The 72,089-nt window shown below is 32.1% G+C and overlaps 1 protein-coding gene across 1 annotated transcript; it reads right to left on the bottom strand.

The window, feature by feature from the left end:
- Nucleotides 1-48,008: 48,008 nt before the first annotated feature.
- L (Lobe) lies at nt 48,009-65,697 on the bottom strand. The gene is made up of 5 exons (XM_065512044.1): nt 65,561-65,697; nt 57,824-58,536; nt 51,315-51,457; nt 48,852-51,209; nt 48,009-48,742 (listed from the first exon to the last, which is right to left on the bottom strand). Exons 1-5 carry the CDS (start codon nt 65,652-65,654, stop codon nt 48,010-48,012), a joined length of 4,041 nt encoding a protein of 1,346 aa, XP_065368116.1. The 5' UTR covers nt 65,655-65,697; the 3' UTR covers nt 48,009.
- Nucleotides 65,698-72,089: the final 6,392 nt, after the last annotated feature.

The raw sequence follows: 72,089 nt of genomic DNA, 5'->3' as shown, positions 1-72,089 counted from the left end.
TTAAAACCTAAACGGTCAACGGTTCGTCTCAGAAAGTTTAATAAAATGCGAAAAGCTTGCCGGAAACTTCTCATTTCCGCGATTGTGTCAAACCCAAAAGATTTGCGTTATTACGCAAAGGTCAAGTTTTTGAATTTTGACGAATATGGTCTTATTGACACCGGGGCCAATATAAGTTGTGTAGGTTCAGATTTGGCAGAGTTAGACTTTTCGAAATTTCCATGCTATACAAAATGTAAACATTATGTCAAAACTGCTGATGGTCATTTACAATCAGTTTGCGGATGGCTAGATGTAGAAATCTTCTTTAAAAATCAATCAAAAACCTTAAAACTTTTTATTGTACCATCGATATCTCAGCGATTGATTTTGGGAATCGACTTTGTGAAGTCTTTTGCATTGTTTCCAGACATAGTTGGGTCTGTAGACATACTTTCTTTTAATAATTCGTCCAACTTGTCCTTGTCCGACTTATCCGTTCTTTCAAGTAAGTCCGAAGTCCAGTCCGATAATATAAATCAGTCTAAAACACCATTAGACGAAAATTTTTACCCACTTTCTAATAGCCAACGTTTGCAGCTTAACGCTGTCATTGACTTATTTCCGAATTTTCAAAAACAAGGGTTGGGAAGAACCAGTCTTATTAGACACTCAATTGATGTTGGCAATGCCACACCAGTTAAGTCACGGTTCTATCCGGTTTCTCCCGCGGTTGAGAAACTGATGTACGGTGAACTATGTTGGCGCTAGGGGTGATAGAACCTTCCACATCCCCCTGGAGTTCACCAATGCGTTTGGTTGTAAAACCAAACAAAGTCCGATTGTGCTTAGATGCACGTAAAGTTAATGCAGTAACCTTAAAGGATGCATATCCACTTCCGAACATTGAGGGAATATTCGCAAGGCTTCCAAAGGCGAATCTCATAACGAAACTGGATCTGAAGGATGCTTACTGGCAGATTGCCTTAGATGACAAGTCCAAAAGTCTGACAGCATTCACAGTCCCGGGTCGGCCCCTCTACCAGTTTGTAGTTATGCCATTCGGGCTGTGTAATGCTCCACAGACTATGTGCAGACTTATGGACGAAATCATTCCTCCGGACTTAAGGCACTGTGTCTTTGGGTATCTGGATGATCTAGTTATCGCCTCAGAAGATTTCGAAACCCATTTAGAGGTACTTGTACGTATAGCATCGCAATTTCGAAAAGCTAATCTCACGTTAAACATATCTAAATCCAAATTTTGTGTAACATCGGTGAATTATTTAGGATTTGTGATAGGAAACGGGGGAATCACAACAGATCCGGAAAAAGTTCAAGCGATAAGAGATTGGCCTATTCCCAAAAACCTGAAACAAGTTCGCGGTTTCCTTGGATTGGCGGGGTGGTATCGTCGTTTTATTGAAAACTTCTCATCTGTAGTTTTTCCAATCACGGAAGTGTTATCGACCAAGAAGGTGTTTAAATGGACAGATGAAGCCCAGAAAGCTTTTGAAAATGTAAAAGTCTTGCTCACCTCGGCTCCTGTCTTGACAAACCCGGACTTCCAAAAGAAATTCTTCCTTCACTGTGATGCTAGTGATTTCGGTATAGGTGCAGTTCTGGTGCAATTGGGCGATGAAGGCCAAGAACGTCCAATTGCATACATGAGTAAGAAGTTAAATTCAGCACAACGAAATTACAGTGTCACAGAGAGGGAATGTTTGGCTGCAATGGAAGCTATCAAGCGATTTCGGTGTTACTTGGAAATGCAGGAGTTCGAGGTGATCACAGACCACTCCAGCTTACTGTGGTTAATGCGTCAACCAGATTTAAGTGGGCGACTGGCGAGATGGGTGTTTAAGCTACAAGGCTATAACTTTTCAATTAGCCATCGTAAGGGCAAAGAAAATGTGGTCCCTGATGCCCTGTCTCGGATTCCAGTAAACGACATTGCTGCTTTAGAACCTGTGGAACCAGAGATTGATCTCGAATCACCCCATTTTTCAGATCAAGAATATATCGATTTGATTCAAAAATACAATGAGAACTCTGTGAAATATCCAGATATTAAAATTATAAATAAATACATTTATTATAGAACAGATCACTACAATGGCAACGAGGATCAGGAGCAAACGTGTTGGAAACTATGGGTACCAGTAAGATTGCGACGAGATACCATAGCAAGAGCACACGATACCCCTGTAACAGCCCATGGTGGTATGGTAAAGACGCTAGATCTATTGAGGAGAAACTTCTTTTGGCCTGGAATGGTCCGAGATGTTCGCATTTATGTGCGACAGTGCGAAGTGTGCAAAAGCACCAAAGCCCCAAACTTTGTGATGAAGCCTCCGATGGGCAATCGAAGCGTATCAATTCGACCATTCCAGCGCCTTTATATAGATCTACTGGGCCCATACCCACGTAGTAAATCCGGCTACATTGGTATATTAATCGTATTGGACCACTTTAGCAAATTTCATTGGCTGTGCCCCTTAAGAAAGTTTACGTCGAATCTAATACAAGAATTTCTACAAAAACAAATCTTTCATGTATATGGCGTGCCCGAGACCATTGTCAGTGACAACGGAAGCCAATTTCGTGCCAACGATTTCAACGCCTTTTTGACTGTCAACGGAATCAATCATATTTATACTGCGCTTTACTCCCCCCAATCCAACGCTTCGGAACGCGTCAACCGATCTCTTATTGCTGGAATTCGAGCTTATTTGAAGAATGATCATCGCTTATGGGACGAAAAGCTCACCGATATCAGTTGTGCCCTTCGAAATTCCTACCACCAGTCCATAAATAGCTCCCCTTTTTATGCATTGTTTGGATTTAATATGATTACGCACGCTACTTCATACAACCTACTAAGACAGGTACAACTACTTGATGAACCCTCGGCAAATATTGCTCATGAAGATAATCTTCAAATTGTACGGGAGAATATTCGAAAATCTATTAAACAAGCCCATGAACGGAATACTCACCAGTACAATCTTCGATCCAGACCCCAGACTTATCATGTAGGGCAAGAAATATTTCGGCGAAATTTTGCCCAAAGCAATTTTGAAAAGCGTTTCAACGCAAAATTATCGCCCTTATTTATAAAAGCAAGAATTCGAGAAAAAATTGGAAACAGCTACTACATATTAGAAGATATGCAAGGAAAAATATTAGGAACCTATCATGGAAAGGATATACGACCTTAAACTCCCTTTTTCCATTAAATTTTTCCTCGCAATGCTCAAAAATTTTCTGGTTTTGTAATGGTCGTTGGAAAAAATAATGTTTATGTTACTTCTGCAAAATAGTAATTTTATTTCATTTGGAAATGGTGTATAAATAAAATACAAATATATCACATTTGCTTTGCTTAAAATACAAAATATTTACTAAAAGAATTTAATCTATGCTCTTTATATTAAAATTGTTTATAAAAATACCAGCTTAATTTATATTTTTTTGTAGATTGTAACATCAGTCCTCAGAAGTACAAAATTCCCCAAGAGTAAACTTTCAAAACCTCTGGTCTGAAAAATATAAATGCAAATTAACTTGTTTAATGATCATTCGTAAACTTAAAACAAGAACATTTTACATACCTTATAAGAGAGTAATTCTGCTGACACGACCCACAATTTTGAGTATAATTATGTCGAGTGATTATTTGATTTTAGTTTTTATTAAGCAATCAATTTTATTAAATTTTTTACACATTTGTTTTTGTTTGACTTTGCACTTTTAACAGATGTATTCAGCTTTTGTTTTGTTCCTGTTTTTATCTTAATATATACTTCTCATTATTCTTGCTGTGGTAGGTTTTATAGCAGATGCACTGCATTATCATTCACAGTCACTTTTAGATTTGTTAAGCATGAACAAAAATATATGGATATACATTAAATTAATTAAATTATAAAATATAATTACAATTTTAAAATACAAGCAAAGTTAATTAATTCAATTGACTGAAAACTTTCTGTTTCAATCTTAATTGCTTTACATACCCTACATAATATTTTTGATGGTGATTTTTATTTAGCGATTTTTTAGCACTAGTAACAAAAAGTAATATCCACAAAGTATTAACAAACGATTTAATACTATTTGCATACAACAATATTTTATATACTTCTTCTTCTACCATTCTTAATACCGTATTCTGAAATTTCTAGAATCAAAATCGACTTTTAATGCAAAATTGAATTGCGTCTTTCTTTTGGCTTTTTAACTTCAACGTAATAAAACCTAAAACGTGTTAACTGCTTTTGAAAAAATTATTTAACAAATTACATAAAGTGTAGTAGATATCAACTGCAATTAAAATTTAAAAAATTTAACAATCCAGATATCGGGTAATATTTTTTATTCAATTCAATTCATTTCGAATATTAAACGATTTTGAATAATAATTTTTGGAATAGAGCATTTTGTCTCGAAAAACATTACTGGATCACGTTTTCATTTCATGTCTCGTAGTTTTGTAAGAGGCATTCTGGCCTAAGACTTGAAAGAACATTTGGGAATCTTGATCTCTACAATTTTCATCTTTGGAAGATTAGGTAACTATATTCTGTTCCATCATATACAAATTTCTAAATTCTAATGTGACACAATTTTTAAACATTAGATATAAACGATTAAACATCATTTCTCGTGAAAAAGTGGAAATTGTTGGAGCTTGTATCCAAATTGTCAACGTGATTTCTAACCAACTAAAGACAACAACCAGATGATAAGAAAAAAGATTACTCTGCAAGATAATCCGGATAACGAACAAAAGCTTAACAAAAGTCTACATAATAGTTTTGCCAAAAATTCTAACAACAAAATCAAAAAATATTAACAATATGATTTAAACATTTGTTAACCAAAAGTCTTATAAAAATCCATGCTCAACTAAAATCTAACCTAAATTTCTTAAACCTATTTAATTAACACTAAAGTAACCTAAAATTATGAAAATTATTTGTTAAAAACTAAAATAACCTAATTAAAACAAAATGTCTTAAAACTAAATTAATCTAAACAAATCATTTTAAACAAGCCTCAAAATTTTGCATAATTAAACATCAAAATTCTAAAAATTTAATTAAATATTATTATAATCAGAATTTTTCAAATATGTAACTTAACCTAATATCACAAACTATTTTAAAAAACAAAATTTAAATTTAACTAAAACATTACTAATTTAAAATCTTCAACATAATTTCTTAAAACTTACAATTTGATACAATAATGAAATGAATTAAAAAGTCTAAATATTACACAAAAATTAAATAATGTGGTTATTGTTAATCAAATTGTAGTTTTTCCAGAATGAAAATGTTTGCAAATTTTGAAGATTTTTGTTTAAATTTATAATCTTAATTTAATATCACAGAAGAAACTTAAAAATCTAAATTAATCTATGTTCTACTAAAATCTAATATTGCACAATATATCTATCTAAACAACTAACATATATTTAGTTATTATGAATTATTACTAACTTAAATGGCAATCTACAAAATAATGCAAATCCATATTTAAATTACACATCAAAAAGAAATTCTTCGAAACCACATCAACGAATTCTTGTTGGAGGCCTTCATCAGATCGGTATGATGCGGTAAGTCGTTTACAACATTTTTTTTATTATCATAATTTTGCATTATCTTTATTAAGAAACAACATTCATCATAATGCAATTAAGAGTAAAGTTATGTTAATTTACAGTATTCATTATGATATGCTTAATTAAACGCAAATCTTTTACATGATTTTGTTTTCTCTTTAATTAAATCTCTTTGCAATAACAACGATGTAAATGTTGAATTTTGTTTCTTTGATTTGCCAAACATCAAATATTAATTAAAAGAAGAAAAATATTATTTATTAACCCTTTATGAACTTATGTATAATTATTAATATGAATCAAATAGTTTTATATTTTATTCTAATTATTTTTTCAATTCAAGATTATTAGTTCCTAATAGATCATATTTTTTTTTATAAAATTGCTTTTGATATATAATTATGTTTAATGGGTTGAATAAATCAGTTTTTATAATGGAATGCTAATTTAAAATCTTCGGGTGTTTTCATTTAATGGATCCAATAGTTTAATGTATAATTGATAAATTAATTTCGGGGTTTCTTTAATTTGCCTAGGAAACTATGGCAGGAGAGGGTTACGAGGCAGTATCTCGAACAACATCATTGAGAGATACATATATTAAGATTATTCGATTAACATCAGCATCACTTTTCAATATGACTAGATTTGGGGCAAAATTCGCTTTTATTAAGTAATCTAGTTAGCCTGGTCCTGACATCTTTATTCAAACACAAAATAGGGAGTCTATAAAAAACTTTGTAATTGAACATGCATTTAGATAGGGAAGGACCGAACTACCCCAATCCGACTGTTGCTAGCAACTTAATGGCTCCCGCAGTCCTCTCTCTTCTAAACTGCCCACACCCAATGCGGTTTTATTTGTTTTTACAAGTAAATTGTAATGGGAGGTTTTATCTCATGTGTTTATGGTATTGCAACATTTTCACATCGAGTTTTCGTTTTGTACATTACAGATGTGTAGAAAGGATATTTTATAGCAAGAGTATGAGTTTCAAGATAATAATTTGTATCACTTAAATTGAAATAAATGATTTCTGTTTATATTATTAATATTATGAGAATTTTTTCAAGAACACCACCATCATCATTAAACAGTTGAAAGAGCAACAACAGTAAAATCATTTTCACTATGTAAAGAATTCCGTTTGCTGAAATCATGGGTAATTTGACCCCATTTGATGGTTGCTTTCGAAAATCCTTAACAACACTTTTAGGTAATAATGATGCACTTAATCTTCTGGTATCCTGACTGACTGACAGTTTATTATTTGCTCTTGTTTTTCTTGTAAGACAAAAGCCATTATTGCGAGCAGCGCAAAGAATGTTGAGAAATGTTCATGACACATCAACAAACAAGGATAATTGGGGGCAAAAGGGAAGGGAGTGCAAAAATATTTCGCACGAGTTATTTCAGCTCAATGAGGAACGAACGGAAGCTTTTAAAGGTGAGGGTAGTACGAGTACACAGCAAACGTATATTAATGAAAACTCTCAACTGCACCCCCGCTCTGTAAATATTCACATGGAAACATTTCGTTTACAAGAGTTTTGGCCCATTTCTTGGTTTCCTTAAGGAAATGCCATGAGATTGATGCATGCGTTAAAGTTTGTATGTGTGGTGTGCATATAGTACATCCACATATAAGTATGTAATTTATTGGACTGGTGTACTGGCACATAAAATGTGTGTGAAACATGCTACCCACACATTTTGCTCTCTCTGGTTTTTGCTCTTTTTCAAGGCAAGCATTGTTAACAACTAAACAATTCATTAAATCATTATGGCTTCAGAACATTCTGTCCAACCTTTTTAAAGTTTTCACATAACACAACAAAAATTTAACTAAAAACTGTCAAATTCATTATCTTTACTAATCGTGCCGTCGTGTCGACCATAAATTAAAGCTTCCTTAATGGCTTAACAGTTTAATTTTGTGTAAAGTAGTTAACGATGATATCCACGGATTGGTTGCTTTGTGAAACCATAAAGGATCATGTTCCGGTCCCTTAAATCAGGACCTTTACATGTCGATATGCTATTCGGCGAGGAACTAACATGATGTTCGAATAAACGCATTCGGAGTGCCCTCGTCTTCAACATGACACCTTCTACAGAATATTTAATTTCCTAAAACAACTATTCTGTTAGCACGGTTATTCGCTAATTAGTAGCTGATCCCGAGAGATCGGCACTCATGCTCCAATGAGGATGTCGTGTGGGCAACAGTAACCTGTTTCTGTATTTCTCGGATTGAAAAACTTTCCGCATGAAACGATTGAATTGCAACAATGGTTTAGAAACTTTTTTTTTGGAAATAATTCGGTATCTCGCGAACTATTAGCCACATTGTTACGAAATTTCACATGGTTGGAGCTGAGGGGTTTTCGAGTTGATTTACGTTTGTTCAGCTTCCAAAGTTGGTCACCTCGGGTCTCAATTTTTTTAGGTTATCTCTATTAGTTGAAGAGATATTCAGATTTATTGATTTATTTTTTTAATTTTGCTCGATCTTTTCTTGGTTTTTAGATATGGCGGGCCTACGGAGGGTCGAAATTTATTTTTAAAATATCAGCTATATTGGCGATAAAATTCTAAATAAAATAAAAACAACTTGCTAACAGTTATCTGTTCCGTGTAAAAAGTTATACGCATCCAAAGTTGGAACTTGTAAAAAGGGCCGTATCAGAAACAGTCTATCAACAAAAAAAATACCAACAAAAAAAATTTTGAATGAATCAAACTAGATATGTATGTATATTATATTTTATATATATGGGGCATTTCATGTCAAGTGAACCAACTTTTGAAATCGATGTCTTCCGATCGGGATGAAATTTGCACCAAGGTTAGCTCTATTGGATAGTAACTCAGACACAATTTTTCAACAACATCGGTCGAGAACTCTCTAAGTTATAGGGGGTAAAATTTTGACAATTTGGTCAAACAGGGGTTTTTTCTTATCCATGTAACTTATTACCTATTGTTCTTAGCAAAATGTATCCCAAATAGTATAGATAGCTATTTCTTCGATCTTTCGAAAAAAATATTTAAAAAAAAAAATAAAAAATTTTTAATATTTTTTTTCCGAAATCAAAAACTTTTTTGACGTTTTTTTTAAAATACGTCCTTTTTTTTTTTTTTTTTTTTTTTTTCTTAAAATAAAGTTTAGATATTTTCCTTGAACACCTACTTGGTCGCTTAGTGGGATGCGAGAGAAATATCTATCAAAATAAATATTTTTTAACTCAAAACATAAAATTTTTGACTTTTTTTGCAAAATCAAAAACTTTTTTGACTTTTTTTTTCAAAATGGACCCTTTTTTAATCTTTTTTTTTAGGTCAAACAAAAGCTTAGATATTATCCTTGAAGACCCTTTTGGTCGCTTAGTGGGATGCGAGTGGGATATCTATCAAAATAAATATTTTGTAACGCAAGACATACAATTTTTTAATTTTTTTTTGCAAAATCAAAATTTTTTTCCAATATGGGCCCTTTTTTAATTTTTTTTTTTGCTCAAAAGAAAGCCTAGGTCCATTCCTTTAAGATATTTTTAGTCCCTTAGTGGGATGCGAGTGGGATATCTATCAAAATAAATGTTTTAACACAAAAATTGTATGTCTTGAGTTACAAAACATTTATTTTGATATATATCCCACTCGCATCCCACTAAGCGATCAAAACCATCTTAAAGGAATAGGCCTAAGCTTTCTTTATAGCAAAAAAAAAAAATTACAAAAATGGCCCATTTTAAAAAAAAGTCAAAAAAGTTTTTGATTTTGCCAAAAAATCAAAAATTGTATATCTTGAGTTACAAAATATTTATTTTGATAGATATCCCACTCGTATCCCACTAAGGGACCTAAAATATCTTAAAGGAATGGACCTAAGCTTTCTTTTGACTAAAAAAAAATTTTTAAAAAAGGGCCCATTTTGAAAAAAAATTCGAATTTGCAAAAAAAAAGTCAATAATTGAATGTCTTGAGTTACAACATTTTTATTTTAATAGATATCCTACTCACATCTTCCTAAGTGACAAAATAGGTCTTAAAGGAAAAGACCTAAGCTTTCTTTTGAGCAAAAAAAAAATTTTTAAAAAAAAGTCCCATATTGGAAAAAAATTTCGATTTTGCAAAAAAAAATTAAAAAATTGTTACAAAATATTTATTTTGATAGATATCCCACTCGCATCCCACTAAGGGACTAAAAATATCTTAAAGGAATGGACCTAGGCTTTCTTTTGAGCAAAAAAAAAAATTAAAAAAGGGCCCATATTGGAAAAAAATTTTGATTTTGCAAAAAAAAATTAAAAAATTGTATGTCTTGCGTTACAAAATATTTATTTTGATAGATATCCCACTCGCATCCCACTAAGGGACTAAAAATATCTTAAAGGAATGGACCTAAGCTTTCTTTTGACTACAAAAAAAAATTTAAAAAAAGGGCCCATTTGGAAAAAAAATCGTATTTGCAAAAAAAAAAGTCAAAAATTGTAAGTCTTGAGTTAAAAAATATTTATTTTGATAGATATCCCACTCGCATCCCACTAAGCGACCAAAAGGGTCTTCAAGGATAATATCTAAGCTTTTGTTTGACCTAAAAAAAAAGATTAAAAAAGGGTCCATTTTGAAAAAAAAAAGTCAACAAAGTTTTTGATTTTGCAAAAAAAGTCAAAAATTTTATGTTTTGAGTTACAAAATATTTATTTTGATAGATATCCCACTCGCATCCCACTAAGCGACCAAGTAGGTGTTCAAGGAAAATATCTAAACTTTATTTTAAGAAAAAAAAAAAAAAAAAAAGGACGTATTTTAAAAAAAAGTCAAAAAAGTTTTTGATTTCGGAAAAAAAATATTAAAAATTTTTTATTTTTTTTTTTAAATATTTTTTTTCGAAAGATCGAAGAAATAGCTATCTATACTATTTGGGACACATTTTGCTAAGAACAATAGGTAATAAGTTACATGGATAAGAAAAAACCCCTGTTTGACCAAATTGTCAAAATTTTACCCCCTATAACTCAGAGAGTTCTCGACCGATGTTGTTGAAAAATTGTGTCTGAGTTACTATCCAATAGAGCTAACCTTGGTGCAAATTTCATCCCGATCGGAAGACATCGATTTCAAAAGTTGGTTCACTTGACATGAAATGCCCCATATACAAAATGTATTTCGATGGTCATTCATACAAAAATGATTACCAAATCCAACACTAGCTCAGATATCTTAATATTACACAAAAAAATTTTAATTTTTTAATGTGTTTTTATCATTACTTAAATGTTAACAAGATGGTTCGATTGACAGCTATATTTTTGAAAATTTGGTTTGAGTAGAAAATTCTAAAAAGGCAAAGCACGGATCCACAAAAAAGCTCCATATTTCTATAACTCCATATACAAATATTTGTTATTCGTAACAATATATCCAATAATTCCAAAGGTACCAAATTATTTCCAAAAAAAAAAGTTTCTAAACCGCTGTGCAGTGTAAAATGAAACAAAATATGTTTTTTCTCGCACAAGTGTTTCTGTATCTTGAGTTTGCGAGAATTATTTGTCATTTAAATAATTTTCCAGCAATTATTGGAAGGATGTGAGAAAAATTGTTTCTGTAACTATATTTTGCTAAAAGTTTCTCACAAGAACTGTCAAAACAAGTCACATTTAAAATTGGTGTGAGAAAAACTAAATTTTAAAAAACATAGATATTTTTAATTTCGTATGTATAAATATGAAACCCAAATCAGCCGAAAATGTAAGTAGCACAGAGTTCGAATAAAATAATTATATATGTATACACATGAAAGTACACAAGAATGTGATTCTAAATTTTAATTTAAATTCAGCAGTTATAAGCGCTACTTTTTGTTTTTCATTTAAATGATGACAATCAATAAAACACAATTGTTATATTTTGGCATTTTAAATTTTTTTTAGCTTTTCACTGTTTTGTTTTTATTATAATTTCTTTTTTCGTTGAAGTTTCTCTAACATTTGACACTTAATTACTGGAAATATTCCAGTAAGAAGAGAATCTGTGTTGTCTGTTTTTGCATTCAAATACAGAAATACTTTTTTCTCGCACATCGAGAAACGGTGGAATTTTTTGTTTCAAACTTCATGTGAGAAATTTTCCGATACGAGAAATACAGAAACGAGCTACAGATTGAGATTTAATTGCAGTTTTACTGAGATTACAAATCCGTCAGGAATATCCTGCAGACTTGAAACCATCTGCTTAGATCTCGAACGTGTTCCGTTCACGATCGATACATTAAATGTATCATGAAAGGGTATGGCGTGCAATAGTCAATGTTCACTGGGAAATTAAATCCACAGTTTAGATCCTCACCGCTGAATATAAGACCAACTGTTTGGCTATGAAATTAGAAGGTGATCATTAGGCAGTCTACAGGATCGATAGTTTTGGAAAGGATATGGGCGTGCTATAGTCAATGTTCACAGGGATACTAGATCCACAGTTTTGAATTTTTTCACCTCTGAATTTTGGAGATCAGCAGGTGATAATTAGGGCAGAAGTCTGCTGGATCCTTTCGATAGTTCCGTACCAAGTTCCAACCACCAAACCAGTGTACAATAAATAGCATATATCCCAGCTCTTCTGCAAGCATTTATGGCAATAAGAGCATATGACGTCCTCGCTTGGATATTCAGTTCCAGGCCAGTTTGGAGTTTAGAATGATACTCAGAAACTTCGCACTATCCGAGAGCTTAAGTTCTTCTCCTTGAGGGGCGGTAATGAAAAAGAAGCTAACTTGTACTTTCTTTAAAAGTGCGCGAGTTCCGCTTTCCCAGCATTATTAAGGTATGTAGCCATTGTGATAGATCCGCCAGGTGATTCCGGAAACAGCTACAGAAACATCATCAGCATAGGTAAATAATTCTTTTTTTGCTTTTTAATTTTTTTTTTAATATTTAGCGAAAAGAAACTTTTGGTGAAAAAAAAATCGGATTAAAAAATATTTTTTTTCGATTTGGACCCATTGTAGGTCCAACTTACTATGGTCTTTTATTCGTCATTGCAAAGGTCTTTGAAATATCTATCATTAGATATCCATATTGTCTATATTAATGACTTAGTAATCCAGATATACAGTGGTGGCCACCAATTTAAGACAAATACTTGAATTTTTTTCATCAACTGAATTTTAAGTGCGATAGAGCCAAAATAAAAGGACGTCTAAGGGTATGAAATTTATTATTAATGTTTCTAGTGTCTGAAAAATGTTTGGAAAAATCGGTAAAACATATATGGACAAAGATATGTGGAAATACGTTGACCCACCTCAGCGAACATCCGCTGTTAATAACATGATATGACCGAAACTAATGGAACTAAAAATACGATATTTGGTCCGAATATTTTATAATAATAAAATTATAATGATATAAATGTGAGAAAATATGTTTATTAAAAAAAAAAATTTTTGGTCAAGTTGTAGAAAAATTTGATGTGTTCATGGTTAATATGTATGAATTGACACAGTCGAATAAAACACACTTGTGTGTTAAAACTGTCCTCAAGCATACATATTTGTGGAAATATTTGAAAAAATAATTGACAATTACATGGAATTTCGCAAATAATTTTTGTCTTAAATTCCTGGCCACCACTGTAGGTCAAAAATAGGTCAAAAATCGAGGTTGTCCTGGTTTTTTCCTTATATCACAGCCATTTGTGGACCGATTTTCTCGATTTTAAATAGCAACCTAGCCGGAAGAATTTCGGAGATATTGATGCATGAATCGTTTATGTAAGTTATTTGGGGTCTTCGGAAAGTTGATTTCAACAGACGGACAGATAGACAGACGGTCATGGCTTAATCGACTCCGCTATCTATAAGGATCCAGAATATATATACTTTATATAATCGGAAAATTATATTGTGGAAATTACAAACGGAATGACAAACTTATATATACCCTTCTCACGAAGGTGAGGGGTATAATAAGACTTTTTGGATTATGTTTATTGTTTTGTCATAAAAAAACACTTATTTTGTTTGCAGCACAACAACAATTTGTTTAAACTTAAATAATATTTTAGGACATTATGACAATACAACCTAATAGCAGACCGTTTGAATCCCCCAATTGTTTTGCTAAAATTAAAACAAAACTTATTTTCCCATAAAGTCAATGCAACATTATTATCCAAACTATCAGATTTTCTCTCATCGAAATTCAAAAAAATCTGCTTTATATATTTTGTTCGCGTAGTAATTGTTGGATTTGGTTTAAATAACTTCATAAGACACTTTAAGTCATATTAGGCATTTTTAAAAAAATCTAATTTTTTGCATTTTGAAACCATTCATTGTTAGGTGCCAAAGTTTTGATATAGCTGATATAAAATTGTAATGTTTATGTTTCTTAATCATTATTACCGTGATATGTTTCCATTTCGACCCCTCATCATTATCCTTCTATTATTTTCTTACACATCCTTAAGTCATCATAATGTTTATTTGTAGAGATGTTGCCAGTTCACACAAACAAAAACACACTGACTGATACACATGTACAATGTAGACGCTGAGAATGTGACTTTGTTTTTGTCTTTTATGGTACTTAAATGTTGATAAGTGTTTTTCATTTTATGATATTCCGGTTGTCATTGAATTTGCAGGATATCGCACAGATATTTTTAACATTTTTTGCGAATTTCCGCCACTTCAATATTCTGCCATGTATTTGTGTATGTACATTTGCTATTGTTGCTGTTACTGTGTTGTTGTCGTTTTTTTTTTTTTTTTTAATATTTACTCACTTTCTGACGCGGGTTATTGGCGGTGTTGAAACAATTTCAGTGGCTTGTTTGTGTTATTGTCATATGTATAGATGAATGTGTTTCAATGTTTCAATGTATCAATATTTGGGATTTTGAAAAAAGATCAAACCAACTGATTGATGACATTTACCCCGATTTTTTAATGTTTATCGAAGGGCATTTATTTCATATTTATTTATGGAGTGGATTGGTATTGCGAAAATAAGATTTAACATAAATTATTGGATTTGCATGTAATATTTTACATGTGACTTTTGAAGGCTTCTCCAATTTTATTTATTATGCAAATTTCACAATTTATTAAGAATACTCGTATATTATTCAATTTTAAAATGGAAATTAATGAGATTTTTATGTTTTTATCTAATGCCAAAATGGTTGATGGATCATTATTAGTCTAAAATCAGTTTTGTAAAGGTGAATTGAAAGCACGAATGCGAAAAAACTTGCAACGAAACAGAAAACGCTATATTCCTTTTCTAACGTGAAACCAAATAAGTTATAAAACCTTTATAAAATATTACATTGAATTAATTTAATGTAAGCAAAAAATGGATAACATAAATGCACCTTAGAAGAATTTTATCTATTTGGGAAAACTTTTTATGCAAACATATCTATTCAATATATTACTAATAATAGTTTCCAAAAAATCCATTTCTCTGCCATTCAATGTCATCTAAGGTAAAATATAACAAATTGTTACCGATGCAAATAGAAAAATCCATATCAAAACGGACATTGTTGCAATTTTTATATGATAAAACTTACTTACGTTTTCGAGTCTCCATGGAATGCACGAATGTAGTCAAGAGCTTTGATGTCCTCATACCGTGCTCATTGTTAATTTCTAACACCGCGATATTTGATATTTTTACATGGAAATATATACAGTCACACGGATAATAGTACCCCTTAAAAATTCTTTAATTTTACAAAAATTGGTGACATTAAAAAAAGTAAATAAACCAAACAATTTTAAATGAACACAAATATTGATTTTACTATTTAAATTTAAAATTAAAAACTTTAATTTTATAAAAAAAAACACAAAAACCTATTTCATAGCACAAACGTACTCTAAAAAAAAGATTAATGTACAAAAATAATTTCAGGTATATATTATTTTATTGGACCTCCTTTTGCCTCAATTACTGCCCTCAATCGATTACTCATTGAAAATACCTGTTTTTTTGTTGTCTCAGACGTTATTTCATTCCACTCATACTCCATGCCATCTTTAAGTTCTTGTTTGTTCCTGTAAGTCTTTTTTCGAATGTGCCGTTCCAATTCATCCTATAAATGCTCTATGGGATTCAGGTCTGGTGATTGGAGGAGGCGAATGGAGTTGTTTCGAGACGTTATGAGCAGCCATTCTTCGACAAAAAGTGATATGTGCTTTTGGTCGTTGTTCTGCTGGAAATACCAGGCACCACTAAGACCCAAAACACTTGCGGAATATTTCAAACTGCTTTTCAAAATGTCTAAATGAAAAAATCGGTCCATATTTGTTTCCACAAATCGCAGTTTTCCATCTCCATTCGCCGACATGCGGTCCCAAACCATGACCGAACCACCACCATGCTTAACTGATGGAATGAGGTTCTTCGGAGGCAGCTCTTCATTAGGTCTGTGCCAAATTTTTGTTTCCCTTCACAACTGAATAAATTATACTTGCTTTCATAATTAAAAAGAATATTCGCCCAGAAATATTTTGAATTGTCTGCACATTTAAGTGCGAAGTCGAGTCGCATTTTTTCTGTTTATTTCGCTTATTAATGGTTTCTTTCTTGGTACGCGGCTATGGAATCCGTTTTTTGCAAAATATTTCGCACTGTTTTTGAATGAACATTAATATTGTGGACATTTGCCAAAGTATTTCGAATTTCCACGGCCGTTGTTTTAGGATTTTTACTAACAGCACTTTTTATAAATCGCCCAAATCTAGGGGAAATTTTGGGTGGACGTCCAGTTTTTGGCTTGCCTTCTAGGGATTGAGACTCAGACAAATTTTTTTTACAGTCTGCACTGTATACTAGCACGTCCTACAATTTCAGCAATTACACTTAAGGAATTCCCACCTTTCCTCAATTTTAAAATATATTTACGCATTTCGATACAAATGTCCTTTATTTTCTTACCCATTTTAACAAAAAAAGTAAAATTTTTTTCTTAAAGTTACTGTTGTCTTCAAGAATAAGCCTACAAACTAAGCTTTTAACACTTTCCGTATATTATTTCTTCTTTAAATCTACTCATTTTTAAAAAGTATCGATCTGTACAGATTAAGTTTTAATGTAAAAGTGCAAAAACCGGACTTTTTGTAGTTAGTTTTTGACAGTATGTCCATTAGAGTGGGTCAATTTGTATGGAGCCAAAAAAATGCAACAAGCGGTTATCAAAATCGTAATCTACGATGAATTCTAAGAATGTTTGCCGAAAAAACCATGGGTCTAAAATCAAAACCGAGCTTCCCATTTTTAACGCGGATATTTTCCTTTGGTCTTTTATATTTTTGTTTAAATATACTAACATTTTATTAAGCCTTTTAAGAAACTTGACTATGTTTGGGATTGTTCGAAAGGAAAGAATGGCAAAAAAGATGAATCTTTGCAAATGGAAGAGATTATCAATAAACTACACCCGAGGATGGTTACAAAATCTCATATTGTGGTTGTACGAGAACCTAAAACCGATATTTTGCGTCACAGTGGGGGAAATGAAAATTAAAAAAAGGTGCAAATAAACTTGTAAGTTCTAAACCGATTATCTGATTTTAATAAAATTTCTCACGACTATAGAGGAGGTGTTGCTAGGTTTATGTTTTGAATTTGGACTTTCAACACTAAGGTGAGGCGGAGTCTCAAGAACCGAAATTGGAGTGTCTCGGGTATATTACAAATTAAAAATGATGCACCTTTTTTATTTTTCATTTCCCCCACTGTGACCCAAAATATCGGGTTTATGTTCTCGTTTCTGTTAATCTTCTCCATTTGCAAAGATTCATCCTTTTTGCCTTTCTTTCCTTTTAAAAAAGCCTAAACATAGTCAAGTTTCTTAAAAGGCTCAATAAAATGTTAGCATATCTGTACACTAATACCCCGGTTTGCTTCGCTTCGTTCTGCGTCGGTTTCGAATTGCGTCTTTTAAAATATCTTTGATTCCGAAGTTGCGTCGATTTTGTTGCAGTTTTCGTTGCATGGCTTCGAAGTTGCGTCGTTAGTACCTCGATTTGCGTTGTTAATATGAAAATGTTTGTATTGAAAAATCTATTTTTTCAGCAAAAGTTATGAATCTAGGAACAAATTAAATGAAAATCAATACTAATGTATTGAAAATCGTGCTTCGGTTTGCGTCGCGTTTCTCCAGGCCCAATTAGCGACGCAAACCGGGGTATTAGTGTATATACTAGGGTATTCAATTAATAGGGTTTCTGGTTTAATCGGTTAATCGAGCAAATAATTAATCGGGGTATAGATTTAATCGGTTAATAATCGGTTAATTTTAAATTATTCGATTAACCGAATAATTTCTATTTAAATTTTAAAGTGAAAATAAAACCACGAATTTTCTGTACTTATTTAAGTATTTTATTAATAAAATGAACAAAAACATAAAAAATAAACGAAACATAACAATTCAACCAAAAAGTAAATAATTTTCTTTAGTTTTAATAAAACTCGACTTGGAAAAAAACTCTCTCGAAAAAACTAAAGTAAGGCATGACAAAGAATATCCAATATCTGAGTTCTTTTTTTTAGCTTATAGCATTGAGGTCCTTTTTGGATTTTTTAGATTTTAAATACTTTTAATAATTTCGATAAGTTCTGATAAAAACTCATTTCAGTAGTGTTTTCAGTTTCGTTTATTATCATGCTCTCATTCGACAAATACATGTCGATGGCTTAATATAGAAAGGTCTTATCTCATTTTTCTAAATCGGGTTTTTTTTACATATTCTGGTAGACAAAACTCAAGTATACCTCCCTTAAAAAATTCAGTTTTCTATGTTGTAGAATAACAGATTTAGAGTAATTTAGAGTAAAAAAAACCCTAATTCATTTCAAAAATGGTTTGAAAAAAACGCCTAACTCATTTAATGTTGAATGCACATTTTTTGTTTTATATTAAAAAAAACAACTTTTCTAAAAGTATTTTTTGATATATTACAATTTTTTAGTTGTTAGTTTTTGGCTTTAACTTTCAGATTTTATTGAGTTTTTTCCTTCTCCTGTAAAGTAACTAAAAGTTGAGATACGACCTTTCTATATTAAGCCATCGAAGTAAATTAAATATGTCAGTTGTTATACATGTTTCTTGGATGTTCGAAAAAATATGTAATGTTGTATTTGAATTAAAATGAAAAATTAATACAAAAAAAAATATGTTAAAGTGCAAAAAAACAGAAATTTCGGTTAATCGGTTAATCGACACAAATTAATCGGTTTATTTGTTATTCGAAAATCGGTAATTTTGAATTATTCGAACAGTTAACCGACCAAATTTAATCGGTTAACCGATTAACGGTTAATCGATTGAATACCCTAGTATATACCGAAAATTTAAATTAATCCTTTGACGACGAAGAATTTTCCGCTGAAAATTTTTAAAATTTTATTGCGGATTCTTACTAGGAAAGACAACATTACCAGACTAAAGTGTTGTCAAAATTTAAAAATTATTACTCCTTCTGCGAGAAAAATCATTGGACGTATGTGTCCCATTCGTCGTCAAAGGTAAACATTTGGGAACAAATACATTGAACAATTAAGAGCTTTTTATTGTTTCAAAGAGTAGAGTACTGCTTTATTTACATTGCAAAACCAATAAAATCAAACAATGGCAAAAGGTGTTCCCAAACCTAAAGCTGCCAAAGAACTTTTAGTTAATCTTCAGAGGAAAGATATTTATTAGCTTACGCTTCGGAAGCTTATACCGACGCTGATTGCATATACGGGCAGTTTTTATACCCAATGGCAACCCCATCTATTTTGGAAGTGTTTAATACAGTTTGAGAGTTTGACACACTAATAGAGTACATAATTCAACAAACGAAACGTGAGCAGAAGGGTATAATATTTTCCATAAGTAAAGAAGAATTGAAAGCAATGAGTATTCACAAATTGATATATATAAGATTGTACTGGTCTACGATGGAATATATTCAGTACCGTTTATGTCCAAGATTATGATTCGAGACAGTTTTGAAAATATCGAGCCCTAACCGCGAAAATAACGTAAGCGCCAAAAATCAAATTTTATAGGAGAGAGTTTTTTTCGTTTTTTTTTTAAAGTTGTGCGAAAGATTTCTTTAAAAAATAAAATATAGTCTATTAATGGTATCATACATGCGATAAGTGCATTTTTAAGTTAATTTTGTGAGCAACAAATTTATTTTGGAGCTTACGTTATTTTTACGGTCTCTATTACAGACAGCTGAGACTAAATTGTGGTGCATACGATAAATGCTTTACAAAGATAAAATATTTTCTTAAGTTTCGAAAAAATATATTTTCTAAATTAAATCATAGTAAAGATTTAACATAATATAGTAGTGCTTAGGTAATTAATGCACATCTTCTTCATATGTTTCGTTTAAGGAGTCATTAATATTTTGGGAATGTTTTAGGCCAATATATTCGTTATGAAAACATTGAGGAATACTATTTTTATTGCACTTCGGAGCCCATACAGTTCGGTTTCGAGTAAATGATTCTATTGAGCTGTGAATAGAATTAACAGGCATCATGGTAAGACGTGGTAGTAAGTAATTTTAATAGATTTAATGAATTTGGATGATATAATGAAATAAGCTATCATGGTTAACATAGTTTTATTATGATTTTGCCAGGCACAGCTATCGCAATACAAACTTAAATCGTTCACAGTTTTCCATTCGTCTAAAATAAGGAGATATTTGTACATTGCAGTACAACATCGTTTGCCGTCTTTTTCACTCCATAAAAACACAATGCATAAACACTTAAATTGTAATACTAGTATTTTCTTGAATAAAACAGTGTAATATTTATACCCTACACCACCATAGTGGGTAGGGTATTATGCGTTTGTACAGATGTTTGTAACGCCCTAAAATGTTAGTTTAGCACCCACCTTAAAGTATACCGATATACTCAGAATCACTTTCTGAGTCGATTAAACGATGTCCGGCTGTCCATGTAAAGCTTGTGCGCAGAGTACAGGTAGAAATTTTGTACATATAATTTTTTCGGCTCATGGACGGAGCCTATTGAAACTGGCTGAAATCGGTCAATTATTTCACCTAGCCCCCATACAAATGTCCTATCGAAATTGGTCTTTATCGGACATAAATGTGTAATTTATATGGATATATCCACAAATTTCGCTCCAAATAAGTTTTATATATACGGAATTCATGTCACCAAATGTTATTGTGATCGACCCATAATTAGTTATAGCTCCCATATAAGACCCGCTTCCAAAAATCATAACGTGCATAAGTCTCTTAAAAATTTTGGTATACACATAAAATTCAACATAAATAACTTTCATTTAAACATAAATCTCACTACCTAATTTCATGGCGATCGGTCCATAATTGGTCATAGCTCCCATATAAGGCCCATCACTCAAAAATATAAATTATTGAAATTTTAAAAGAAAAATGATTTTGCTCTTTTTCTTAGTGTAGATTATTATATGGTCGGGCTTGAACAACCATACATTCTTACTTGTTTTACTATGAGGCATATTCAAAACTGAGGAAAACAAAACATTTTCCCTCCTTTGTTTTTGTTCCTTCAAACAAATTCTTAAACTTAAATTCTTCTGTTTGGTTGTGATTGCTGTCTAAATTTTTCCCTTGATCACATTTAGTACATCTATCTTTTTGTATTTCAATTTCTTTTGATTTTCTCTCTAGTTCTTCGGCTATTCTTACTTTCATTTACCGCCCTTTTTGCTTTTATGTCGCTTACGTTATTTTTGCGGTAAAGCAAAAAGGTGAGTGTCGCTAAATAAACACTTAATTTTCATTATTTCGTGTGTTGATGCGCACGAAAGTTTTCTATCGATTTTCATTAAAAAGTCAATTTTGAAAAAATGTCGCTTACGTTATTTTTGCGGATAGGGCTCGATATTCTTTCAAGCTTACATTTTGCTAATAATGCTGAACAGCTAAGCCGTCGACCCATTATACCATTGAGCCTTCAAAATACAACTAGTAATAAATTATTTCAACACAGCACTTGGAAAATCTTTGACCCAATGCAAATACCATTCTATAGACGACCATATGGCAAAAGTTAAGGGTCGCAGTATATGAAAGACAAACCCATAAGCTGGGGAGTCGTTACGAGTTTAAATTGGTTATTTATATAAAACAGATATATGGGGGATTTCACGTCAAGTGAATCAACTTTTAAAATCGATGTCTTCCGATCGGGATGAAATTTGCACCCAAGTTAGATATATAGTAATTCAGACACAATTTTTCAACAAGATCGGTCAAGAACTCTCGGAGTTAGAGGGGGTCAAATTTTACATTTTGGCCAAACATGTGATTTTTCTCATCTTAGCAAAATGTGTCCCACTAAGAGACCAAAAAGCTCTTAATGGAATGGACCTAAGCTTTCATTTGAGCAAAAAAAAAATTAAAAGAGGGCCCATTTTGGAAAAAAGTTTCATTTTGCCAAAAAAAAAAAAAAAATCAAAAATTGTATATCTTGAGTTACAAAACATTTCTTTTGCTATATATCTCACTCGCATCCCACTAAGCAACCAATAGGTCTTAAAAGAATTGACCCAAGCTTTCTTTTGAGCAAAAAAAAATTAATAAGTTGGTTCACTTGACGTGAAATCCCCCATATACACAGGCAAAAATGCACATAGAGAGATTGACATTGGCGAATCCGTGGTTCCAGATATGACAGCAGAACTAGAAAATGTTATATTTCGATAATATTTCTAATAATCCAATATTATTATATAAACTTATGATCAATCGAAGATCAGATTTTATGTTCGTCTGTTTTTTGATTTAATGGTTGTAACTGAATATATGTAGAATCGATAGTCGAACAAACAGAATTTGTTTCGCATGTAAAAAACCAATGTGCTTTACTGGAACAAAAATTGTGATGAATTTTATCACACCTTTTACAGGATCTCATAATTTTAAATGAATATTTTGGGTTTTTTTTAATGTTTTTTACAACATAAAAAATATGTTTAAAACATATGTACATATTTTTGCAAATGTAAACAAAACTAAAAAGTTGAAAAATAATACAATTTACAAAGTTTTGCAAAGAAAAGATGTAAAATAACATAAAACAAACGTTTTAAATTGATTTATAATAAAATACACCTTATTTTTACAAATTGTTGTTCGCATACTTTTTTTGGTTATTTTTCAGATTGAGAGCAATTTATTTTTACTCTCTAAAATAAAGTTACTGGATATTTTTACTAGAAAGTACGCAAACACACCTAATGTTTGTAGTTAGTAAAATATCAAATATACAAACATTTAAAATCGACGCATACACCGTAATCAGCTCCGATAACGAAAACTGAAACTGAAAAACGTTTGTGTTCGTCACCGTCTCGTTTTTGTTTCAGTTGGGTACGTTGGGGCATAAAACAGAAACGAAATAATTTTTTAATTTTGGATGTCGCACATTAAATAGAATTTCATTATTTTTGATAAAATCTATTATTTTTTCCTCTTCCAATAAAGAAAATTTATTTTTTTTATTCATTTTGATTTTCTTTAAATTTGAAATAAAAAATAATTAAAATAATTTCGTTCCTACAGCACCGAAAACAACCTACTTGAATTTGTTTTCGTTCCGGCCCCAAATTACAGGTTTCGTTCCCAATTATCGTTGCCGATTTCTGAAACGAACTTTTTTGTCGGTGCAAATGTATGGAATTTCGTTTCCGGTGCCGATTACGGTGTGTGATTAAATAAAACAACATTTATTTAGAAAAGTTAAAAGAAAACTAAATAATTTATTGAAAATTACATGGTAGAACCAACCAGGTACAATTATTAGGGAGAGTTTTCAATATTTACACCTACAACGTCAAATAACGCATTTACTCTAATCACTTTTTATTTTGTTTTCTCAATGTTTTGCACGTTATATTAAAACTAACACATATTTATTTGGAAAAAATTTAATTTGAATTGAATATTTTAGGAAAAAAAGTAAATACACAAAAATTTGTTTAATTATTTTTTTTTTGTCTTAGACATTTTGTTTTGTTTTTTTCTAATTTTCTTTTGTTTGACGTTATAAGGAATGTATAATTGAGAACGTACTTTCTAATAATTGTACCTTGCTTGTTCTGCTATGGAAAATTATAAAAATTTAAAAACTCAAAATTCAAAGCTAAAATGATTAAAATATTATTGTACAAAATTTGAAATTAAAAGTTTTAACAAGTAGATTTTAGATATTAAATATGTGTCCCCACAGGTGTATGCGGAAACGTAACTTAAGGACAAAACTAAATTACTTGGCGTAAATAAATTAACTGGTCTGCTAAATATAATATACAATTATTTTCAGAGACCTTTAAAAGAGACAATAATATGTAATTTGATTTTGTAAGATAATATTAGTAGTTCATAAATAAGCAAAATAGCCCATAAATTAACGAAAACAATTGTTTTTTATTCCCAACACCACTATAATGGGGCGGGTATATTGGGTTAGTGCTGATGTTTGTCACGTGCAAAACCCCAACCCAACAAAGTATACCAATCTGCTCAGGATCACTTTCTGAGTCTATTTCCATCCGTCTGTCCGACCATGTAAACCTTGTAATCAAACTACAGGTCGCAATTTCAAAGGTAATTGGACACAATTTGGTAGATCTCTTCTATTACCCCAACGACGAGCCTATTGAATTTGGTTAGAATCGGTCCATTATTTCTTCTAGCGCCCATACGATTGCCCTATCTGAAAAGTTAAGCTCTCATAAATATCTTAAGATAGGGTCACACATGGCAAATATTTGCTCAAAAAGGGTAACCACTTTTTTTAGCACAAATTTGTTTGACGTGTATACTCTTACAAGTGTTTTGTAAGATCAAACAGCATCAAATAAAATAAAACAAAATTTTTTGTTTTGAATCTAAGTAACCTAAGTAAAATAAGTTTTTCAAATAAATAAAAGAATTAAAATGTATTTTATTTAGTGGTTATTTCTTTTTCGTCCAATATTTGTCATGTGTGACCCTACCTTTAGTTATATACATCGATATCCAAACCAAATTCAGCAAGAATAAGTTTTATATAAGCTGATCTCGCCTCATCAAATTTTGTGATGATCGGTCCACAATTAGTCAACATATTTTTCGATTTGATCTGCAGAGTTAGACCATATTTAAATTTTTTTTAATAAATCCACAATTGTCATCCATATTATTAAACATCTTAAATTGCTAAATCTTTTATATCTAATTTTTAAAACAATCATTAGATCCCCCTTTTATGATTTTTTATATAAATAATGTGTATGTACATACAAATTAACAAATTTTACTTTTAATTTATAAATACTTTTTTACATATACATAAATACATTCAAATCCGTTCCCATCTGATTTTTCCATCGACATTTATATTTAAGCTGACTTCTAAATCACAAAAATGAAAAAAAAATCATTTATATTTTATCCTTGGAAAATAAAGTCGCAAAGTATGATAACAATGTATTTAAAATAATACAGCATGTATTTTTCTGGATAAAATAAAAAAAATAAATATTTGAAATTGTTTCCCTTAAGTTGAGGAAGACAAAAGTTGTTATCGAATGTTGCACCCAACAATTTAAACAGTCAACATTTACACGAAACAGAAGGAAAAACACTTGAAACACTAAAATATGTCAACCAAATAAGTCAACTTGAAAAATTTAACTAACTAGTAGCATAATTACAGGTAGATTATCTTCATCCATCCATCCATCAATCCAATCCGACCCACCGATGGACAGAATTGTCGGTCGGACGGCTCTGCAGCAAAGACGAAATGATTTAAAAGAAGCATGTTGTGTCAACATGAGAATTCGCACTTGTCAACAAGTACACAAATACAATACAATATTCGAATTGTCAGTCAGTCAGCCAGCCATTCAGCGATTATGCCCCACTGACAACTCTACCACCGGCATCGGCATCGCCATAACCATCGATTTTTCAGACAAGAATAAAAAACCTATACTTACTATACAAACATACATATAGTATAGATACAAATATACAATGGATCAACTGAAAGTTTAAACAAAAACCTGTCAACAACTGCGAAAAATTGTACAAATTTTAAACATACCACTCAACGTATTAATCTTTTTATTTTTTATGCAACTAAACGAATCAACATTTTACTCGTATTACAATGTGCCCAATTGGAAATTGCTATTGAATGTTGAACTTAAATTTAAAGAAAAAGTGTGGTAGGTACTATGTTTAAATTTGGAATTTCAAGTAGTGTATATATGGGCGAAAACGCTATTCTATTAAAATGTATGAAACCCACCTTTATTGTTCATTATTTCTTAAGTGTTTATAATTTTAACAAAATAGAAAATAATTTTGTTCAATGACCCTACTAGCAATAATATTGCAAATCCTCTGAATCCAAGGTCCAAGTTATAGTGATGGAAAATGCCATAAAAAGTGCTCAAATGACAATCAACTTCATATTCTTCTAAAGTTGAAATGTTAAACCACAGATTTCAACTTTGGGATTTAGAGTTGTATGAATGAACTGTTTAGCGGATATGGAGGCGTTATTGCAAAATATGAATTCGTGTGTTCATTAAGGATTATTTATTGCGGAAAAACCGTCAATTTAATTTCGTTGTGGCCGAAGATGCCAAACATTCTGGACACGATATATTGTTGGCCAATAGGAGATTTAAATTGTGGAATTCATAGGCATATGAGGCTCAGTGAAGTTTCCATGGCAAAAATTAAAAAAAATTAGGCTACGAATTGCTCCCTCATACGCCCTTCAATTTGAACAAAATTGTGTTTCTGTCCATATACAAGGTGGCGCAAAAGTAATCCTCCTATCAGAAAATGCTATAAATTTTGCGATTGGCCCCTAATATTAGTTCTGTTTTGACATTTGTGTAGTAAACACATGCGAAATACAAGTTAATAAACAATGTTACGCTACACTGCTCCAGAACGCGGAATATTGCTGACTATTTATGTGACCAATAATCGGTCGGTGACTTTCATCAAAAATAATCATGAGTGATGAGGCCCATTTCCATCTTAGGGGGTACGTAAATAAGCAAAATTTACGCTTCTGGGGCACTGAAAATCCGCGTGTAACCCACGAAGAGCCATTACACCCGCTCAAAGTCACTGTATGGTGTGCTGTTTTCGCTGGAGGAGTCATCGGACCTTTTTTCTTCGAAGACGTCGCGGGCCAAACGGTTACTCTGAATGGTGAGCGCTACAGAGCAATGATCAACGAGTTCTTTTTGCCGCAACTTGATGAATTGGGATTGGAAAACATGTGGTCCCAACAGGACGGTGCAACGGCACACACTGCATGTGCCACAACCGATATGCTGAAGGATGCATTTCCCGGGCGCCTAATCTCCCGTTTTGGCGATTTGCACTGGCCAGCAAGATCGCCTGATTTGACAGCTCCAGACTTCTTTTTGTGGGGCTTTTTGAAGTCGCGGGTTTATGTCAACAAGACTCAGACTCTTGCAGCTCTTAAACCCATTAATGCCTGACCCCCGAATCCGTTGTCCGATTTTGTTGAAATTGTATACAGATAGTATTTAGGGCATTTATAATGCCGTGACAATTTTGTATTGTATCTGTGCATTGTTCTATCCACTTCGGCATATAAAAATCTAGAATTCGAATATACTAGTTTTGTCTAAATAGTTTTGAATAAATAAAGAGTTATTACAAATATTAAACTACTAAACGGCTTTTATTTGCAATCAAAAGTATCCGGTTTGTTTAAAGGAAATAAACCACCGTTTTTAAAAGGTAAAAACGTAACAATATAAAAGTAAAAAAAACTGGTTGAAAAATCCTAAGGAGTAATTCTTTAACTTTTAGAATTCATTTAAGAAAATTTCAAAATTGGAGTTTAGAAAAATATATCGAAACAATGTACGAGGGTTGGTCAATATGTAAAAAAGAGGTTTACTGAATTTCTTTGTGTGAAAGTGTGAGAGATTGTAGAAGCTATAGTCATATCACATGGTGGTTTCAATTTTCAATGGTCACATGGGTATGAGAATGCTTTCCGCAAGGTGGCTGCAGCGTTTGCTCACAATCGGGTACACACAAGGGCAAAAATCCATGAATTATTATTGATTGACTATTTCTTGTTCCCAAACCTGAAGAAATGTCTCGGAGGAAAGAGATTTGATTCATCTCACAAAAAATACGTATTTAGATGACTTCGATAATTCTCATTTTTTAGAAGGGATAAATAAAATTGAAGAAACAAACTATATTGAAAAATAAAATTATGTTTATCCAAAACCTGTTTTTCACTCAAAAAGTCACAAACTTATTGACCAACCCTCGTACCTTATTTGGTCGCATATGGGAATGTCTACAGTAAACATTATCCTAGAACGACAAACATGCATATCAGAGCTTTTATGGATATTAGAGAGATAAAAATAATCTAGCATTATACAATTTTCAAAAACATATCGAGCCCTAAACGCAAAAATAATTTAAGTGCATAACAACAAAATTTACAGGAGATGCTTTTTTGTTATTGTTTACATGTTTTAATTCAATGTAAAAATATTGGCGATGTGTATTTAAGCTAAAATTATGTAAACGATCCTATCGATAGAACTAAAATCGAATATATTGTTGGTTAATATATTTTTGCTGTTATGGCGATTATTCATTTATAAGAAATTTTCTAATTTTTTTTGCACAATTTGAAAAACCAGATTTGACTGAAATTTTCAGAATTACACTATTCTATGGTCAGACTAATTCGACCAGCTACCCTCGAAATTCCCAAAAACTTGCGAAAAAAACACCAATATAATGTATATCACATGTTTTTGAGATAATATCATTTTCAACCAATACATTTCTGAAAACATTCAGAACTAGACGTCAGCATTTCCAACAGGACATTGGTGGTAAGTATTGTTGTCACGATATGTTTGTATGTACATAAGTATAATTAACAGTATGGATCAATACCTATAATATTTGTATTATTGATACGCAGGAGGCTTAAGAGGATTTCATTGGTGCTGTTGCTGCTGCTGGCTTTGGCAAGAAAATTCAGTTTAAAGTGGCAAGTGCGGTATTTAAAATTTTCTTGGAAACTAAACAGAATACATATTCATATGAGTACAGTGCATCATGTACGACGCATGGATGGTGGTTGACAATTGTTAAATACTACAACAATAACAATATTTTGTGTGAGTATTTCTGTATTAAGTTTGTTAGCTGCTTAACTATTTAACTACACTCTCAAAAAATTAAAGCAATTCATTAAATCGGTTGAATTAAAATTACTCTTACTGAAATGTTTTCTATTCAAAAAAAATCTGAAGGCTAGGATACTTTTCGCTATATTTCAACCGCTTTTAGTATACATAATGTCGAACCAATCTTGATTTTCAAAATTTTCAACATGAATAAATAAATTGAAATAGTTATACTTAGGAATACATTATCCCCGCTTAGTTGTCTGCATGAAGAGTTTATATTATACTTATTATGTACATATCGCACTTGACCAACAGGAGGGTATTAACTTAAAATTTTTAAAATTTCACTTTTTGCAAGAAATCAACTAACAACACCAATAATAATCTACATATTCCGACTACTCTTTCATTCGAAAACCACATTTGATACCATTTTCGTAATAATGTAGTGAATACTTTAATATCAACAAAAAGGTAGTATTTTTAGTTAATACAAAAGTTGAAATAGAAATGCATCGTATATTTTTATAAAAAAATGTATTATTTTGATTTGAGCCTTTATTCAAATTTAAATTTGGTTGCATTTGGAGTTGATACTGTTTTGTTGATAAAATTTGTTCACATTTTTTCAGAAAAATGGTATGAACTTAAAAAATAGAATTTTTTTGCAATAATTGGAAAAATTTAAGAGAAAAACAATGTAAATATATTTTCATATAGAATTTGCTTACTATTACGTATTCGGATTTTCATATTCTCTTAAAATGTAACAACAAACAGTTTTTAAATTCTAATGAAAACTTAATAGCCTGGTTCAACGATAACTGTTTGATTATATTTATAATTCGTAGCAAAGAAGTTTCTTATAAACAGAAATCACTCGTCCTCATATTGTGATAATCAGTCTATAATTTACCATAGCTTCCATATAAAATTCGACCCTTGCTTCCATATAATCCTATCTTGCATAAGTCTATTAAAAATATTAGTATGAAAATTAAGTTAGCAGAAGTTTCTTATAAACAAAAACAATTGACCATAGCTTATATTTAATCCAGGAAATCACGAGTGAAAAAGCATATTTTGCGAAATTACACCTTTAAAATACCATAACTTTAAGAGGTGAAAGATTAGTAACCTAAGAATTCGGATTCACAGGTTTTTTTCTATGGTCTATCGATATGTGTCACAAATTTTTCTATTTCCAAACCCAAAAGAAATACAATAAATCTGAATTAAGTTTCAACGATTCTCCAAAATTTTGAATTTCCTCATATATAAAATTACACTTCATTAATTTTTATGTTATTTCAAAGGTGATGAAATGTTGTTAGTATCGATCCTTAGTCCTTAGACAGATATCACAGAACATATCACAGTTAAGATTTATCCCAACTTAATTTATATTTTTGATTTCAAATTTCATTTTTAACTATAGATACAAATTTGAGCAGAATTTTTTTTCAAATATTTCACATTTCACATGTACTGCTCTTGGTATTAGAGATTTCTATGAAAATATACACAACATAGGTGCACATTTTGTATTTGCAACAATTTATATACAATATTTTCTTTATTTACGACTATGGTAGGCTTCGAATTGACAACCACAATATACTATATCTGTATAAATTAGCCTACCGGACACCCTTACACAAATTTAGGTCCTAAATCGTCAAAATCGTCTTTGACTTTTTAAAATTGTCAAAATGAAAAAAAAAGTATAAAGACATTTTATAAACTTCGAACGAAAATTTCTGTTTCTATACATAGACAACAACTAGATAGGTAACTGAGAACCAAAAACCTAAGTCTGTTGTCGAAAACCTAATTCATGAGAATGTATTGCATGTATTTTGTTATTGTATCACTCGTATGTGTGAAAAGAGAGTAATTTTTCAATATATATTACTCTCTACTTCCGTTCTATGTGTTTATTCTATGTTTCTATACACAATTCTTATGTCGTTGTTTCGTATGTTTTTTATGTGCAACTTATTTATGTCAATTTCGAATTTACATATAACATGTTGCTCAATTCGAACGAATACCAAAGTCGAAGTCCATTAAAATTGGATTCTTCTATATTGAACACTTTATTCGGCAGAGTTCCCGGATTTTTACATTTGTGTTCAAAGAGTCGTAAATAGAGAAATTCCGCGCATGTTTGCTTCTTTATTAAAAAAATTTATAATTTTCAAACGAATTTCTTTGAACATTTAAATCTTTTACATAAAAAAATTGTGATTTATAAAAACAAAATTTATAAAAACTTGGTCTGTTTGCAAGTTGTTTGTTTAGAATTTTATAAGAACTACACATTTCCAAAATTCTGAAATACAATCTGAAATTTCTGAAATACAATTAGAAAATTCTTATGTACATTTGGAAAATTCGGAAATACAATTGGAAATTTTTGAAATACAAATATAAAGTTCTGAAATATAATCAGAAAATTCTGAAATATAATTGGAAATTTCTGAAATTCAATTGGAATTCTCTGAAATACAATTAGAAATTTCTGAAGTACAACTGGAAAAGGTGTAGTTAATAGTATTGAAAGTTATTGCAGAATTTATCCTTAAAGAAATCGTCAAATTTAAGGAAACATCTTTAAATTGTCAATGGGTCATTTTGTACCCTTAAAATCGTCAAAATGGCGATAAATCTTAAAATCCTGCAGCCGTGGTATTGGCTGTTATTTGTGGTATATGTTTTCTCCATGTGTAGTTAGTTGACAGGTAAGTTAGCTGTTTAGTAAATAGTAATGAGTTAAAGATTGATATTATGCCAACTTTGTTGGCGGCTGTTTGATAAATCGATCATTTTTACACTCGATCACTGTGGGCCACAACAATGTAGGGGTTTGTACTCATGTGATCGTACAAGTACATACGTACACACTACATATTCTTTTTCAAAAGTGAACTAGTTAGACACAGTGGCAACTTGTTTCAAAATGTGGCGGTCTCCGTATGCGTGTGTGCATTTATTAATGCACTCTTTGGCATTTGTGGTATGACGTTAATTAACTACTGCCGGTCTATCGAACGGATCGGAACGTTCAGTTTTAAGCTTGTGTTAAATAGTTGTGTGTGTGTGTGTGTGTGTGAGTGCGTGTGTAAAAGTGTCTTTGAGTGTGTGTCATTTAAGGTAGAGTGATCGATCGGTTCGCTCACTTTGAGCAGTTTGATTTGTTATTGATCTCTTTGATCGTAAATGGATGTGCTGAAGTGAATGTTTGTGATGTTGGCCGACAGGTGCTCTCTGGCAATTTTCAGTAAAATGAAAAAAATTAGTTCACGTAACTTGATTAGACTTTTAAAGACTTTCTCAGAACTGTTGTGGTGAAAATCGTATCAGATTCGTAACCCAAGAGTTTGTGTTTCTGTTGAATTTTCTACGTCTACTCGTACATAATAATTTGTTGAATGAAGTGAAGATCGTTAAAAAAGAAAAGAGATACTTTCGACTCCTTGTTTTACTTTTTTTTGTGTGGTAAAATGAATAATAATGAACGCAAGTGTACAATATGAGCGTAGTAGTGTTAAATTGAAAAAGGAAACATTTTTTTATATTAGCTTTCTTTAATTTTCTTTAAATGTACCTCAATAGGTCACATTTCGAAAAGCGTGTACACTAGGATTAGAGTTTCCAAAAAATCGAAAAATTTCAAAACCGATCGGTTTTATTTCGGTATTGAGATAATTGGTTAAATATTAAGTGTTATAGAAACAAAATCAGTTAATAATATATGAAATTCTATATAAAGTTAAAATTCAAAATTGAAAATTTATTTTAATGGTACTCTTTTAATATATTAAATTAGTTAGCATGTATACATTAAAGTTGACTAATATATTGTTACGAAATTGTACTTGAATTCAAATATAACGATTTTAAGGGCTGATTTAAAAGTAGCATAATGCTTTCAAATAACAGTGCTGTAATGGCAGACTGTTACATATATGTGGGCATTGTTAAATAAAAGCTTTCAATTGATTTGATCGTAAGTTGGCAACGCTGTATTCGAATATTCAGTTAAAGAACATTGTAGAAAGTACCCTAGATGGCGTATGATCTAGAATATTCGAACTTTGACAGTTAAAGAGCTTTCTAGATGGTAATGCAGTGTTATAAATAGTGGCAGAGGTTGCAGTCGTGAGTGAGTTGATCAGAGACGCTTTTCGAAGAAACATCATCTAAGTGCCTTAAAGTGTGTTGTGTTTTTTCAAGTAAATTCGTGTACATTATAAATTGTGTCTGTAATTCTGAGAATTTATAAACGTGTATAAAAAAACATTGAGTGGCTATTTAATTCTGTTGTTGTTGTACATTTTAAAGAAATAAAGAGTTGTTACAATTTTCAAACTTTGCAAAAAAGCTTTTATTTGCAATCAAAAGTATCCGGTTTATTTAAAGGAAATAAACCAGCGTTTTGAAAAGGTTAAAACGTAACAATATGCTTTCCAGTAAAGAAATAATCAAGAATAGGGGACTCAATGGTACTCAAGGAGTACTTTTTCGTTCTTCAAAATGGTACACATGATTCTGAATGAATTAGAATTCACAAAAGGAGACTTTAGTGGTACCTATCTTTAGCAATTTGAAGTTTAATAGTGAGCAAATACTCGTATGATCAAATTTTTAAATGAGTTTGTGTCATTCTTTATAACAAAGTTTCATTTCTTGAAGCAATAATAGTAATACAATTTAAAAAATATAAAGAAATCATAAGTTATTTTTACCGATCTGTTTTTAGAGAAATTTAATGAATCATTGGATAATAAAGTTTGTTTTTTATTTCTAAATTTTGAATTTTTCTGCTGAAAATAGATTAAGAGTAAAAACCGAAGAATAATTGTCGGTTTCGGTTAAAACCAAACATGAAACTCTAACAAGAAAGGTTCTTATTTTCCACTTTTGTGATTTTCGATGATCCCAAGGACTAAACAGTCTACATAGAAACTTTGAGCAAAAAGGGATAACGTTTAAATGTTCCACATTTCAGTTAAAGTAATAGCATTTATGTTTTATTTATCCGTAGATGTTTAAATAAATGACGTTAACAACGCATTACAACTAGATACCAAAAAACATAGATAAATACACATAGGTCGGAAACCCGCCTGTCAAAGACCTAACTCAGTTGTCAAAAACGTAAATGGTGAGAATCTATTAGTAAAATAGAAAAAATATATATTATAGGTTTGTGATGATGTATGTATGGACCAAAAATATTAGTCAAACACCCACCTTACCGATTGGCTCAGAATCACTTTCTGAGTCGATTGATATTTCGATTAAATTCGGCACATGCATTTTTCGACCCAAGGGCAAAGCTTATTGAAACTGGCTGAAATCGGTTCATTATTTTACATACAAATGTCCTCACGAAAACAAAGTTTCCTCGAAATCCTCCAATTTGAAATCTGTTCTTACGCTAATACATAATTGGCACATCCTTTAAAATTTGTAATCCGTTTCGTTTAAAATAAAATTTGCGATTTGAGATAAGCATGCAATTCTAAATTTGGTTTTAGTATCATGATGTAATGGGTTATCGATGTTCGAAAATTTTTATATTTTAAATTATTAAAACAAATTAAAACATTTATTTTTTTAATTTGAAGCTTAGAATATCCACGTATATTATAAACAAAAAACTATTCTTATAAACAAAGATCACGATCAGATGTTGATATATCCCCTAATACTGTAGATGTCTACGCTTGTGACAAGTAAATGTGTCTAATAGTACGTTATGTGGTGAAGTCATTATTACTTTTAAATATTATACAAGTATTAATGTATTAAATACACCAATTTGTTTTATAAACATATTAAATAGATAACGTGATCTTCATACAAATTTTTTAAAAAAACTACAGTACTTTTAAAATTCAAACAGTTATTTAACTTTTAAATAAAATATTTAATTTGTATCATATTTTTTCGAGTTCTAATAACTTTTGGCGACACTGTGTTTGTAGTCATGACATACTCGTATCGTTAAGATAATTGCTGAAATGAACACACAATAAACAACAAACTACTGGTCTTGAAAACCGACACCATCACCAAAAATTATTTTAAACTGTCATCACATTCATAACACGATGGATGGAAGTTTTTGTAGTCATGAATCTACTTCTACTGGCAAAATTAAATATTGCATACAACTCGGTTCATCTACTGCTTCCCCATATATTTTGCTTATGCCATTTTGCCTCTTTAAAAAGTTAAAAAAACTGACGAACAAAATAATTTTTAACTGATAAAAATCTTTATTATTAAAGATACTTGTACTCATTCTGTACCAAAGAATTAGTATATCATACATTCATACACAAACATTTATATTTTAACACATCCATACATACACCCATTTAAAAATGCAGTAATATTTGAGAATTTTGTTTACAAAATATTAATAATATTTGCAAGATTGTAGGTAACTTTTTACACACTCTACGTCTGGCGTTAAACAGTGGTTTTTAAACTTTTTTTTTGGAAATAATTCGGTATCTTGGGAACTATTGGAGTATTGTTACGAAATTTCACATGGTTTGAGCTGAGGTTTTCGAGAAGTCGATTTACATTTGTGCAGCTTCCTAGCGCTAATGGGGGCAAGTACGTAGCCCCTCAAAGTTGGTCACCTCTGGTCTCAACCTGAAATTTTGAATATACATAAATAGTCCTTGAGAAGATCTACAAAAAATACTCTTACAAGTGTAGGTTATCTTATATTCAGGTTTATTGATTTATTTTTTTTAATTTTGCTCGATCTTTTTATGGTTTTTTAGATATGACGGTCCTACGGAGGGTCGAAATTTATTTTTAAAATATCAGCTATATTGTCGATAAAATTCTAAATAAAATAAAAAAACTTGGTAACAGTTATCTCTTCCCTATAAAAAGTTATTTTTTATTTTCAAATACCGAAATTCCTAAAACGGGGAAAATGTGTTCCAAAAACTGAGTTTTTTTTAGAAAAGTGCCTACTGTGAAGTTATTTACTGTGTGATAATAAAAATACTAAGTAGGTGTTTAAGAAACATATGGGGTTATTCAAATATGGAGCTTTTTCGTGGATCGGTGCTTTGCCTTTTTAGAATTTTTTACTCAAACCGATTTTTTTTTTTAAATTGGCCAATTTTGGTTAGGACTGGGGGTGGTATGTCCGCTAAAGTGAGCCAAATTTTCTTTACACGCTTTTGCATTAAGTTATCTTTCTGGATCATATAAAAATTCTATATAGTCCCGAAGAAATTTTTTTTCTACAAAAGAAAAAATATATGGGCTTTTTTGGAAAAAAACGTTTAACAAGTTCCAATTTTGGATGCGTATAACTTTTTATACGATTTGTTTTTAGAATTGTAATATTTATATATTTATAGAAGAAGCTATCGGAACACTCATCTACAGTGATCGAAAGTCCCTTTGTCTTTAGTTATTTGTCGAATTTCAGAAACAATACAATTTTTGTGAGTCATTATTTATTATTTATTTAAATTTGAAATTATGAAAAATTTTAAGCAATTTAATAAATTTAAATATATATATGAACATTTATTCGTTTTATTCGATTATTCTACATAAAATTGTTCGAATTATTCGTTATTCAAAAATGGCCATTTTTAAATTGTTCGAATAATTATTCGTAAGAAATTATTCGATTAATCGAACGATCATTAGTCAAATGAATATGACATTACATCTGACGAGTGGTGTGGTCTTGTCAAAACGGGGTCCATCATATTTATTCCTATTATAGAAAAAGTTCGGAAAATAAAAAGAACTAATTGTATCCGTAAGTAATTATAGTGTCTAGCTAATAAACATCCTCGCATATTTTACAAAAGTCCAGAAAGACGTAGTAACATGATCTCAACTCTATAATGATCCTCACTGCACTTGTTAAAAATTATGTTTACCTATATTTCGGATACTAAATCTCACACATGGCAAATATTTACTCAAAAAAGCGTAACCACTATTTTTTTTGCAAACATTTGTTTGACGTTGTTTACTCTTACAAAGTGATTTGTAAGATCAAACTGCATCAAATAAAATAAAACTAAATATTTGTTTTAAATTGTCCTAAAAGGATTTTTTGGAATAAATAAAAGAATTAAAATATACTTTATTTAGTGGTTATGTCTTTTTCGTCAAATATTTGCCATGTGTGACCCTCCTTAAGTTATCTTCATTGACTTTATGTATATTAAATGAATGGTTGTATAACTTAAAAGTTTGGATGGGCAATAAGGCAACTCTGGGAAAAGTACTTGGGATTTTCAATAATAAGATCAATTTCAGCATAAACAGTAGTTGGTCATCTAGTCACTTTGGGTGGCATGTTGAACTCATCTGTATATTAAGCGAACTAATAATAATTTCAGACAATAGTTATTTTTACTGGTAATTGTATCTATATGTGTACGTTACAAACCATATGAGTAACAAAATGTTCTAATTCTAATAGTAAAGGGTATAAAATTATTCGACTGAGCCGCAGTTAGTTGAAACTTTTACTTGTTAATTTTAAATTCTGTTTCGCCCATTTGTCATCAAAACAAATAATAAAAAAATATAAATATAAACAAAGAAATAAAAGTAAACGGAGTAACAACTAGCTTTGAACATTGCGCATGTGCACCTTTTTTATTGCTGTTACGTGCCACGGACAGGAGACAATGAAAAATTTGCCATAAAAATGACAATATTTGTGTGTTTGGAGTTTTGTGCGCTCTTTCATACCCGTACCATGACAATTATATGGATTCGGGTATTTTATTCAAGGAAAGCGAGTTGAACTTTTAAATCACTTTTTTATGAGACTTCTACTGGCTGGTCATGTTGTTGTTGTTATTGGCGTTGTTGATGTTTCTGTTTTAGTTCCGAATTACTTTAATCGAGTTCTTATTTATCTGATCATAAATACATGTGGAGATTTATTCTTTTTCTGCTGCTGTTTCGTTGGTTTGTTGGTTTATCTTGCTGTGGGGGAATTATTTTGCTTTTAGTTTTTGTACGATTTGATGGGTCTTCTCTAAGAATTTCATATAAAATTCTTACGTGTTAACAATATTTAAACGCGTTATTAACAATTTCGTTTGCTGTTTCGTATTTATGACGTAAATTTATAAAGAATTTTATAGTTTTTTAAGAAATCTTTATTGATGTACTTTTATAATAAAACACATATTTAACAATAAATAACGATAACAATTTTGTAATACTAAACATAAGTGTAAATTTAATGAGATACGAGTTCTATTACATATTTGAAATATTTAAAGTTTTAGAATTTTAAATACTAATTAATGGTTTCTTACTTGTAACATTTAGTAAATTTTGTTACCAATACATTACCCTACAGGCGGTAGCTATGTTAAATTAGAATAACATTTATTACTGATATGTTCAATTTGTTGTGGTTTGTTCTGACACCACCAGTATATACTTACAACCAATAATACGTAACGTAAATATGTCCTACGTGGCCATACATTCTTACAAAAGGGTAATTGGTACTAATTTGGGCATTGGCCTGTAGGACATCAGTTCGATCTTTAAGTCAGTTATAAAACGCGTTTTGTATTATGATGTAATGATGTGGTGGCATGCTTTGGAGAAATTTTCCCACCGGAAAGACGACCAACGCGTCTCTCGGACTATTGGAATTCTGATAACAGGAGCGGAAGGGTCTACGTATTCTAAAGAGCTATTTATCATGTTAGACTATTTGCCGGTGGTTCTGATGACGATACAACTGGCCCTCAAAACTGAGGTGTGGCCTAACGCTGGCAAATGCTATGGACGCTCCAGGATCTTGGATTCCTATGTGGACATACATAGGATTGTTGACTGCATATTCAGACCACTGTATATGCAATATATACCTATACACAGAGAAAACAGATTCGTGATAGCAACCGAATTTGTTGCTAACTGAATGATTCTACCTTAGTGACCGAATTTTACAGTTGTGGCTACAAAATTGTAACCCTTAACCAAAATAAAATAAAATTTTGTTCAACGATTTTTGTCTAAACTTCCCGCCGAGACTTTAAGGACGTTTCTTGATACGAGCGCCACAGTTTGCGCCGATTGCCACTTGAAACCGACTTTATTTGACTCACGTATGTTCAGTAAGGTGTCGAAACCTCGAAAAAAACAACTTTTGCGAAATTGTGTAATTTCAGAAAAATAATTTGGTGTTAAATACGTAAAAATTTAAGCTAAAAAAAATATTTTCGAGATCGTTATAGTGCCTAGAAGCTATTGTGAGTGTCTAAAATAATAATTTTTATTTTATTTAGTGGGTTTTTTAAAGTTTTTGGTTGGTCCGGGAGTTCGAAATTTACCAAATATAAAATTATATATCAAAGTTTTTGTAACGTTTTTTTCAGTTTGTTGATTAGAAATGTCGATTAGAATTCGTGATTTTAGAACAGAAGAAGAGATTTGCCAGTTTTTTAATTCGGTTGCGAGGTCGGAACGTGATGAAGATGGTGATTTTTCTTCTGACGGCAGTGATTATGACCCAAATTTCGATATTGATGCTGCTATACGATCCAGGCTACGATCGTCTGTACAAAATAGTCCGATAATTGCCGCATTGAACAGTTACTTTAAAAATTAGCAAAACGAGCAAGATTGTGTGTTGATGATCAAATTTGTGAGACAAAGATTAAACACTATATGAAATTGCTGAATTCACAATTTGCTGAATTCACAAAACCCCTTGTATCATTGTATCGAGTGTATTATTGAATTCAAATACATTAGTGTAAGCTTGTTGTTGGAAATTTTCATACAAAAATTATATACACTTATACACTTTTATTTTGTATGTTTTTAAAAAGTTGTATTGGTTTACAGCTATAAATTTCTCTGAGCACACATAGTACCCGTATATGTGAGAGAGTAATTTGAAAAAATGAGAGTCGGTCTACTTGTTATACATACCAAAGTATAACAAGTAGTCCAACTCTTTGACAGCAGTACCTAACTATAAGCATGTATTAGTGAAAAAGTACCTAACTCTATACATGTGTTAGTAACAAAATTACACATGTGTTGGTAACTTTTAAATTTTCTCCAGGCAACAGAGTTCTATAAAAATGTTTTAAATTTTAATTTGTATGAATTTTCAATACCAAAAATTGGAACTCTGTCCTATAATTTAAATTCTACAATAACAAAAAATTACATGTCAGAAATTCCAAAAATATTTTTTCTTGATTTGTGCAAAATAGAAACATGAAAGTGTGCAAAAAGTGTTTTAAAAAAATAAAGAGTAATATGTGTTAGTGTAATAATGTGTAAAAAACGTTATTTTTATCAAAATTTAAAAGTTTAAATTTCAAGACATTTCATTGGTAAACATTTCTCTGAACTCACACGGTACCCGTATATGTGAGAGAGTAATTTTAAAAAATTGAGAGTCGGACTACTTGGTATACTTTGATACATACTATGCTTTCAAAAACATTCATACAATATACAATGGTTGTTCACAAACTAATAAACAAAAATTATATTTAATACAAGATACACGATACAAATTGATGTGAATTCAGCAAATATATGAAACAATACATTGAACCCATGGGTTGACAAATTGTTTCTTATGTGCGATGATTTCGGATTTTGCTATTCGTTAGAAATTTACTCCGGCGACGACGACCATGGTGAGGAAAATAAACCTAATTTGGGTGCATCCGCGAATGTTGTGGAGCGATTGCCTCTCTGTGTTCCTCGAATCGATCACCCTAGTAATATGTAACTAGGGTGATCAATTCTTCGAAATTTTTTAGAAACCGGTTTTCGATTTCTTCGAAAAATTGCAATAAACCGGTTTCGGTTTTTTTATAATAACTGGTTAACCGGTTTTTTGGAAAAATATTAAAACACCTAGAAATAAGAAGAAAAAAAGTTTTATTTACTAAAATAATAGTAATTAGAACAATGTTGATAAAAATAAAATTTGAAGCGAAGATAAACGCTTCAAATTTTACCCATTTTGAAATTAATAGTTAATTTTTTCTAAAAGTGAGTGGTTGATATTTTATGAATTTTATTTTATTTCAAATGTCAGCAACTTAGGTTAGGTTTTATATATCTTTGGTAGTTCTAATATATATCTGTCTCTTTTCATAATACTTGCTGAACTACTGTTTTTCATTTTTGAAATTAAAATTGCATTTTTTCTAAAAATGAGTGGTTGATATATTTGATATTTTATGATTTTAATTTAATTTCAAATGTCAACAACTAAGTTAGGCTTTTTTTTAAAAAAAAAAAATCTATTTTCTATTTGGGTCAAATTTTAACCGAAGACGTTAATGTCGGTAAATTTGAAGGCCTTATGAAGGTAAAATAATCTCTTAGGATTAAGTAAAACACAGTTTAAATGCTTTGGAGTATATCGATTTTATTTTATAAAACTAGACATTGAAAATTATCTTTTACTTGGTGTGTAGAACATATAGAAAACAAAGCATTGAGTAAGTTTTCAGGTTTCCAGATCACTTGTGACATTTTCTAAATATAAAAAGTTTTCTAAAATAGTATTTGTTTTAATTTTTTTTGTGGATTTTGAATATTTTTAAAGTTTTTAATACTCTTAAACTCATAAAAACACACTTTTAGATAAAACCGGCTATTCGAGTAGAAAAACCCGGTTTCTTCGATATTCGAAATGTAAGCTTTTCAAAAAAACCGGTTATAACCGGTTATTAAAAACCGGCCCGATCACCCTACATATTACATATTTATTGAGTTTCTAAAACTAAAATTTGTATCAAAATTTTAATAGTATTGCAAATATTAGGAACAATTTGATCCAAATTTATTAATTTTTGGTCTTACAAAAAAAATTTCAAGTCAATATCTCAAAAAATGTTGATAAAAAATAGGTAAAATTCCGAAGGGTGTAGGGGTGACTGAAATCTTTTGTATATTATTGGTAATTTAGTTGTCTAACTAACAAAAAAATTTGAGTCCATTCGGTAAGAAAGTACGTCCTATATTTTTAAACAAGCGGACGAAGGTATGGCTACCCCTGCTGCGGGTAGTCACCTTGAGTCTTCGGGCACGGTGCAGGGGCTTAAGCATCCTAAGGATGTGATCTAAGAACTACCCTCCCCATACCTCACAGCGTCTGTCCTCTATGTTAAGAGCGGCTGTGGGGTAAATGACCATCTTCGGTCGCCTAGCGATCACGACCTCAACTTGGTAGCGCCTGTTCCCTTAGTTAGGGCGGCTACCAATTTCCTCTGTCTGCATTTTCTGATGTCGGTCCGGGACTGTGGTTTGGGTTACCTAGGCAACATAACCGTACCTTCTAGCGTCTGTTCCCTATGTTAAGGGCGGCTGGAAATTACAATCTGGTTCTGTCAGTCCGAATGTTTTTGGTGAAAACTCAAATCCAGGATGCGTCTGTCTCACATTGAGCGGCATCCTGGTCTGCGTCTGACTCCAGTGGAGCGGCAGTGTCTTTTTCTTACCTATGGTAGAGGTATAAACTGCCAAACCCCCCCCCCATGAAATGTCAGTTTCAAACGACGGCCCTATGTCCTTGGTCGAGGGTGCTAAAATCTCCAAGGGTAACGTGAGTACTCAGGCGGAAGCCACAGGTCTGAGTGCCACTGGAGCTACTGTGACTGCGACGAATCAGACGAATACCCCGGGTCTGGTAGTCGGTGATGCTACTGGGGTAAATAAAACGAATAGTTTTTTGACTAGACAGGAAAGAGTGACTTTGGACGACAGCGACGACAACCTCTCAGGTCTGAAAGGGTTAAACCTTTATGAGACTGATGAGGAGGACTTACTCATGGTGTCCTCCGAGCCGCTAAAAGCGAATGAAGACGTACATCCGGAGGCCCATGACCCTGCAAAGGGAGACACAGAACAGAAAAACAGGAAACAGGACTCAGAACAGGACGAACGGAAAAGGTTGGCGGGCTACAAACGCTCTCTCCGGTATGTCAGGACGTTGGACTCGCGAGATCCCGCGTCTTTGACCACCAGGGAAAAGCGTTTGCGGCGTAAACATACCTACCACATACAGAAGTATGAGGCCATGCTAAATACTACTGTTGTGGAGGTAAGGGCAGCCAAGACTACGACCGAACCAAACCAGAGCAGGCAGGTGATCACATCTAAACATGTGCCCCATGCCAGCACTGGACCGAACACGATCACCGTCTCGGAGGATCTTGACGTACGCCCATCTACATCAAAGAGGGCCACGTCGGGGCCAAAGAGAGGTGATGACCAATGCGGCACGACGAAGTCTGCTAGCACAACACCCAAGGTGCTGTCCGCAATCTCCTCTACTCGAGGAACCGCGACGGCTTCCAAAGGTACAGCAAGCAGGCCTAGTATTAAGCGGCAAAGGTCAGGTGAAACGCAGGTGTCTGAGGGTAAGCGGCTGAAACCATCAACTAGCTTAACATCAGCACCTGAGCTACAAGTAGCCATCATAGATCGTAGTCAACCTGATGGGAAAATGACTACGGACAGATGGCTGCTTCTGGAGGAGAAGATCTTGCGGGCACTAGTGGACGAACTCGCATGCAGTGAGGATGATTCCTTCACTGCATTCGATGGCGCCAAATGGTTAAAGGGTGTCAAGATCATCGGGTGCGGTAACGAGAAGGCTCTAGGCTTTCTCAGTAACTGTATCCGAGGAGTTGGCGAACTCTGGCCCAACGCAAGAATCGAAATCGTCCCACTGGATCAAGTACCTTTTCGTACGACGGTGAGAGTGTGGGTCCCTCCTCCCCTTTTGGAGGACGAAGCCACGCTAACACTTATAGAGCGTCAGAAAAAGGAACTTGGTACAGAGGATTTTCGGTGGATTTTCTATCCAGGTCATTAAGGGAAGCCTACTATGCTTCGTGTAGGGAGCGGCAGGGACCTAGGAAATTCCGGCAACCATGGTGGAATCCTAGACTAATGCAGCTAAGAAAGGAATGTAGAAAACTTTTTAATAAGGCGAAGAGGGACCAAGACTTGTTAAGCTGGGACGATTATCGTCAAAGCTTCAACACTTTCAAGAGGGAAACCAGACGGGCAAAGAGGGAATCTTGGGAGCGTTTCTGTGGGGAACTGGAGAATACCACGGAGGCATCGCGTCTACGAAAGGTACTATCCAAGGATCCTGGTACGCCTGGATTCCTGATGAAACCGGATGGTAACTTTACTGAAAGTAGTATCGAAACTTTGGAACTGCTAATGGAGACACACTTTCCGGGTTGCAGGGATGATGAAAATGAGGTATCCGCTTCGGAGCATCTTGCAGCTTCTCAAATCCACATAAGTGAATTAGTTAGATCCATTGTTAGCGTGGAGAAAATCTCGTGGGCGGTGTCATCTTTTAAGCCCTATAAATCACCAGGGCCAGATGGCATATTCCCAGCGTTACTCCAAAAATCGATTTCAACCATCATGCCATGGCTTATAATGATATTTAGGTACAGCCTGGAAACAGGATACATTCCTAAAGAATGGAGAGAGGTTACAGTGGTATTTATCCCCAAAGCGGGAAAGGTAAACCACAGTACCGCAAAAGACTATAGACCGATCAGTCTGTCATCGTTTTTATTGAAAACATTGGAAAGATTGGTCGATATCCACGTCAGGAACATCCTCTCCCCTGATAATTTCTGTAGGGCACAGCACGCATACCTTAAAGGCAGGTCGGTGGAGACAGCCTTGCATGACGTTGTCGGAACTATAGAGGGGACACTTGACAAGAAGGAATATGTTATGGCATCTTTCTTGGATATAGAGGGTGCGTTTAATAATGTGAACATATCCGCAATAGTTGATGCACTGGGTGACTTATGTGTTGATCAGCGGATAAGGAATTGGACAGAAAATATGCTTAGGAGCAGGGCCATTAACTCTAATATGGGTATTGGTAGGACAAGGAAAGTTGTGACAAGAGGCACACCACAAGGTGGGGTCATCTCTCCACTTCTGTGGAATCTTGTCGTAAATAAAATCCTTTTCAGGCTCAGTAGGATAGGTACCAAAGTAGTCGCATATGCTGACGACGTTGTGCTTCTTATTCAAGGGAAGTTTCTTCCCACAATAAGTGAACTCATGGAATCAGCGCTCAGCGTTCTACTATCATGGGCCAAGGAAAACGGTTTGGGTGTTAACCCTGCCAAGACCGAACTGGTTCTTTTCACCAGGAGATATAAAACTCCAGAATTTAAACCTCCACGACTGGATGGTACTTTTCTGAAGTTTTCAAGCGAAGCCAAATATCTTGGCGTAATTTTGGACTCTAAGCTCTCGTGGAAACGTAATGCTGAGAGTCGAATGAAGAAGGCATTATGTGCCTTCTATATATGCAAGAAAACCTTTGGGAAGAGATGGGGTCTTAAACCATACATTGTACACTGGATGTACACCGCGGTCATAAGACCTATTTTGACCTATGGGGCTCTTGTTTGGTGGAGAGTGGTGGACACTAAGACTCACCTCTCTATTCTAAACAAGGTACAAAGATTAGCATGTCTTGCAATTACTGGCTCTATGAATTCCACACCTCAGGCCAGTCTAGAGACGATGCTAAATATAACTCCCCTTGATATATATATCAAATGCATTTCTGCTAAGTCTGCTCTACGACTCAAACAGTCGAGCGGACTGAAGCATGATCGTATTGGTCATGGCACCATCCTACAAAAGATAGGCAGGCCAATCATAGGGAGGGAAACGGATTATATAATACCCACACCGAATTTTGATAGAACATTTAGGATCAGAATACCGACAAGGGATGATTGGGCCGCGAACTCTGTCCTAAGAGATGACGTGATCTCAATCTATACTGATGGTTCAAAGACAGAAAGAGGCACGGGCTCGGGAATCTTCTCAGATGAGCTGGACCTTTTGATGTCTCTTCGATTACCCGATACCTGCACGGTTTTCCAGGCAGAGATTTATGCTATTGATACAGCCGCGAGAAGAATCCGGGAACTGAATCTCGAAAATTCGACCATACATATCTACTTGGACAGCCTGGCATCAATCAAGGCTCTTAACTCCAACGTGATTAGGTCGAAATGTCTTCTCAATTGTATCAAATCATTGGCACAACTGACACAACATCACGTGGAGTTGATATGGGTTCCAGGACATGCGGGCATCCGGGGAAATGAAGTATCTGATGAGTGCGCAACCAACGGGTCGTCCCTGGACGTATCTCTTGCGCAAAGGGATATTCACACTCCCTTGGTGACAGTATCAAAATTGATAGATGAATGGGCTTTGAGCGAGACGGAACTCAGGTGGTCAAATATCATCACTTGTAGAATATCCAGAATGCTCTGGCCCAATCTGACAGAGGATAGAACTAAGACTCTTTTGTCTCTTAGTAGGAATTCGATTAGACTTCTCACGGGTATAATTACTGGGCACTGCATGATTGGACATATGTCGGAACGTATGGGTTACCCACGTTATGGCTATTGTAGAAGTTGTTTAGATGAAGAGGAGGAGGAATCGGTACAGCACCTTCTATGTGAATGCCCAGCCTTACAAGAGCATAGACTACTACATCTTGGTAGAGCTCTTTTCCATGATCTGGACTGTCTCAGAGATGTGTCACTAGTGAATATGATTGGGTTTATTAGAAGTACCGGCTGGTTCCCATAGGGACCACAGAAATCACATAATAGACGAAACCAGGGAGGGAAACTATTCTCACTTTATGTATGACATTTTCAGCATAAGGGAATAGTACTTCTAAGGGTACCACAATGGGCCGCAAGGCCTCCGAGTGAACTCGCTAACTTGCGAGCAACCCACGTAACCTAAACCTAAAACCTAAGGTATGGCAAAATTTTTAAACTTCAATTTTGAAATGCCTATAACTCGGATATTATAAGAGACAAATAGCACACACGAAATCGGATGAGAAATACAAAAATGGCACGTGTTTAAAAATTTCACATGTCGAAGGTACCCTAATTTGAGCCCCCATAGCGTTACCCCTGGAGTATTTTTAGGGTCCATTTTAGTACTAAAACTCGAATATTCTTTGTCTACGTCAAATTTGATTTCCCGAGCAGTTTAGAAATGCCAGATTTATTTCCAAACAAATTTTCTTTTTCTGCCCATTGTGTAACGTTATCTTGGCACCAACATTTGTTTCTTTAAACAATTTTTTTAAAATTCCGAAATTTTTCACCTATTTTGAAAATTTTCCCGCTTTATCCAGAAATAAAACTGATGAACGAAGGCTAGGAAGCTATGTAATTTGAAATTAAATATAATCCGCAACCAAAAGTGAAATTAGGCTGGTCCGATATTTTTTGACAACAAATCTTAGAGAGGGATATGTTTCTACGATGAATTCTATGCAACTTTTCCATATCATAGTTTTCTAATTCAAACACAATGCATTGCATGGGTAGCGATCATCCGCTTTATTAAATAAAAACAAATCGTTTTAAATAATTTTATTCAGTTGTTTATTTTATTGTTCAAAAGAAATGCAGAAGATATTTAATTACAAAGTGCTTTATAGATTGTTTTTGTATATTTGTTTAGATAATTAAATTTAATAGGTTTTGTAAAAATAATTTTGTTGTTTAAATAAAATTAATGAAAGTTATTTATACAATACAGTTAACGCAATAATAAGAAATAAAAGTAAGAACAGATTTTTAAATTTAACAATTTTCAAACAAAATAAACAATGTCCGACATCTTAGGCTTATCACAATAATACTGGAATGTTTACTAAATTTTATAAATAATTAATATATATTTATGTATGTATGTACTTATTTATGTATATGAGTGTATATATTATATGCTTAAATAGTAACTAACTACATGTATGTACTTTATTTAATTATTGTAATATTTATGTATTTATATGTAAATTATAAGTGAATACTGGTAAAATGCAATCGATAATACTTGAATTCTTTAACTATTTTTATGTATGATTAGATATTAATTTCAATATTTTAAATATAGCTAATTATGAAACTAAGTGTAAATAATTGTATATACTATGAAATGTTTAAGTTAATTTATTTATGTAAATATGAGTACTTTATGGGAATATTTATTTATTTATTTATGTATTTTCATCTCTGACATGCTCACTAGACTTCTTCTCTATAGCATCTTCGGTTTTATTCGACACTTTATCATCCAACTGATGGTTATTGTTGTTGTTATTCTCATTTACCTTTTCCACCTCAATGTATTCATCTTCATCGGCAACGTTGGAATTAACATCAGTTTCAATTACTTCCTGTTTCACTTCATTCAACCTTTCGACAGACTTCTCCGATTTCATACTATTTAAAGCAACTTCTTTATTGGTCAATTGTTCTTGTTCATTTTTAACTGCTGCTGGAGATTTTCGCAGATCATGATCGATTTGATGGTGATCTAGCTCAGCACGGAAGTAGTATTTTTCGGGACATAAATTGCAATCGTAAGGCTTTGAGTTGATACCATGCTCGAGCATATGATTAAGTAGACCACTAGGAGCAGTAAAGACCGCCGAACAGATGTAACAGTTGAAGCCACGATCCTCGCAACCGGCAAAGGTGTGCTCGACCAAGTGTTCTTGAAGTTTTTGAGCATGTGGTAAAATCATTTTGCAAAGATTACAGCGATTTTCAATAAATTGCCTTAATTCGGCGGGTCGTTCAAAGTGTTCGCGTTGCTTGAACTTTGCATTGAGATTATGTTTGCGACAGCATTTCTCACATACCTTGGCTTCAGTGGGTGAATTGGTAATGGGTTCCAAGCAAAGAGCACAAACGTTTTCCTGAACAGTTGAGTTTTTTACATGAAATCTAAAGAGAAAATGTAAGGAAATTGAAAACATAAATGATTAATAAATTAACTCACAACTCAAAGCGGTTAAAAATAAATAGTGTGTTTAAATAAAATGTTAGTACTTACTTTGCATGCAGACCAATCTCGAATTCCGAATGTAAAGACTGGCGACAGCATATACACTGTACTGGCATTTGACCTTCTGTATTGTGCTCGGACAAATGAGCTTTGTAAGCACTAACATCAGCTAACGCCTTAGAACAGTGCGAGCATCTTCCGGATTGACCCACCTTGGAATGTTGCAATTTGTGTTCGGCCAAAATGGCTGGCGATGGAAATATTTCATCACATATCAAACACTTGTGTTTGCCGGTAGAATTGTGACATGTTTTCATATGATGTTCCAACTCGCTCCTGGACTTAAAGTTGCCCGAACAGTAGGCACACTTCAAACTAACCCCCGTCTTAAGATTGTGAACAATCTTGCGATGCGAATGAACTTCTGACTCTGTACGAAAATCGTTTCGCTCGCAAATGCCACAACTGAAGCCAGTATTATTTATTGGGGAAGCTGGCAATTCTGTTCGATGGATGCTGTCGTGAGCTCCTGTTGTTGGCTGTTTGGGACTTATGAAATAATTTCCAGTTGTTTTATTATTTTCCTGATGATGTTGTTGTTGTTGCTGTTGTTGTTGGTACATTTCCATGACAGTGCGATTAGTATCGAAATATCTCTGTGACAACCCGTACATCAGAGCAGAGTGTTTCATGGCATTCGTATCAATTTGCAGAGGATTATAAAATTTGTTTGGCGTGGTATTGGGAAATAGACCCTTGTTGAGATGGGAGGCAAATGCCATGTTGTAATCCAAGATACTGTTGTTATTATTTTGTGGGGCCAGCGGCATTAATGGTGACTTGCCGAATAGGGCATTCACATACAAAGAGTTCATGGGAGATATAGCATTTGGATTGGGGACCGGTGATGTGTGCTCTTCAGCCACAGTTTGTGGTGGAGCCGGAGGTGGTGGTCTTTCCAAGCCACCATGATGTGTTTGCATATGGCGATCGAGTAAAAATTCAACATGGAAAGTTTCGGGGCAGGAGGGACAACGGAATTGTCTAGCATGGGCTGCCAAATGAAATTGCATTTCCAAGTCAGAGGAACATACCGTACGACAAAACATGCACTGCAAAGAATTAACCGGAGCAGGAGTATTATTTACAGCTTGATGACGTGTCTTGACATGTATGTTAAAATCACTCTCCGTCCTAAAGACATCCATACAGGCGGAGCATCTTAGGATTTTGGTTTCCGCTGAGTGTGTACAAGCAAAATGTACTTGTATGGCCACTTTCGATTCAAACATTTCACTGCAAAGACCACATTTGAACATTGTTATGGCATGATGATCCAAAAGATGTTTTTGTAATTCCTCTGGCTTGCCAAAGTTCTTTTGGCAGTTTCCCGAACAATTATACTCAGAATTGGTTATTAGAAAATGTGATATAACATGTCTTTCATACTCTGCATGTTCTCTTAATAGCAGGCCACAATGGTGACACACTAAATTGAGACCCTGGGCAATATGGGTCTTCAAATGATTGCGGAATGACTCAAAATCAGGCAAACCTGCATTGCATTGGTTGCAAAAGAATAAACCGGGCTTTTCTGCGGCAGGAAAACTTTCTTGGGGAGAATTTTGTGGGGTATTTGTAGGTGTCATTGATCTACGATTATTTTGGCTTAGATCTGTTGGTTCATCTTCACTTTGACGTGTTATTGCTTCTACTGATTTAGGACTTGACAAATTTTGTTCCTCTTTAATGATGTTCTCCTCTGCACTGGCCGCACTCCTTAGAGGAGGTCCAGTTAACAAACGTGGACTGAAAGTACCCGACGCAGCTAAACGATTGAAATGCTCAAAGTATGAATTAGGACTGGTCAAACGATCCAAATGAGCAGAGCGCATATGCTGAAACATGGCAGCAATGTTGGGAAATTTCATGGTGCAATATTCACACGACAGCTGGAAAGTATGATTCTCCGCCGGTTGACTGTTATTTGTGGAAGGAGGTGTCATAGAATGTGCCAATTCTTTTTCATGCTGAGTTTGTAGATGATTATTTAATTGTTCCACTGCAGTAAAATCGGACTTAGAGCAAAATGTGCACTTTAGCATATTCGATGATGAAGAACGACCACGCTTTGGGTAATCCAGGCGATTTGGGCTCTGTTCGGCTGCTCCAGCCAAACCGTAACGTCTTTTCTGTAAACTACCATTGCTAGAAGCCGAACCGGTAGAACGTGGACTGTAATTCAGGGCTTGAGGATTGCCTCCAGCCGCTAAAAGAGCTGCCTGTTTTTTGTGATTTTGCATATGAGATGTAAGGGCGGCAGCTGTGTTGTAGCCTCGATTGCAAATGGTACATTGGAATGGTTTTTGGTTATCATGGGTTTTCATATGGATCTTTAAATGATCGCTAAAGGAAGAAGTAAATTTATGATAGTTTCAGAATAGAGTTATGATGGAGTTGAGTAGAAAAACTGAATATGTGAAATGTAAAATGTTTTTTTTTAATATTTACCTTCTTGAAAAGGCCGCCTCACAATGAGGACAACGATAGCGACGATCGCCTGTATGTAATTTAGTATGACGATCACGAGAACGCTTGTGCTTAAAGAGACGAGCACAATATTCACATTTAAAAGGCAAGTGTTCAGCATGACTCTGTAATTAAAAAAAATAATAGGAGTTGGTTATTATTTTTCTTATACAAACATTATTTAGTTGCAAATAATAAATTAAACATAAAAAAATAACAGAGTAAGGTTATGGTTTTTTTAAGTCCTAAATAAATTTGGTCTTTTAGCGATGCTTTTACAAAGTTATTTTTCTATGATTTTTTTATATATAGCCAATAAGTACTGATAGTGATGCTTTAATATTAAAATTCACAAATGTACCTCAAAATAAATTATGAATGTATTGTGTTTTATCATTTCGTAGTGTCAATACAATTCTCAAATTGCTGTTAATCATTATGCCGAATGAGGAATTCATATTATGCCGACTGACTGTTACAATTCTGTATTCATTTATTGAGGTAAAAACACCTCTTTGGTGACAAAGATATTGAAAATATTTTAATACTCTAAATACAAGAAATACAAACTGTATTTCATCACTTAAATGTGGCAACCATAAATATTTTAAAAATTCTTTAGTCAAACTTCAAGTATTTGTAATGGTTTTGGTTAGTGTTTCAACTCCAAACAGTTGATGAAACTTTTAAATTGTTTTTAAGTATCAAACGAACGAACCAACAAACACGTTGTTGGCTCCTTTAAGATTTTTATCAGAATGCGCAAATTTTTAGTAACAACTTTTGATGTTGTCGCTTGTCATCATACCGCACGTTCTGATTTTTCTTCTTTTTCATCATCGCCATCACTTTAAAGTCGTTTGTTCTGGTTGATATGTATGCACACTACAACAAAATGTGGCATATTGCAAATATTTGGCACAAAATCATAACATACTCGAAAGACTGTAAATAGTTTTGAAATAGATTTTAAAATTCGACATCCTAAGTCAGTTGAACCTTTTGGATAACATAGATGCTCTACACAATTAACGTTTAAAGTTATATTACTTAGAGATACTTGAGTGACAATTGTCTTCACGCTAGATTACCTGGGATGTTCAAAGTAACCAATAGTCTTCTCTCTGCACTACAAAGATCACATACATGTCAAATGACAAAAAATATATACATTGGAGTGAGCCAAGTGATCAGACATTGGTGACAATTATCGTCTATAAGTGACATATTTACTACTTGCTTATCTGCAGGATTATTACGAGATGAAAATTAAGGTTGGATGCTACTTTACAGCTCGATCAAAGTATTGATGATTTTAAAAGTCAAGTCATAAGATAGAAGCTATAAAGATTATGGCATTAAGCCAGTAATCATTCCAAAATTGATCTTCGTTTTCTCAGAAGATCAATTTTAATTTTAAAACATTTACTTTTAAATTCCTGGTATAATTTAAAGAGTCCTAACCGCTGGGAACTAGGGTTCTATAGCTGAAACAAAAATTAGACTTTTTCCGTTTTTAAAAAAGTCGACTTTTCGAACTTTCGAACTTTCGACTTTTTATTTAATCGACTTTTTCCGATTATTTTCGAATTTTTTCAGCTTTTTACCATTTCTTGTAAAAAATATATGGTTTCTACATTTATTGATGTGCCTTTTGTAATGTTTAGCAATAAAAATGAAATTTATCACTGCAATAATAGTTAGAAGAATGTTGTAAGAATTTTGTGTAGAAAAAGCTTTATTTTATAAATATTTATTTATTATTTACATATATTAGCAACAACAAAAAAATGCAAGTGTACTAAATTGCAATATTGCAATTAAATATTTTTTTTTTAACAATCTAAAAAGTCGACTTTTATCGACTATTCGACTTTGGGATATCATAATCGATTGTTCGACTTTTTCCCGACCAAAAAGTCGATTTCGACTTTTTTCAGGAAAAAGTCTATTGTTCGAACAATCGACATATAGAACCCTACTAGGAACACTGTTCTGTATTTTTTGGACATTGAGCGATCCATAATTAATTATTTTATGTTTCTGCATATAAATAAATGAGCATATTTTTAATATGTTTAGGTCATATTTTGATTCTTTTGAATCATATTTTAGGAGCATATTTCCAATAATAAATGCATGAAAATCCGTTAACATAATTTTACTACGGGTACAACATTTGTCAAACAATGTAGGTGTAAAGGGTGTAAATAAGTCGACCATTGTGTCCTACACTCGTGATATCTCATAACTTAAGTATTTATGTATTGTAGTGAAAAACAAGAGAAGGCGGTGGTGGGTAAACTTTTTATAGTCATACACACATAATTATAATGATTTGTTTGTTTAAACTTTTAAAAACAGTTTAAAAAACCATAATCAACACACAATAATTCTTTGGGCTTAAAAGACAACAGCAGATATATAAAATTTGTACTTGTTATAAGAGCGTTACATACAGCAGAAACTGACTGATTGTATGCATACAAATGGGCTAATTTTGGTATAGAATCTTTAGTTTTATTGTACCTAAACTACGTCTGTAAGTCTGTCTGTCCGTCCGTCTGAATGTCTGCTAAACTGAACGGTATGAATTGTTGGGTAAAAAAGGAGTTTGGCAGTATTTGGTAACAACCCAAGCACACACTCACTACTCACTCACTCGATTTTAAAACGCTGACGCTTAAAAGTTAACATATCAAAGCGTTTTAACCGCTTGTACAAGTAGATACAAATAGATGCATATGTATGTATGTACCTACATATATGTACATATTTTGTATACATTTGTGTATATGAATATTTGCGGTAATCATCTAAAACTGTGATGATTCCCTGTTGATGATTATGATGATGACAAAGTATTAGAATGTTCTTTTTGTTTTTATTATATGTATTATTTTCGCTGTTTTTATTATTGTTGTTGCAAGCATTTAGCCACCTACGGTCGTTGGTTAGTAGCCATTTATCACATTAAAGTAAGTATCATTCATTCTCCAATCTCGACGAGATGTTTTGGTATGCAGAGGTCGTTTGGTAGCCGCAATTATTAAATAAATTTTACTCTGTTCCAAATGCTTCTTTTTTTAGTTTTTATATTTTTTTATTATTAGTATGCTCAAACAGTTTTCTAAGAACAATATGTGTATGTTTGTGTATCTATGTTTTTTTGTTGTTTATTTAATAAGCTGGAAATGCAAGTGCACTTGGATGTGTAGTGATGAGATGTCTGGGGCTATTTTAACTTGTTTTGCAAAATACGCTAATTGCATAAAAGAGTCCAAAATGTTTTATTACACTCGTACACATTTATTCTGGTAAGTCACAAATACACTTTTTGATTAACATCTAAATGAGTCTACATACTCATCTAAGTGAAATGCGTATAATTTATTTAAACACATTCAGTTGTGCATTTGGATAAAAATGAGTAAAAAAATTTCAAAATAAAAAACGTTAACAAATAAAACCAAACAACATATGAGTTTTAACAAATCGAGGAATGTGATGTAGAATTAAAAAAAATATATTTTATTTGAACTTTGAGATAAAAATAGGATTCTTAATATCCCGAACATTTTCCAATACCGGGAAATATTAAAAAAAATCGGGAATTACGCATTTTAGAAAAAAATGCGAAGGAGAACTTTTGAAAATCGGAATTTATGAAAACAAATTTAAACCAGTACTATTGTCATTATTTTCTCTAAATATGAATATCCTTTGAAGTTTTAATGTTAAACAATTTCTGTTGCACATACAAATTTCAATGTTTTCGTCACACAGAGAAAATTGTTTTAGTTGTGATAACAGAATTTATCGCTAATCAAATGATTCAGTCTAGATGACTGAATTTTTCTTTTGTGCTGTCAAATTTTAGATGGAATCACAAAAAATTAGGATACATACATTTTAGTTCTTCAATGTCAACTGAGTTTCTGTTGCTGGTATAGAAAACTCTATGAATATAATCTAACCATCTACTGGCAACAAATCACAACAAATATCTTTTATCTGTGCGGATTATTACTGTAATTTTCAGAATGAAACTTATAAAGAAATTCTCAAATTTCCCGAAAAATTCTAAAAAATATTCCCGGTACTTCCCCGATAATAAACATACTGTAAAAAAAATCAATTTTTAATTTTTGACAGTGGTGGCAAGCAGCGTTTGCTGCAGGTATGGAATGCCTCTTCGGTATCCAATGACCGTCCATGCGCGGTGTAGAGCCGCACCCTACACAAGGTGTCTCCGTTTTCCAAAAGCTGAACATGGAGAATCTAGGTGGCCTCCGGACATGTATTTTTGCCTATCAACTACAAGGGGCTCTGTTGTATGATGTTCTGTATTCTCCCCATTAATTATATTTCTTTACAGATGGAAAATAAATTAAACAAAATAAATAATGAATCTAAATCGATATGGTCGCTATGGACCTTACTGAACCTGTAGTAGGATCTCAAGATCCTAAATCTCTTACAGAAGAAATATATGATACCTTGGTGTTGGGAGACTCTTGTCCCGAATCAACTTGGGTATCTATCATAACAGATGAGGAAGATGTTTTGCTGGATCCAACACCTAACGAACAAGCCTCTACATCTGCCATTGCGCAACAGACACAAAACGTGAACAATAGACCAAAATGATGTGGGGTTGCACGGAAATATCTAAATCTCTAAATGGAGCCAAGAATGGCCATCGAGGAGGCATGAATAATGTGCCTAAAGCCGATGAAAGAAGTTCGGAGTGACCCCTGGAAGAGAGAGGATTTTCCTGAGAAACCGAATACCCCCAAAAGAGTAGCTAGTGGTAGGGTGAATACCACCCTACAAAACTAAAATTTTGGTTTGGCGATATGGCGATACAAATTGGATTTTCTGGCAATTTAGAAACATTTCATATAAAAATTGAAAAACTGATGATATTTTTTGCTTTATTCGCCTAATGTTACATTTCTTAAGTATTTAAATCTTTTGTTGCCAATTAAATTTTCTGAATTTATTTGAAATTGAGGTCTGTGTGAAAGGCTAACTCTAAATTATATTTAACATTCTCACACCGATTATCACGATGTCTGGTTATGTAGTTGTAGGTTACTTATAACTTGTACTTTCGGTTAAAATGAATTTTGTATGAAAACTGTCAGTATAACTTTAGGTTAAAACATAACTATACATTGTAAGAAACAAATTTAACAAATTAAACATTGGCGATTACCAACATACAATTTGGCGATCAATGTGATATAAATCCGAAAACCCTGCTCACTATTGGCAGTACCATTCTACGATTCTTAGAAGCCGACATTACTCAAGTAATTTGTGAGATACAGGCCGATATTTGAATGAAATTGAATGACTGACAAATGTCAGAGATTTATGTTTCGGATCATAATTAAGATTCCGACACATAATTCTATTTTAAGGGTTTTATTGAAAATTTAAACAATTCTCTAAATGCATCACCCTGTCTCCATTTATTAGTGTTATTGCATTGTAATGCCAAAATTGTCAGGGCTTCAACTCAGAAATCGATTTTGAAAACGAATTGTGTTAAAGCCGAAAAAGCTGTATTTTGGAAGGAACACACTAGTTAAAGCAAGTAAGAGAGCTATAATTATAAATAGTACTTCAAAAAAAAAAAAAAATTTAAATGATTTTAGGTAAACAAAATTTATTTTTTTTTCCAAAGTTGTTGGAAAAATTTTTTTTTCGAAAATTTTGGTGCAAAAAAAAATTCGGGTTAAAATATATTTTTTCCGATTTTGACCCATTGTACGTCGTTACAAAGGTCTTTGAAATATCTATCATTAGATATCCATATTGTATATATTAATGACTTAGTAATCCAGATATAGGTCAAAAATAGGTCAAAAATCGAGGTTTTCCTACTTTTTTCCTTATATCTCAGCCACTTGTGGACCGATTCGGAAAATTATATTGTTGAAATTACAAACAGAATGACAAACTTATATATAACCTTCCCACGAAGGTGAAGGGTATAAAAATCATACTTGAAATAGAAGGAAATTCATTTATTATTCACTTTAGAAACTCTCAATTTCGTGTGAGCTTATGTTCACTTCGAAAGTTGTAAATAATTGGGTTCATATAAAAAAACACTTTTAGGTGGCATTACACTTGACATATTTTCGATAATCTTGTAATCATTTGTAGATTTTTTTTTTAATTTTAAGTTTATTACATCAAAATATTTTAGGTACGTTGTATAATTTGATGAGTGTGGTTTTTGACAGCAGACTAAGGTTTTAAGAAATATTTTAAATTTCCTCAACTAGAAAAGAGCACCCATCTACTTATTTTACATGTCCCATTGAAATATTAAGTCTTCAAAATACAAATTATTAATAATACCGCCATCAAAACAACCCCATTAAATAATTATTAACGCATTAACAACTTTAATGAACATAAACTTTTGATGAAGACACCCCATTTAAAGACATAAACAAATTCCTTTAACTTACCTGTTCATGTTTTTTCAAATAACCAAGACGCGGAAATGATTTATCACAGAATTGACATTGATAGGATCCGTCGGCACTGGCAGCATTGTTACCACTTTTAATGCCATCTCCTGTCAACTTATCAAACTTGACTGCATTTGTTGTTACACCACCGCCACCACCAACACCAGGAGCAGCACCGGCAGCAGTAGTAGTAGTAGTCGTAACACCGACGCTATTGGCACCATTACCAACCGTTGAATCCCTATCGATTTTACGTAATTTTGAAGGAATTCTTAAGGCATGTTCAGCATAACGATGATGACGACCATGACGTTTAAGTTGATGGTGCTGATGATGATGAAGATGATGTTCATCGCCACTTTCGTGAATATTTGCGGTTGTCTTATTGTCTGCAACAATTGTGTCGTTGTTGTCTTCGCACAATTTTGTATCATTTTTGTGAATCCTTTCGTTGTCATTGTCATTGGCGTTGTCTTCATAGTCAGCGCCATCCAAAGTGCCATTGGTTTTTTGTCTTTGCAGACGTTGTGTCTGTAGGGCCAACGATGCTGTGTCTTCTTCATAAGCAGCCGAATTGGGGAATGGTGGCAAATGTGGTGGCACAACTAAATGCTGATGGTGGTGATGATGATGATGTAAAGAATTTGGTGTGATTGTACCATCTGATATCGAAGGTGAATAACTTGACGATGTATGTGTCGAGTACATGTCTAAAAGAAGAAAAAAACAAACAAACAACAATAATTAAAACTAAAATTCTATGGAATCATTTAAATTAAAATTAGTCATCTATTTGTTCTACTTAATAATAGTTATAAGTAGCTCTCACAGACTCACTAACTAAATGCGTAGGTGGTGTCAGTTAAAGTGTCTGTTGGTGGTGTGTTAACATCCTTATTATCATCATGCAATAACAGGAAATGGTTCCTCTATTAAATGTGATGAGTTGCAATGTGAATGATACATTAAGATCTGTTACCACAGCTACAAATGAACACAGATAGATAGTTAGAGTAAGTACAGCTAATTTAATTAATCTGATCTTGTGTTATGGGTCGTTCGTTGTGTGATCCATTTCTATTAAAAACTTTAAATACTTGTGAGAGCCGCCATATACATAATCAAGACACTTAGAGTGTGTCATACAGACAAAGAAAAGCCTCCCTCCCAACTACATCATCACACTCATTCACAGTCATGCAAAGTAATAATTCTTTATTTTACGATTAAAACCTCCGTTTTAATTCTACATTTTAATTAGAATTTGTTAAACTGATACTCTGGCCACAAGCTTGCTGTTCGTTGTCATTTGATGTAGATCATCCTCATCCTCGTCATTATGATTGTAAGAAGGCTAGACGCCCCAATATTATTTCAATTGTTGGCTCATTTAACGAGGGAAACTACAAATTAATTTTAATTGGCATCGGTTACTGTTTATTTTTCTTGAGTGTGAAAGTAAGTATGTAACTTGGTTCTAAATTGTCTGTGTGATCTTGTAATTAGTTGTTTTTTTTAGTTTTATTTTATTTTGCTTGTAAATTTGTTTCAATCTGTACAGTGTTAATTGCTGTCAGTTTCAGCTTTATTATGAGTATTATTGTATTTAGTTGTTTGTTTGTAAAGCATTAGGGTTAAAGGTCTGCGAAAGTTTTGACTCAATTTATTTTTAATCTGAACTTTTATAACCCCATTTTGTTTTTATTCGTTTAAATGGGTTGTTGACCATACATCATACAAAATCAAAACATTACATGTAGGTATTTATTAGTAAATAATTAAGTTTATACATTTTAATTCAAATGTCTTTTTCATCGAAAATATCATGTTCTGAAGGGAAGTAAATTAATTTCTGGTATATGACAACAACAAACATTTGCAATGTAATGGATATAGTAAGTTTGTGCCGAAGTTTTTTTATTATTTATATTCATTGTTTTTTTTGGATTTTTTTTTATTTATATTCATTGTTATTATATCAAACATTTGGACGGATTTAAATTCTAAGCAGCTGATATAAAAAGCTCTTTCGATACAAATATTCAAGTATGAGAAAAGTGCTGAGTAGTAGAGGACGATGAATTTACTTACAAACTTTTCCAGAATCAATTACACATAATGATACTATCAAAAATCATTCGAGCTTTTATGTATTGAAATTCGGTATAATTCAAGAAGTTTAGTCTAAAACTTACTAATGACTCATTCATAATTTTATCAAACGTTAAATTGAATTATAAATCTTTATTTTCTTTCTATAAATTTGACATGATTAGTGCTTAGCTTAGTATGCAAACGTGCTAAGTTCACATTTTATGAAAATTGTGATTTTATTACAAAACGTTAGATATGCAAAAATGCTAAGTCCATTTTATATTGTCAAAATTATAAAATTATTATCTCAATCAAAAGCTAAACTTAATATATTTAATAATGTATTAAACATCATTAATCTTGTTTTAATTATTGGTTTATTAATTAAATTTTAACAAAAGAACGTAAATTAAAAATTGTTTAAGAAATATTTGATCATACCGAAATTTGTTATCATCTTGACTACTGATATTTATAATTGTTGCTCCTTTGCTTTTTGAGTGCAACTTTAGTATCAACAGAGTCTTTAAATCAAATAATGGAGTTAACAGTAATAGAAAATTAGCTATTACCCAAAAACGGATTTACCCTGCAAATAATACTGGACTACGTGATCCATTTTAGATGAAATGGATTAATAATGGACTAATTACAGCATGGTTCAATGTAATTCAAGCATGGACTATGTTATTGTTAAACAAGAGCTTGTAGTTAAACGACATATTTTCGTGTTAATATGATTGCTAAGCTATTTTTTTTTTCGTGTTAACACGATTGCAAAACTAATCCACTGGGGTGGTCCATAGAGTAGTTTTAAGACTACTCCGCTGGGTTTTATAGTCCAGCCCTAGGACATCGTAATATTAAATAGACCATGTCCTTTATGGGGTATATTTTACACGTGTGTATGTATTATTTGCAGGGTATAAGTCCCCAACGCACTTGTTCTAAGGAGTGAGATCGAAAAATTCTTAACATACATATATGTTTATAAAAAAGAAACCACTAAACTTACAGCTTTAATTTTTTTTTTATTTGATTGAAATTATTATTACAATTTACAAAAAAAATTATTTTTATAGTTTTAATCACTAGTGATGAAATTTTGAACCTTTTTCGGAAACCCTTCCATTAACGTTTTTATAGTGCTTTCTGTCACTTTGCTCGAACATGTAGTCCATCTCCGTTTAAAATCTACCACACTTTTGGACACCTTTTTTGTACTCTTCAATTCTCTTTTAACAAGAGCCCAATATCTCTCCACTGGTCTTAGCTCCGGGCAGTTCGGAGGATTTGCCTCTCTTGGTACAAATACCACATTATTGTTCTTGTACCACTCAAGGGCTTGTTTGCCATAGTGACAGGATGCCAAGTCAGGCCAAAAATAAGTGGACACATTATGAAGTCTTATGAATGGAAGCAGCCTTTTTTGTAAACATTCCTTGATGTAAATTTCGGTATTTATAGAGCCCGTTGTAACAAATGAGTGGCTTCTTTTGCCGCAACTGCATATTGCTTGCCATACCAAGAACTTTCTGGGAAATTTTGTCTGCTTTTGGGTCCTAAACTTTTCTTCAACATTCCCTCGAGCATCAGCAACATAAAATTTTTGACCTGGAAGTTGCGAAAAATCTGCCAGAACATACGTTTCGTCATCCATTATGCAGCAAGAATATTTTTTTATAAAACTTGACTTCAATTTCCGTGCTCTGTTTTTGGCCTCTAAATTTTTAGTAGCGTTCCTGTCAGGAACTTTTTGAGCCTTGTATGTTTTTAAACCTGCATTAGCTTTAACTTTTCGTACCAAATAGTCCGAGCACTGAGCTAACCGGGCTGCTTTCCTACCGGATGTGTTGGGAGCTCTTTTGAAAATGCGTTCTATTTTTTTGGCTTTAGAAACATCATGTGGACCATTCCTTCTACCTGAACCAGGTTTTCTATCAACTGACAAGTTCTCCCGGTACTGTTTAATAACATTGGAAACAGTTTGACGGCAGACCTTTGTATGCTTGGCCAACTTTTTGTAAGACCAAGTTGGGTTTTGTTGAAAATATTTAATAATTTCAGTACGCACTTTTTTCTGGTCACTCATTTTAATCAGATTAACAAAAAAATTAATATAATTGACATTACACATAATAACTGACATGTTTTTCAAAGGTAACTTGATCAAAAAAAAATTCAAATAATACTTGGGTTAAAAAATGTAATGAAAAACGTGTGTTAAGAATTTTTCGATCTCACTCCTTATTATCATTATAAATCATACCAAATAAGTAATAAAAATGCATTGTCTGAGTTCAAAAATATTTAAAACCAAAGATTTTAGAACGTTTATGTCTCTCCTGTAAAATTTGTGAAACAAATTTACAATTTGTAAAATTTAATATTTATTATTATTAATTTTTAGTTAGGAATTAATCGTTCCTGACTACCAGAGACGGCAAATTATAAAGCTATAAAAATTTATTTTTAAACTGGTTTTAACGAGCTCTGTTAACCGACAAACTGGGTTTTTATAAAAACAAAACTAGTTAAAAGGAACGGCAACTATAATTATTTAGGTATTTTAGCGGAAACAACAGTTTGAAGTATTTCGGTAACGATAACGGTATTTGCGGTCTGACAAAAATAATTTATAAAGTTTATAAAAATAAAATATTAGGTGGAATTGGTGGTATTATATGTGGATTTTCATATTTTACAATTGTTTATAAAATAGCGGTAACGGAAATTGCAGCTATTTTGGTAACGGTAAAAAAGCCTGGTTCGACTTATTTTAAAGTTATATCGGATTCTATTTATGACGTTTGGAGGAACTCAAGTTAAAAGTCAACTCATAAACATAAATATTAAAAATTATTTTAAATAGCAACTGAGCCGGAAGAATTCGGGAGAAATTGATGTATGAATCGTGTATGTAAGTTATTTGGGGGCTTCGGAAAGTTGATTTCAACAGACAGACAGACGGACATGGCTTAATCGACTCCGCTATCTATAAGGATACAGAATATATATACTTTATAGGGTCGAAAAATTATATTATGGAAATTAAAAACGGAATGACAAACTTATATATACCCATCTCACGAAGGTGAAGGGTATAAAAATCATACTTGAAATCGAAGGAAATTCATCTATTATTCATTTTAGAAACTCTCAATTTCGTGTGAGCTTATGTTCACTTCGAAAGTTGTAAATAATTGGGTTCATATAAAAAAATACTTTATGGTGGCATTACACTTTGTGATATTTTCATTAAAAAATACCTCAAGAAGAAGATAATGCTGTTTTTTTAGTATTAATATACTCAAAATGTTTGAAATCCATATTCAGACCAAATTTTAAAGCAATTAATTTTTATTTTCATAGTTTTAGAGATAACGGTAATTTCCATTATTTTGGTAACGTTATTTTAGGAATAACGGTGGATTAGCGGTTACGGTAGCCATACTTGATAAAAATAGATTGCAGGGATAGTTATTATATTAAAATGTCACAATTTAAAACACCGTATATTTAGGTTACCATACAAAAAGATTTTTTTCTTGTTGATATGACTGAGAGTGAAGAAGTGGTAAGTCCATTTTTGCAAATTTCAGTTATTAATTGCATATTTAACGTATCAAGAACATCGTATAACTACGTAATTAAACATAAACTAGCCAAGTGTGTTTTTTTTGTCATTTTGAAGGGTCATATATTCTCACAACATTATAGAGTAAACAACCAATTTTTTTGCTTCGAATATGTCGAATTATATACTAACGAGAGTTTTGCTTTACTTCTTTAATTTGCAAAAAAGTGCCACTGAATATGTTCCATCGGTTTCAACGTACGTGAGATGGTTTGTGCGGTTCAGAAGTGGTGATCGCCATCCAAAAAAGTTTGAAGACCAAGCTTAAATTTCAAAACATTTGCGAGCAGCAGTATTCGTCCAAATGTAGGGAAATTGGGTACCATACGAATTGAAGCCGAGAGACCTTGATAGATGATTTAGCATGTCCGAAATGATGCTTGAACGCTATACAAGAAAATCTTTTTGCAGCGAATCATTACTTGCGATGAAAAATTTATCGTTTACGATAACCCGAAGCGTAAGAGATTATGTGAAGCCCAACCAGCCGAATCAAAACCAAATAGCGATAAGATAATTCTCTGTATTTGGTGGGAATAATGCCCATAATTTTTACAAATAGATATCTACTGTATAAAATACCCAGCAGTTACATTTACCTAAAAGGTATCTTGACATTAATTTCAAATCAATATCTATGGTCAAAAATTACCAAATATCTTTACCCCATAAGCAACTAAGCACTGATAGATATCTATTTGTTGAAATTATGGGCATAAAGGGTCATATCTAGGATACGCTTCACTTTGAAACAAAGTATTCGATATGGGCTTGATTCGTTCTTGACCTCAAAAGGTGAGCAGTTCTTTTGGCTCGGAATCCATTTGTTGCCACACGCAGAGAAAAAATATAGTTGTGCATGATTACTGTAACCATTTCAACATAGTCACTGTAACTATTTACATGATTGTGGTAACCATAATATGATTAATTTACGATTCACATGATTGTATCAACCATATATATGGTTACAGTAAACAAGTATATGTTTGTGACAACCATTTTTATGATGAAACATTATATCATAATATGTTGTTTTCAGATTATGATATCCATAATCCGAGAACAACATAATATGGTAAGGCCTTTATCATAAAAGTGGTTATCACAAACATATACTTGTTTACAATGTTGAAATGGTTACAGTAAACATGCACAACTATATTTTTTTCTCTGCGCGCAGAAAGATGGGAAAAGGTTATAGCCAACAATGGCCAATACTTTGAATGAATTTATATTGTACAAATGTTTTAAAATACAAGCTAAACATTTTAAAAAATAATATAAAATATAATAAAATATTTGATAATCTAAAAATGGTTAGTGTATCTGCAATGGATATTAGAAATAGAAATAATATAAAAATTATAGACAAAATTAAAGAACTTGGCATATATGCACTCTAAGCTAACGCTAATTTCAGAACATAAATAATACTGTATTGATGTGTAAACAATTCCTGTAGAATTAAATACATATCGTTACCTTAATATAGAAAGGCCCTAACTCGTGTTTTTTTAAGTCGACATTTTTTGGCTAATTATGATATATGAGCTAATTATGGCATATGAAAAAATGAAAATCTGGGCTTACAAAGAAAAAACAGGAGTTAGGGCCTTTCTATATTAAGGTAACGATATGTCCTGTTGTATGTTGGTTTACGCAGTTAAACAATTTCTTCTGCTAAGTATAATAAATTAAGCAAGCGAGCAAGTTTTTTACAACTAAAATTTAATAAAAGCAGTTTAATTTATTTTTGCAAAAACTCATTTTATCTGAAAGATATTTGATCTCTATTTTATTGTACAATTTGGTTAATATTTTTTTTTTATTATTGCATATGTATTGTATTTAAGAAAACACAATAATAATAATAATGAATATAGAATTTACAACAACAATAATATGTATATTGAATTAAAAAATTCCTTTACTCATTCGGTTGATTAGTAAAAGTTGTGTGTTTAGAGATTGAAAATAAATTATAATTAGTAAATAATTACCGGCATTAACAATTTCCTTGGTTGCTTGAATTTTTTCAATAAGATTTTCTAGTCTTGAACTGGGCCCACGGTATAACATTTTTAAAGCCATCATGGCTTAACACTTTAACACTTGTTTAATAGATGTTTGTATCAATGAATTTTAAAACCGTTTAATTATTTTTTTCTAAAACACATTTGTTTAGTTTTAAAATTTGTTTGTAACAATTATATATTTTTTTAGGTAAACTACAACACATTTAGTGTCCTTTTACACTTGTACACATTTTGGAATCATACACAATTATTAATTTTATTCATAATTATTCTATAAATATTTTATTTCTTTTATTTATTTTGTTTATAACGCAAACTTTTTTACGTCCATATAGAATGAGCACCAATGATTGACTAAATAACAGCCTCCAGATGTAGCAAGTCAACCAAGCGCACTTCAACAGCACAGCTCAACCAAATATGTATTTGGTTACACAAATAACAACCGAAAACGCACTTTAAAAGGCGTTACTAGACCAAACAGCAGCTCTAAAGCGTTCAAAAATACACAAAACGACAGAGCACAGATAATAATAACGACTGCGATGATGATGATGCGTATGGTGGCGTATGATGATGCTGATAATAGAGGGTCTTCAAATGGGACTCTTAATAATGATTCATTGTTTTCATAGTTGTTTGGTATGTAAAAGTATTTGTAGTGTATAAAAAAACCCCAACTTGTATCTATGTATGTACAACAAGTACAAATTACAAAAAACACTAGGCAGAGGTGCCAAACCCGTAACGAAATTTTCGAGCGTGTGAGCGAGCAAGCGAGTACTTTTTAAGAACAAACAAATACACGTCTGGTGCTTACGAACGACAACCCAAGACTGGTGGTGCCACAACCATTATCATCATCATTATTACTTGAACATTTTGTATTCTCGTTTTTGTTTAAGCGCAATGGGATTGGGACAGCAGCATACCGGAATCACATTCAACAACAACAAATACAATACGCACACACACACCAACAAAAACACACATAAAGCACACACCGAGTTCGAGTACGGTTTGGGTCCGTCCACTGCATGTGGCCAATGTAATGAGGGCATAATGCGAGCTAAAGCACAACAACAAAAGAGCATAAATCTTTATTTCCATAGTGTGTGAGTATGTACTTGTTTAAATATGCAAGTGAGAGGTGATAAATGGCGCCCACACAAAAACACACATCCATACACAAACTCATACACTCTCAGTTGTAAAAGGCTCATTTTCACTACACACAGATACATACACTGGTTCTCCTTCCCAAGCCATTCGATCTGATGGTGCCCACAATATCAACGATGATGATGACAATTTAATGCCTCTACTCAAAGCACTACACCATTTCCAATTTTGTCTCAGAAGTTCCCATTTAGATTTTACAATTTTCTAATTGTGTTTCAGAAACTTCCATTAGAATTTCAGAATTTTCTAATTGCATTTAAGAAAATTCAATTTGTATTCTAATAGCAATACAAATGGAATTTCAGAAATATAATTGAAAAATTCTGAAATGCAGATGGAAAATTCTGAAATACAATTAGAAAATTCTGAAATGATAATGGAAGTTTCTGAAACACAATTAGAAAATTGTAAAATCTAAATGGGAAATTCTGAAATATTTTTTTGAAAATTTGAAATTTTTTAAATATAATTGAAAATTTTGAAATATAATTGGAAATTTCTGAAATATAATTAGAAACTTCTGAGGTGAAATTGGAAATGGTGTAGTAGTGTGGTGGTGGTTGTGTTTTTATGGTGTTTTATTTTGTTTATAGTCAGAGTTAATGGTGTACATATTGAGAGTAAGAGAGAGAGAATAAAAATTATATATGTGTGTGCTGGTATTTATTACAGGTTTTGAGTATATATTTACTTGAAAAAGGCGGAGCATGGGTTCCTATATTCATGACCAAGTACGCTTGATTGTAAACAGACCCATGTCTTTACTCGTATATATATTTTTATAAATGAATGTATGTAGGTATATTTCAGATGTGCAACGTTGTTTGACTGTGTTCATGTAAAATGCCCGATTTTGCATTGCAATATTATGGATTTTTTGTGATGTCTGTGATTTTGCTTGTGGTTACTTACCGATTGTGGCACTAATGGGTTATTCGTGTTTTTTCTGGATACTACAATGCCAATTGTGTTATTTTTTTTTAATTTTACTCTTAGAATTTGTTTGTATTCAATTGAATAAACTGATTTACATGTTATGCAATATCCATGCATACATTTTTAAATTTTGTTAGTGTCTATTCTGTGTGCCGTATAAATTGTGAAATATAATGCACAGATTTCAACTATAAAAACAAGAGAAAAACAGTTTGTTGTAAAGTTTAAAATTTATATTCAACTCATTAAGAATAGAGTTATAATGATTTTTAAGACATCATGTTTTGGAAAAGAGAGGTGTTGATTTTTTTTGTTGTCATAAAGATAACATTTAATTTCTAATCTTATCTGAGTGAAAATCAATTATTCCAATATTCTTCTCAGTTCATGGACACTAGGAACCCTTTTGAGTCATACCCTATATCTTCCCATCAATAAAACAATAGTGTATTTAAAAATAAATATTTTCTGAAGAAACGAAATACGGAATTAATTCCACATTGGATCGATTTATTGATTCTGATTTGTCATTCTGCAATATTTGTGCAATCAAATGAAAATAGAAAATCAATTGACATAGAAGAACTACGATTTAAATTTTTCAAACCAACCAACATTTTTCAGCTATATCATTTTATTAGCAATAAAAAATTGGTTATCACAATCAAAAATGTGTAACAAAAACACTATAGTGTTTTTTAAAACAAGAAAAGTAACATTTCTGGTAGGTCGACTTAAATTTATTATTAAGATACTTAAAACTTCTGATAATGGTATAATTTTGTTAAATTTGATTTGAAAAATGTCTCTTTCAAAACAAATTAAGCATTTTTTTATCTTAAGCTTCAAAATTTGGAATGACAAATTTTCTGTTTGTTGGCTAGAATTGGAGAGAAGCAAACGAGACAGGATATTTTGTGAAAGAAAACTGTCGAGTGGGGCACCTAAATAACAGTATATCTCGAAATAACAGTATAACACGAAAACAATAGTTAAACAAAAAAAAACGGTTAGAACCAAAATTTTCCCTTAACAATATAATAAAATATAGAAATATTATATTCAAGGTATTTCAAATGACGTATAAGTTGAATTGGAAATTTGGTTTGGCTCAAATTCCAGAATTTTCACATAAAACTGGACAGTATATGATAAAATTGGTTTAGCACAAACGAAATTACATATATTGTTGAAATTAAGCAAAGATATTCACTTACACGCAGAGAAAAAATATAGTTATATTTTATAAAATATCATTTCAACATTTTTAAAAGTTTTTTAACCATATGATAGTCATAGTAACTATTTACATGATTGTGGTAACCATAATATGGTTAATCATTTATTTATACAATCGCAAATACATTTCTAAGTAGTATTTTGGCCATTGTTCTATTAATTTGAATTGGGTGGACAACTCCATTCTAACAGCACTACTTTCACAAAAAAAGATAAGATATATGTTTTTATTACTTAATAAAAATTATTTTGACTAAGCCTCAATTGGCCTAAAATATAAATTAAAACTAAATTTTAAAAATCCTCAATAAAATGATTAAACTAAAAATTGTTGATAAAATATAAATTTCATTTTCATAACTTTTGATTTGTACTTAATTTGCATGATAGTTTTAAAGTCTTGCTGTCAAGTCCATAAAATAGTGAATTTATAGGGGTTTGAACAATTTTTTCCGACCCTTAACCGAATTTTTCACATGTCAACCTTATTTTCTAGCATCGTCAACAACTTTCGCTAGTTTTTTCAGTTAATGTTTATGGTTTTTCTTAATAAAAAAAAATCGAATTTATTATGTATAAAGAAAATGGAACTGTTAATGGTATTTTTGTATATAAACGTTATAAGAAAAAAAGTTGCCGTTCAAAACTGCCCTGTGACATAAATCAAGATCAGCGAAACAGCTTGCATTTTTATAATTTTTTTGGGGTTGATAGCTCTCATAATTATAAGATCTCTCTTAGTTTAAGAGTTATAGATTTTTAAAGTCAATACATATAATAGTACATTTCTCATATATTTGGAAAACAATACCTTTAATATGATATGTAATATGGTACTGTTTACTAATATTGTGAACCAAAAATTCCTTTTGAATTTATATGACAGTACTTCAGAAAATTTTGATATACAGAAAAACTGATATTAGCGAAGCCGGTGTTCGATACCCCCTAGAGTTTAAAGTCCTTCGACCGGACGAAGGCCGGCAATACAGAAAATATGAATATTAACAGAAAATAAATTTTGAAAATATAAACTGTTACTGTGATCTTAATTTGTTTCCTTAAACTAAAGTTAATTTCAATACATATTAAGGTAGGGTCACACATGACAAATATTTGACGAAAAAGACGTAATCACTTAATAAAACTTATTTTAATTTGGATGATTCAAAAAAAAAATAGTTTTATTTTATTTGATGCTGTTTGATCTTACAAAACAATTTTAAGAGTAAACACGTCAAACCAATTTGTGTTAAAAAAGAGGTTACGCTTTTTTGAGCAAATATTTGCCATGTGTGACCCTACCTTTAGTCAATAATTCAAAAACTAATTTTTCTGAAGCTTGAAAGCAAAAAGTGTTCAAAGGGGTTGCATCCCTAATGTTTAAATCCACATTGCATCAATGCCAACTTCAATTCTGAAGTTAAATTCAATTAATATTAGGTATAGACGATTATTATATTCTCAATGAATCCCAATGAGATGATCAAAAAATTCTGAAATTTGTTTAACAAAATTTTTAAAAATTTTAAAATGAAATTTTGAAACTGCCGTTAAAAAAATTAAATTTTTTTGATCATACCTGGGAATAGGTTAACGATATCCAACGAAGACAAAAACTCATATATAAGTAAATATGGATATATTTTAAGTAAAAATAAGCTTTTATTTTAATATTTCCCAAAATATGTTAATTTTGTTCATACATTTCTTGTTCTAGTACCCTGAGACTCGTTAATGGCCTGGCGATTTTTTAATAACTTTAACATTTTTTAACCAATTTTTGTCTTTTATATCTTATTAGAACGACAATTACGTACAAATTTCTATTCTTTTAAATTAAATTGGAAAAGTAATTTTTTAATGGCAAAATTTTTACAAAAACTGAAAAAAATTAATTTTCCCCTTGTAAATGCATCTCAAAACTTCAGAAGGTCTTAACCCCAACCGATTTACCTAAAATTTTTTTACCAATGTTCACCAAACTGGGGATGAGAATGGCCAAAATCCAACTTTTGTCCACCCTAGTCTAGATGCTAGCATTTCAGATCACTCTATCGAAAGGTCAAGGTCTTTTTCATGTCGCTTAAGGCATCTTGTAAAAAAATTTAAGGCATTTAACACATAAAAATCGCTTGTTACCACTTAAATAGAATAGGATTGCCAATTATTTTAGTTTTATTTTAATCGAATAAAAGTTTAAATTTTAGTCAACATACATACATTGCATTAGTGGTGGGTATGTGAGACCCTGCACAGCCGAAAAAAAATTGTCTAATTTTTTTTTGGTAATTAAAAAAATATAAAACATATTTTGTCAGATTTTTACGAAAATTTAAAAATTTCCAATAAATTTTAATATCTATTACACCTACATGACCTTCACCAAATGTTTGTTTTGATTTCTTTTTTTTTTTGTAATTAAAAAGCTATTAATTGAAATATGTACTTTAAAACTTAACTTTAATAATTAACAATTAGGTAGCTATAAACAAAAATACTGTAAAAACAAAAACCTTGTATAATAAACATCTCAAACGACTTTCTACAATAAAAGACCATTACAAGCGCTTTACTAAATGTACATGTATTACGTATTTACACACATAAATGATACTTAAATAGGTAGGTACATACTTATGTTTGCATGTACATATAGGTATATTTCGTTAAAATCCATACAAACTTTATGTCACAACCATAAAGTGGACAATCAACAAATCGTCACACAAATATACAGTTCAGCAACAATAGAATATTGAAAACACTCTCATGGCAACAAAACGAACAAAACCCCCCACAAAAAAGTTAACAAAGTCGCATAAATTATGCATTTAATTCAATGCTGAGAATTGTGTTGAAAGCTTTTTTAAGGACATGCAAAAAGGACAACATGAACTGAACAAAAAAAAAACTACTCAGAGCACAAATAAACCCACAAAAAAAAGTAAATAAATAAACTAAATACAGGTAGTTGGTGTTTCATTTTCACTCATTTAAAATGCCATTTCGCAGTAGTGTTGTTTGTCATTTTAAATCATTTATAACATGTAGATTTGTTTTTACACTCGAACTCGTATCTAAATGTATGTACATACATTCATACATAAGTACACACTCGTAAAGAGAAATTGTG

Source organism: Calliphora vicina, chromosome 5 (assembly GCF_958450345.1).
Source record: "Calliphora vicina chromosome 5, idCalVici1.1, whole genome shotgun sequence".
NCBI classification, from domain to species: domain Eukaryota; kingdom Metazoa; phylum Arthropoda; class Insecta; order Diptera; family Calliphoridae; genus Calliphora; species Calliphora vicina.
Note: the sequence above shows the minus strand (reverse complement) of the source record. Positions and strands in the feature narration are given on the sequence as shown.

What these genes read in the sequence shown, in the direction of transcription:
- L (XM_065512044.1), bottom strand. Translation starts at nt 65,654, where the DNA reads ATGATGGCTTTAAAAATGTTATACCGTGGGCCCAGTTCAAGACTAGAA. An exon ending in ATTTGAAAAAACATGAACAG is followed by an intron (nt 51,458 to 57,823) that starts GTAAGTTAAAGG and finishes TTTTAATTACAG; the next exon opens with AGTCATGCTGAACACTTGCC. An exon ending in GAGATTGGTCTGCATGCAAA is followed by an intron (nt 48,743 to 48,851) that starts GTAAGTACTAAC and finishes TTTTCTCTTTAG; the next exon opens with ATTTCATGTAAAAAACTCAA.